Raw genomic sequence first — 72,089 nt, 5'->3', positions numbered from 1 at the left:
CACCTAACCCCAAGTTGCTCCCCGGGCGCTTCATTGCAGCCCACTGCTCCTCCGGGATGGGTTAAATGCAGAGAAATAATTTCCCCATTGTGGGACTAATAAAGGATTGATTATTATTATTATTATTATTATTCCTTTTTTAAGTTTAGAAAATGATAATAATCAATGATGAAGAACACAGACATTAGATATTATCAGTCATTCCTTCTGCCCTCTGTCCTTTTGGCTGCTTTGTCTCAGCCAGCAAGAACAAACTACAATAAACTGACTGCAGAGAGGCAGCTTCTGTTTGAGCTTGTTTGTTAAAAAAAAGCTTTCGGTTGATCATGCGTGCTGTGCTTGTGTAAACATTGCGCCAGTGGATAAGACACTGAGGGCAGAGCAGATTGAATTAGGTTTTGCTTTTGTTTACATGTTCATGCTTGTTGAACAGATGTATTGATAAAGTATCTGCTTTAGAGCAAATGCAGAGCAAATGCTTGCTGCAGAGTGATAATATATTACAATAAACGATTAAAAGTACTTGTATGGCGGGGCAACCTGCGACTCCGTGGAAGAGGACCACTCCCTATGTACATAAAAATGGCTTTTTCTAAAAAAAACATCAACTTTATTAGTTTCAGGTGAAAACATAATTATGCATGTTATACTCCATCTCTGCAAATTAATGTCCCCCACTAATGTTGCACACTGCTCCTATAAATAAAGTTACTCCACATTGTCTTTTGCCTCCTGGTTAAAGCAAGGCATTTGTCTCCTGTTGTATGTATGAAGATGCTAGTTTTAGCCTTCTTCCAGAGGACTGTAGTTCCATTTGTTCATGTTAGGAAATGCCACCACCTTCTGGTGTAGCTAGTATCTTCTGTATTTTCTTCTACAGATCTGTTATGGTATGAATTGGTAAAAATTACATAAACAAAGAGAAGGGGAGCCACAAATGTCACACGGCCTACAAACAGACAGAAAGCATCCATCCTTTTCTGGGTTCTTATAATAATAAAGGGGCTGCACGGTGGCGTGATGGCTAGCACTGTCGCCTTACAGCAAGAAGGGTCCGGGTTCAATTCTCGAGCTAGACGGCCTTCTGTGTGGAGTTTGCATGTTCTCCCCGTGTCAGCGTGGGTTTTCTCTGGGTTCTCCGGCTTCCTCCCACAGTCTGAAGACATGCAGCTTAGGTTAATTGAAGACTCTAAATTGCCCGTAAGTGTGAATGGTTGTCCGTCTCTATATATGTCAGCCCTGCGATAGTCTGGCGACCTGTCCAGGGTGAATCCTGCTTTCGCCTAATGACAGCTGGTATCGGCTCCAGCACCCCCACAACCCTTAACAGGATAATTGGTTACGGATAATGAATGAATGAATATAATAATAAAGTCCAATAAAAACTTACAAGCTACCTTGTTAGGGAGAAGAACACAGCAACCTTACCTGTCAATGTCGTTTAATCAATCCGTTTAATTTGTCACATGAAATCATATAGGTTACAAATGTCATGATTTTTAATTCCAATCCGCTTATTTTCTTCAGTTTGGTTGGTTATACATGCTGTTCATGTTGTTTTCTGCTGTCATTTCAGACCCGGTCACTCCCCCCTGTCTGCTCCTCCACTAGTAGATTATCGTCACCTGCTCATCCTCCCCACTCACCTGTTCCCCATTCACTCATTAGCTCCAGAGTATATCTACCAGCCCACTTCCACTAGTTCTTTGCCAGATTGTCTTCGTGCAATGTGTCTTAGCTTTCCAGCATTTTAATTTCTGCTCTTAAGTTTTCCTGATCCTGATCTACCTCAGTTTTTTGACCCTGCCTGTGTACCTTGGAATCTGCCTCAGCCTGTCCCCTTTGTTCTTTGTTTGCCTGCCTGGATTTGGATATCTTTGTATCTTTGAGTCGTGCTCTTGGGTTTGTGTTGCCTTTCAATTGTGACAACAAATTAAGTGAAATGTAATCCTGTCAGTTCCCTCAATACCTTGGCGTTTATACTCTTATGCGCTGTTCATTGTGTTATTCTTCAAAAAAGGGCGTACAAACAAAATGAAATGTGAAGAATCAAAAAGGATAACAAGTATAGCCTATAGAATGGCCAGTGGGTGTCAAACCATCACATATGGCCTCGGGGCGGGACATCGCATCTCAATGAGTGACCCACCAGGGGGTCCAGCTCGGCCCGCCGGATGACTTTGCTAAGTGTGAAAATTACAAAAGACATAAATTGCATTTCTATAAAGTAGCTGCTATTCCTAATCAGTCCACTGGGGGTCGCACTGTATCCGTAAGAGCATGCCATAGAATCTATGGCATGCTCTTAAACAATCTATGGCATAGATAGACTGTAAAACAAGTAAAGAGTAAGAGTAGCGATTTACACTGAGAACCAGAACTAAACAGCAGATGGCATCAACCCGCCTTTTTTAATGCGTCCGGTCTTTTGCTGTCAAAAGCGTGACACACTCACCCCCAAATGTCTCTGTCAAAAAAGAGAAAAGTGGACACAGAGTGCAGAGTTTTCCAAGAAAAATGGACCACATCCTATTTTTTTACAAAGGTAACTGGAAAACCTGTGTGTTTGTTGTGTTCGCAGCAAGTTTCTGTGCTCAAAGAATATAATATTCGGCGCCACTATGAGACTCACCATGGCAAAAAATATGACCACTTGCAAGGACAACTGAGAAAAGAGAAGATAAATGACCTGCTAGCAAGTCTAAAGAAACAACAGTCCGTTTTTACCCGGAGCCGAGAGATAAGTGATGCAGCAGTGAAAGCTAGCTACCTTATTGCTAACGAAATAGCATCAGCCTCAAAGCCATACTGTGAGGGTGAGTTCGTGAAAACATGCATGCTGAAGGCTGCAGAAATCGTGTGCCCCGAGAAGCGACAGGCTTTTGCCAACATTAGCCTAACGAGGAATACTGTGACGGATAGGATTGCCGATCTTTCAGCAGATTTGGATAGCCAAAAGAAGCATAAAGTCGTAGCATTTTCAGTTGCAATCGATGAGAGCACTGACATTACAGATGTTGCTCAACTGGCCATATTCATTCGTGGTGTTGATGAGACTTTGGCGGTCACCAAGGAGTTCCTTGAGTTGGTAACTATGACAGACACCACTACAGCGAATGACATTTTTAGCGCTCTCGTTGAAGCGCTGGACCGGGTCGGAGTGGACTGGACCCGTGCTGTCAGTGTGGCTACAGACGGCGCACCATCAATGATTGGGAGAAAAACAGGCGTTGTGATGAAATTCAGGGAGAAAGTACAAGCTGCAAATGGAGGACAAAGTTTTTGGACATTTCACTGTATTTTGCACCAGGAGGCATTGTGTTGCAAGTCGTTAAAAATGGATCACGTCATGAAAGTGGTTGTCCAAACTGTTAACTTCATCCGAGCCAGAGGGCTGAATCACCGTCAGTTTGACAGCCTCCTCAGTGATAAAGACATCACCTGTGGCCTACCATACCACACTGAAGTAAGGTGGTTAAGCCGAGGTGCCATGCTGAAGCGTTTTTGATCTACGAGAGGAAATTGGACAGTTCATGGAGAAAAAGGGCAAACCAGTGCATGAATTAAAAAACCCAGAATGGCTGCAGGACCTTGCATTTATGGTGGATATTACAGAGCACTTGAATAACCTGAACAAGATGCTGCAAGGCCGTAAGAAAGTTGTCACACAATATTATGACAGCATACGCGCATTTAAGTTGAAGCTGACTTTGTGGGAGACACAGCTGTCAAGTGGTGCCGCTGCTCATTTCCCTCATCTAAGAAATGTGCAAATGACCGGAGTTACTGCTGACATGAGTCGCTACAAAGACAAAATTACGGAATTGCTGCGGGAGTTTGAGCAGCGGTTTCAGGTCTTTGGTGAGCTTGAGACCGAGTTTGCAGTTTTTCGCTCGCCATTTACAGTTAAGGCTGCGGATCTGCCCGTCGACATACAGCTTGAGATAATTGACTTCCAATGTGATCAGGATTTAAAGGACAAATTTGCCTCGTTGGACTTGGACACATTTTATCGGTATCTTTTGCCAGGATACCCCAAATTGACAGCCCTGGCAGCAAAAGTTTTGAGCATGTTTGGGACCACCTACCTGTGTGAACAAGTGTTCTCTGTAATGAACATCACAAAAACAAAGCTTCGCTCAGACTCACACACAAGCACTTGAATGATATTCTTAAATTGGCTGCTACTCAGGATTTTAAGCCTGATATTGATGCACTTGTGAGGACTAAAAGATGCCAAGTTTCAGGAGAAAATGAATCGGTGAGTTGACCTACTTCATGTAAGACAAGGCTTCAGACACTTTTGCATCCTGAAGAACACAGTTCTGTGAAAATGAAAACGTACTGTTGAAATATTTGACACTGAACATTGTGCAATATAATGTCAATCAGCAGCTTCAGTACAAAAGAGTTTGGTTTGATGGAACACTGTGGCTCATGCACTGCCCCAACTTTTTTTCAATGTATAAATTCTATATTTTCAAGGCAAGAGGGGTAACTTAACCTCCTTACTTAATAGCTCCCACGTTTGTTTGTATTTTGTGGTGAGTCAGTTCAGGTGTACAGATAACTACACAGATGTGGAAATGTTAGTTAGTACATTTAAAATATTTTTTAGATCTTGAGAAGTTTATTTGGCTGATGTCTGAGTTTTTGGTCTTTATGTTTCTAGTTTATTGTAGAAAGACCTTAAAATAGGGTTTATCATCCAAAAACCTTCACCAATGATTTAAACAGAGAAATATTGTCGTTATGTATGCGTTATTATGCTATGATTTTACTGGTCTGGCCCACTTGAGATCAAAGTGGGCAGTATGTGGCCCCTTAACTAAAATGAGTTTGACACCCCTGGCATAAAGGGAAGGTGACCTTGGCCGAGTTGAGCAGTTTTTTAAAGATTTTGGTCCAGGGGGGTGGTGTTTCCGCGGAGTATGTCATTGAGGCCGAATGACAGATGTCACAGCCTGACCTCAGTACTCCTGCCCTCTGGTGGTTTTGCAGGTTGTGGGGGTGTGTCCTCCCAGAGCTGACCTGCATGTGTCAGCACCTGCAAACAATCAAGCCAATCAGGATCCCCATTTAAGCCTCAGTCCCCCTCAAGCCTTTGCCAGATTGTCTTGTGTTCACACCAAGCTCTCCAGCATTGTTTCCAAACCAACCATTTTTCAAGCCTTATTGACCTGTCAGTGACTTTCCTTTTTTCCCCTAGACGACGCCGATTTTTGCCAAGCCCTTGCCTGTACTTCTGCCTCCCTGCCTGACCCTTTGGATTTCGACCTCGGACTGCTCTCTGACTTAGCCTCTGCCTTAGCCCTTGCCTGTGCCTTATCCTTGTTTAATTTTCATTTTTGCCATAAAAGCTCACCTAAGAGACATTTTCTGTGTCCGCTTCTGAGTCCTTCCAAGGTTGCCTGACAACAGAATTACCTTGTTAACTGCCGAAGATGTTGGGGTTTTATTTTTCAGAAGATGGGTGGCCTGTGATATGATTGCCCCTGGGTAACTGTCCTTTTGGAATCGGCCGTCAAAGATTGTTGGTAATTAAGCAATGTTTGAGTCACCAATAAGAAGGATTTGTCTTGTTGGGTTGAGAGTCCAGTTTTGTTGCCTTTGTTTTCGTGACTTGTAAATTTGTGTCATGGAGGGTTAGGGCTAGGGTTGAAATCTGCTATTGTCAGCCGTCTGGAGGGAGCTGGTGGAGTGCTCGTTGGTGTCCAGGCTGTGGATGCGTGGTGATTTTTGTGGTTGTGGAGGCGATGTTTTTATTGTATAATTTATAGGAAGCCACAATGTCTTGCGGCCTTCTTCCAAGTTTTCATTTGTATATGATATAGACTGGGTCTCGGGTAGTGAGGGTCTACAATCTTTGCCCCGACGTCCTTAGACAGCTCTTTGGTCTTGCCCATGGTGGAGAAGTTGGAATCTGATTGATTGATTCTGTGGACAGGTGTCTTTTATACAGGTAATGAATTGAGACAGATGTCTTTCATACAGGTAACAAGTTCAGATTCAGAGTACTTTCTTAAAGTGAAAGGTCTAATCTAACCGGTCTGTGGGAGCCAGAATTCTTGCTGGTTGGTAGGGGCTCAAATACTTATTTCACTCAATCAAATGCAAATCACTCCTCCAATGAATCGCCACCTTATTGTGGTGGAGGGGTTTGTGTGCCCCAGTGATCCTGAGAGCTGTGTTGTCGGAGGCAATAGCTCCTGGTAGGGTCTCCCAAGGCAAAGTGGTCTCGGGGGAGGGGTCAGACTAAGAGCGATTCACAAAACCTCAATGAATCGGACGATACAAGGTTGTGGCACCTCGCCCGGAATAGGGAAACCGGGGCACCCTCCTGGAGCCAGACCTGGTAGGGGAGCTCGCCGGCGAGCGTCTGGTGGCCGGGCACATGGGGCCTGGCCGGGCCCAGCCCGAAAAAGCTACATTGTGCCGCCACCCTGTGGGCCCACCACCCGCAGGGATAGGCATTGGGGTCGGGTGCAATGTGAGCTGGGCGGCAGGCTGGGGCGGAAACCTGGGCGTGCTGACCCCCGGCATCACAGACTAGCTCTAGGGACGTGGAATGTCACCTCTCTGGCAGGAAGGAACCGGAGCTGGTGCGGGAGGTGGAACGCTACCAACTAGATATAGTTGGGCTCACCTCCACGCATAGCACCGGTTCTGGAACCAAACTCCTGGAGAGGGGCTGGACTTTTTCCTTTTCCGGAGTTGCCCAGGGTGAGAGGCGCCGGGCGGGTGTGGGGATACTCACAAGCCCCTGGCTGAGCGCCGCTGTTCTGGAGTTCTCCCCGGAGAACGAGAGGGTCGCCTCTCTGCGACTGGGAATCGCAGGAGGAAAGTCTCTGACTGTTGTTTGTGCCTATGCACCAAATGGCAGTTCGGAGTATGCGGCCTTCTTGGGGTCCTTGGGTGGTGTTCTGGAAAGGGCGCCGACTGGGGACTCCATAGTTCTTCTGGGAGACTTCAATGCTCACGTGGGTAACGATGGAGAAACCTGGAGGGGTGTGATTGGGAGGAACGGCCTGCCCGATCTGAACCCGAGTGGTGCTTTGTAGTTGGACTTCTGTGCTAGTCATGGACTGTCCATAACAAACACCATGTTTGAGCATAGGGAGGTTCATAAGTGTACTTGGTACCAGAACACCCTAGGCCAAAGGTCTATGATCGACTTTGTAGTTGAAGAGAGGAGCAGAGCTGTCAACTGATCACCACCTGGTGGTGAGTTGGATCAGGTGGCGGGGGAGGCTGCCGGACAGACCCGGTAAACCCAAACGTGTAGTGAGGGTGAACTGGGAACGTCTGGCTGAGGATCCTGTCCGCAAGGTCTTCAACTCCCACCTCCTGGTGACTCTCTGTCACCAGACAGACAGAGAGTCACAGCTCTGTTGAGCCGTGTATTCCTATAAACCTCAGTAGTAGTGACTTCATGAACTTCTTTAATGATAAGATTCTAACTATTAGAGAAAAAATGTATAATCTACTGCCCTCAACCAGTACCGATCGATCCACAGCTGTAGAACCTGAAATATATTTAGATGGCTTTTCTCCCATCGACCTTCAACAATTGACTTTAACTATTTCTAAGTCTAAACCTTCCACCTGTCTCTTAGACCCGATTCCGACTAGGCTGCTTAAGGAAGTTTTACCTTTAATTAGCAACTCCTTATTAGAAATTATCAATCTGTCTTTACTGACGGGCCATGTACCACAGGCCTTCAAACTAGCTGTAATTAAACCTCTTCTTAAGAAACCTACTCTAGATCCAGAGGTGTTGGCTAACTATAGACCTATATCTAACCTTCCGTTCCTCTCTAAGATCCTTGAGAAAGCAGTAGCAAATCAGCTCTGTGACTTTATGCATAACAATAGTTTATTTGAGGATTTTCAGTCAGGATTTAGAGTGAATCATAGCACAGAGACGGCACTGGTGAAAATTACCAATGACCTTCTAATAGCTTCAGACAAAGGACTTGTCTCTGTACTTGTATTGCTAGACCTTAGTGCTGCATTTGATACCATTGATCACCAAATCCTATTACAGAGATTGGAGCATCTAATAGGCATTAAAGGAACCGCACTTAGCTGGTTTAAGTCGTATTTATCAGACCGATCTCAGTTTGTATATGTAAACAATGAAAGCTCGATGAAAACCAGGGTTAGTCACGGAGTTCCACAGGGGTCTGTTCTTGGACCTATTTTATTTACTTTATATATGCTTCCCTTGGGGAATATTATCAGAAAACACTCAGTAAACTTTCATTGTTATGCAGATGATACCCAGTTGTATCTATCAATTAAGCCAGACGAAACTAACCAGTTCTCTAGACTTCAAGCATGTCTTACGGACATAAAAACCTGGATGACCTGTAACTTTTTAATGTTAAACTCTGAAAAAACAGAAGTTATCCTACTAGGTCCAGATCACCTTCGAATTCAATTATCTAACGATATAGTTTCTCTAGATGGCATTGCTCTAGCATCCAGCACTACCGTTAAGAACCTTGGAGTTATCTTTGACCAGGATCTGTCTTTTAACTCTTATATAAAACAGATCTCAAGGACAGCCTTTTTTCATTCACGTAACATTGCGGAAATCAGGCAAATCCTGTCTCAAAGTGATGCAGAAAAACTAGTTCATGCATTTGTTACCTCTAGACTAGATTACTGTAACTCCTTATTATCAGGCTGCTCTAATGAAATATAGAGAGAAGGTCGAAGAACGGTATAGTGGGGGGGATCTCAGAGCTGCATGGAGGGGAATTAAGTCAATGGCATCCATAAATCAGTACTCTAGTGAATCCAGGCAGCCAATAACGGTTAAAGGTGTTGATGTCCCTGATTTGTCAAATGTTTTTAATATGTTTTACTCACGTTTTGAATCATCTGATTTCTCTGAGAACATTTCTATGTGGAGGGACTCTCTTGTCCCTCACAATGACATTGTGATAGCCCAGGAACTAGTAACAACTCTGTTTAAGAGAGTAAATATTATGAAAGCTGCTGGCCCTGATGCTGTTTGCGGACGCACACTGCGTTACTGTGCTGACCAGCTCAGTGTGGTATTTACTCCACTCTTTAATATGTGTGCTAAGAAAGGCCAGATACCTCAGATATGGAAGAGCTCCACTATAATACCAGTAGCGAAATCAAAAAATCCCAAAGAGCTAAAAGACTTCAGACCAGTAGCACTTACATCCTTAGTAATGAAAATTTTTGAAAGAATTATTAAGGATGAAATCATGTCCCTGGTCAGTGGTAAACTTGACCCATTGCAGTTTGCATATCAAACTGGGAAAGGTGTAGATGATGCAAAACTCTTCCTTTTAGACACAATGTATAAACATTTAGAAAAGCCTGGATCTCATGCTAGATTGTTATTTGCAGACTTTTCTTCTGCTTTCAATAAGATGCAGCCACATATTTTAATTGAGAGACTAGCTGCTGAGTTTGAGTTACCCCATCAGATACTGTTGTTGCTTTTAAACTTCTTAACAGACAGAACTCAGAGGGTCTCTGTAAATGGACACTTGTCCCAGGCCATTACATCGAATACTGGTTCACCTCAAGGGTGCGTACTCTCACCCCTGTTGTTCATTTTGTACACAGATAGCTGTAGGTCCTCTCAACAGGGAAGTTATCTAGCTAAATTCTCAGACGACACTGCGTTGCTGTCCCTTTTCCAAGGTCCACATTGCAGCCATGGCCTTGCTTTGACATCGTTTGTTAATTGGTGTGATAACAACTTCTTAGATCTAAATGTAGAAAAAACAAAGGAGCTAGTCATAGATTTTAGGAAAGTGAAGGGAGCGCTCAAACCAAGTGTCATCCATGGGGAGGAAGTCCAACTTGTAGACACCTACAAATATCTAGGCACAGTATTTGATAACCAGCTTAAATTTCATCCAAATACTGAGGTAATTGTTAAAAAGGGACAACAAAGAGTTCACCTGTTGAGAATGCTGAACTCTTTCAGTGTCTCTAAAGTTATTTTGAGAATTTTTTACCAATCTTTCATTGAGAGTCTTTTAACTTTTTCATTCATATGCTGGACTAAAAGTCTGTCAGTGAAGGACATGAATAGTTTAAATAAAATTGTGAAGATCTGCTCTAAGATCACTGGCATCCAGCTCAAGAGCATAAGTTCATTGTGGAACAAACAAGCAGTCCAGAAAGCTAAATGCATTATCAGTCAGCCTGACCATGTCCTCAGTAAAGAATTTAAACTAATGCCTTCAGGGCGGCGCTACTGTTCAATCAGGACAAGAACAATGAGGTACTCCCACTCTTTTATCCCTGCAACCATCAGGTTACTAAATGATGACAAAAGTCAGGAGTAGGTGGAGAGCACACCAGTGTTGCTGGGTGTTTCCGGGGCAGGGTGGTTGTTACTGACGGGTTGAAATGAATTGTGAGTTAAATGTGTGTGTTGGACTGCCTTTGATATATGTTTTTGTCTATCTCCTATTGCTATTTATTGTATTTATTTTATTAAGTAATTTATTATGTGAGACGGGAAACTGTGAACGAAATTGCCCATTTTGGGATAAATAAAGTTTTTCTAATCTAATCTAATAGGTCTCTTAGATCTTTACAGTTGATCCAGAATGCTGCAGCACGTGTTCTAACAAAAACTAAGAAGAGGGATCATATTACTCCAGTATTAGCTTCTCTGCACTGGCTCCCTGTTAAATCAAGAATAGAATTTAAAATTCTTCACTTTCAAGAGCAGGCTTAAGACCTTCCTTTTTGATAGCGCTTATAGTTAGGGCTGGTTCAGGTTCGCCTTGGTCCAGCCCCTAAATATGCTGCTATATGCCTAGACAGCCGGGGACTACCTAGGATACGCTGAGCTCCTCTCTCCTCTTCTCTCCCTCCTTCTTTATGTATTAATCTCCTATTTATGCACATTACTGATTTTGCTTCTTCCCCGGAGTTCTTGTGCTTTCTCGCCTCGCAGGTTCCCAGGAATCGGGGTTATATTTGGACTGTCATCGTGCCACCTACTGAGGCCCTGCTGAGACCCACTACTACTACCACTATCATTATTAGTCACATTACTATTATTATTGCCTGTACTATTACGCTTATTGACTTGCTTCTACCCTGGAGTCTTTGTGCTTTCTCGCTTCGCAGGCTTCTATAAATCGTGGCTGTACCTGGACCATGGATGTGCATCCTGCTACGGCCCTGCTGACACCGACTGCTACCACCATTATTATTATTACTAGTCACATTACTATTACTATTACCTGTACCATTAAGCATTTTAGCTTTACTTCCACCCTGAAGCCCTTTTGCTTTCTCGTTCTGCAGGTTTCCATGAATCGTTGTGGTACCTGGACCGTAGTCGTGCCTCCTGCTGTGAGCCGACTGACACCCACTGCTACTTCGATTATTATTATTAGTCACATTACTATCCCTATTTTCATGGCTATAATTCTACTGTAATAATTGCTGCTGTTATTATAAGTAGTCTTATTATATGAATAATTTATGTCATATACATTGAATGTGTTGTATCTAAGAACTGTTATGCTGCTCATTCTGTACACATGACATCTATTGCATTCTGTCCATCCTGGGAGAAGGATCCCTCCTCTGTCGTTCTCCCATAGGTTTCTTCCTTTTTTCTCCCTGTTAAAGGGGTTTTTTAGGGGAGTTTTTCCTGTGCCGATGTGAGGGAAGGACAGAGGATGTCGCATGTGCACAGATTGTAAAGCCCTCTGAGGCAAATTTGTAATTTGTGATTCTGGGCTATACAAAATAAACTGAATTGAATTGAACCTCCGGAATAATTTCTCGTGCATCCCGGGGGAGGCTGGGGACATGGAATCCGAGTGGGCCATGTTCAAATCCTCCATTGTGGAAGCTGCTGCAATAGAGCCGTTTCAGGCAGCTCAGGAGCGGTGTTTCTGAGGGGGGGGGTAATTCCTTTAGGTGTGGACTTCAGGTTTTACACTCTACGGGCATTTTGCATCTACAAAAATGTATATAACACACTAAAGAAGAGGGAAAAAGTGGAAAGGCATATTAGGGCCACTTTAAGGGTTAAAATGTGGCATCTGAATTGAATTTCAAGAGGGGCACAGGCACACAGGGAGCATCTGTCTAAAATAGTTTTAGAGATTCCTTCTTAAAACCATGTACAAAAGTACAGGAAAATAAAAGATTAAGAACATGAACATTTTAAATTAAAAGATTAATAAAAAGGAAAAAGGAAAGTCAATTGTATATTAAAAAATCTCTCAAGATCCCCATGGTCCGTCTCTCAGGTGGAGGATTTTATGAAAATGAGGTATGTTTAAAAAGGACCGTCTAAATAAACTAAAGGGAAAATATCTCTGTGGAATTTTATTTGGGGGATGTTGTATTGAATAAATTTGGATGTTTTTTACTTGATCAAGAAGATTATGATGGGAGACTAAATTAAATAAAAACATATTTATACACTGGTAATTGTTTAAACATTAAATATAAGTGCTCTTTGAAAGATTAATTAAGCGGTCACCCCTTAAATCTCTTAAGTGCAATGAAAAGTTAAATAAGTGCAAGCATATAAAACACACATTGAACACACAAGGGTTAGTAAAAGCAATAAGAGAGTGTATATATTAAAAGTAGAGTTCATAAAAAGAGCCCTGTCTGCAGGCGGTTCAATCAGGAAAACTCACGTCATAGATTATTATCCATTTATTGCAACAATGGAAATACAGTTATACTTGGCGCTGGTGGCTCCGCTCTTAAAATGCTCCTTGGATTGGCCAAGCAGCTACTAAGCCAAAACAGGGAGCACCATGCATGGACATCTGGTATACAGAAATGTGCCCAAGGTGAGACTTTGAATAGCAATTCAATCATTTGTTATGCAAGAAGAACTCTGAACTAAAATAGTGGAGGCTGGTGTGGAGGAGGCAAAGCTTTGCCAGAAGTGTGGTCTGTAACAGCCGTTGGTGTCGCAAGGATCAATGAGAAGGGAGTCATATTTAAATGGACTTCCTTTGGTGAGAGTGGGCTGTGATTGGTGTGTGGCCGATTAGAAGCTATGATTCAATCGGCTGGCTGTCAGCTGGTTACAGCTGGGGGCGTATGACTTCCGTGTCCTGCATGAACTAACGCAATGCTTCATTTACCATAAATAATTAAAATTATTATTATTTGATAAAATGTTATTAAATATCTGTCACCTCTCTCCGTGTGCATATCTAGAGATAATAAAAAAATGTTAAGTGCAATAAGTACAAGTGCTAAAATATAAAAACACAAAAGATATGTAAAACTATGTACGATTACATACAAGGTTAGTAATACAAGCAATAACACACTGTTAATAAAAGTAAATCATTGTTCAAGTTGTATATAGTTACATGTAGTTACAATTTCATAAGATATGACGGTGTAGGGGTGCATAAAAACTAAAAATAAAGATAAATAAAAATAAAATGGGAGGAAAAGATTGGTAACCAAAGGAGGTTCTAATAACAAATCCTGTTGGAGTGGGACCATGGAGATTCAAGAAGCTTAGTAAATTTGTTTATTAAGCATGGTTGAAATGAATACATTATAATATTTTTCCATATATATATCCATTTCCTCTCCGCTGCCCGCCGTTGTGCTGTGGTCCAATGTTTGTTGCTCTTCAGGCCCACACTGTATATTGTGTGGGTGGTGGAGTTTAAAATGTGCATTTAGAAAACTTGTACCGTCTCCTCTGTTCATTATGCATATATGCCGTTTGATTCTGAGTTTCAGTTCGTTCCTCGTCTCCCCCACGTACAGTCTGTGGCAGGCCCCCGCATCTGATGGTGTAAACCGCGTTTATAGTTGTATGGTTCAGGGTCTGCCACAGGTTAAAACCAGTACTTGTTTAAGGATTAAAAAGTGTGGAATACGAATAAAACCCAATATCCAGCCTCAAAGCGCTTCCTTGTTGTTTATCTCTATTTTGAGATTAGTGTGTACCAGGATGTTTTTAAGGTTGTTTATTTGACTGATCTTTCCGGCGCCGCGCGAGTGGCTGCCTTTTACAGCAGCTCACCTCTGAGCTTTTTCCTTTAAATTTACATTTTTTGTTACTTTTGTTACTTTTCTTTTTACTTATTTAATTACTTTAACTATAGTGCACTATGGCAGTAAGACACGTCAAGTTTGTCATGGTCTACCTGCAGTTTATCGCACTTTTCTCCACCGTGTCCGGAGATTCAGCATGCAGCCATGACCCCCATTGTTTACACCAGGGGTCAGCTGTTAGCGCTCCGGGACACGGCGCTGCTGTTGCCGGAGGAGAGACCCGAGGTTCCCCGTGAACTGAGGAGGAAGAGACGGGGATGCCGTGCTGGGGCAGAACGTTGCGCCAGGAGGAGACGTTTCAAACCCGTCCTCCCCTCCATCATCATGGGAAACGTGAGGTCTCTCCCCAACAAGATGGACGAGCTATCAGCACTGACTCGCCATCAGAAGGAATACCGGGAGTGTAGTGTCATGGTGTTTACCGAGACATGGCTAACCGAGCTGACTCCGGACACGAACGCTGCACTGGACGGGTTCTGCATCATACGGGCAGACAGGACAACAGAGAGCGGTAAGAGGAAGGGAGGAGGTCTGGCAGTGTTTGTTAATGATAGATGGTGTAACTCTGGGCACATCACTGTTAAGGAACAAACCTGTACTAAGGACATTGAGCTGTTGGCCGTTAGCATGAGGCCGAACTATGCGCAGGCACAAGAGGTTGCAAACCATGGCCCTCCTCAAGGAGAAGAAGAAGGTTTTTGGATCAGGAAACAAGGAGGAGCTGAGGGCTGTGCAGAGGGAGCTGAGGAGGAAGATCAGGGAAGGAAAAAATGTCTACAGGACGAAGATGGAGGATCAGCTGCAGCAGAACAACACCAGCGGGGTCTGGAAGGGCCTCAAGGCCATGTCTGGCCACAAGGGGCCCAACCAACAGCCTGTGGGGGACCAACAGTGGGTGAATGATCTGAACTTATTCTTTAACAGATTTGATCAGCCATCCACCCCTCCCCCCACCTCCCTGCTGCTGCAACCCCCATCGTCTGCACCCCCTGTGGATTGCCCCTCTTCCTCCTCCTCCACCCCCTTTTCCACTCCCAACACTCGGCTCCCCTCCACACTCCTCAAACACTGCACTCCACCAGCACCCCACCCCCACTCCCAACAACCTACAGCACACAGCCCCCTTCCCCCAACTTGTTCCTCACAAATAACCAGGTGAGAAAAGAACTGAGGAAGATAAAGGTGAGAAAGGCCACGGGTCCAGATCAGCTCAAGGCTCCTCAGATCCTGCGCAGACCAGCTGTGCGGGATAGTGGAGCACGTCTTCAACTTGAGCTTGAAGCTGGGGAGGGTACCACAGCTATGGAAGACGTCCTGTGTGGTACCAGTCCCAAAGACCCCGGGGGCCAAGGACTTCAGCAGCTTCAGGCCGGTGGCTTTAACATCCCACCTGATGAAGACCCTGGAGAGGCTGGTCCTTGGGCACCTCCGCCCCCTGGTGATCTCATCTTTGGACCCACTTCAGTTCGCTTATCAATCTGGCATCGGGGTGGATGACGCTGTCATCTACCTGCTACAAAGATGCCTTTCTCACTTGGAAAAGGCTGGAAGCACTGTGAGAGTCATGTTCTTCGACTTCTCCAGTGCCTTCAACACCATCCAGCCTTTGCTTCTGAGGGACAAGTTGGAGCAGACCGGGGTGGACCACCACCTCACTGCATGGATCCTGGACTACCTCACTAACCGTCCACAGTATGTGAGGATAAGGGAGTGTGAGTCAGATCTGGTGTCCTGCAGCACGGGGGCCCCACAAGGAACCGTTCTGGCTCCATTCCTCTTCTCCATCTACACATCAGACTTCAAGTACAACTCTGCAAACTGCCACCTGCAAAAATTCTCTGATGACTCTGCAATCGTCGGCCTCATCTCCGCTGGTGACGACAGGGAATACAGAGAACTGAACCAAGACTTTATAGGATGGTGCCAGCGGAACCGCCTCCAGATCAACTCTGGTAAAACCAAAGAGCTGGTGGTGGACTTCCGCCAGGGTAAACACTGTCCTCCGGAACCAGTGAACATCCAGGGAAAGGACATTGAGATTGTGAAATCTTATAAGTACCTGGGTGTTCACTTGAACAATAAACTGGACTGGACTGATCACACTAACGCACTTTATAAAAAAGGGTCAGAGCAGACTGTATCTGCTGAGGAGACTGAGGTCCTTTGGAGTGCAGGGAGCACTCCTGAAGACCTTATTTGACTCTGTGGTGGCATCAGCCATTTTTTATGCAGTGGTCTGCTGGAGCAGCAGCATCTCGGCAGCCGACAGGAAGAGAATAAATAAACTTGTCAAGAAAGCCAGCAGTGTGCTGGGGTGTCCACTGGATACGGTGGAAGTGGTGGGAGACAGGAGGATGATGGCCAAGCTGTCATCCCTGATGAACAACACCTCCCACCCCATGCGGGACACCCTGGCAGCTCTGTGCAGCTCCTTCAGCCACCGGCTGCTTCACCCCCGGTGTGTGAAGGAGAGGTACCGCAAGTCCTTCTTTCCTGCTGCTGTCAGGCTGCACAACCAGCTCTGCTCCCAGCAGACCACATGACACTAATACACTAATACACTAATACACTGTGCAATACAATATTTATAATAGTTTCTGTCTGTATATATAATATTACTGTGGATTCTCTACTGTTCTTTACTGTTTTTTTACTGTTTTTTATTGCTCATTATTTATAATACTTATTTTGATCTTGTGTTTTTTTTATTTACTATGTCTCTTGTTTTGCACTATCCTCTTTGCTGCTGTAATCCTGTAAATTTCCCCGCTGCGGGACTAATAAAGGATTATCTTATTTTATCTTATTTCTTTGGTAATTGGAGATCATGCGGCACCCCCTCAAAACATCACAGCCCTCCCCTTCCCCCTGGAAGTTCGTCTTAACAGACTTTAAACGTGTTTATACTGTCCAAGTATGTTACCATCATGGGGAAAAGAGACAGGCTGAAAAGGCCATGTTCTGGCGATGTTGCCACCGCCTTTGCTTTGATCCTTCTAAAGAAGCTCTTCGAGTAACCTCTGAGCCTCAACTCACCAAAGACGGTGCTGGTGGCCTCATCCACATGCTCCAGGAAGATGCAGATTCTGTGCAAGCGTACCAGCTGGGACTTGAAACCTCTGTACGTTTGCTTGGGGTGATAGCTGGATTTGTGGAGGAGTACGTGGCGGTCGGTGTCTTACCTTGGTGGCCAGTATTTTTGTTGTGTTGCTGGAGTCACACAAGAAGACCATGAGTCCAGGAACTCAACCCTGTGTTGTTGTAAATAATGTTTAAGTTTAATTCTGGGGTGGTGTGAATTGAAAATGTCCAAAAGTGTTTCAAAATCTTGTTCTGTTTGGTTCCAGAGGCCAAAGATGTCGTCCATGTACCGGAAATACAGGAGGGGTTTAAGTGGTATTTTTTAAAAATCTTTTTCCTCCAAATGGGCCAAGTAAATATCTGCATAGGATGGGGTGTACTTGTGGCCCATAGCATACCCTGGAGATAGTGTTTATTGTTGAATTTTAAGTCATTTCTGAGTGTGAGTTGGTGAAAAAAGCATGGTCTGGCCGGGTACCATGAGGTTTTTTATAATATTAACAAACTCTTAATTGTCTTTAATGTAGCTAGACTGGAGTTTGGAAAGTGGATTAATAAAGTGGTCTATGTATTCTGTTATTCTGTAGGAACTCCTAACATACATTCAAGGGCATCCTGAAACCCTAACTCATTGGTTTCAAATGGATCTGCTCTCGAACCAAGAAACTGTGACTCTGCCTCCGCTACCCTCTTAAAAGCCCTGAGAAAAAGATGCTATTTTAAGGTCCTCACTAAGGTCCATCAGACAAGAAATACAGCGCACACTGACATCTGAACCACAACACCAAGAAAGAATAAGCCAATTGTCCCTTTTGTGGTGTAGCGAAGCTGGACGCGCCTGACATAACTAACAAATGGAGGCTCCTTCATTTGTTCCCCCGAGACATTCTTCTTCCCCTCTTTTCTCACTTTTCACCTCCTTAAGGGAATCCCAATAACCTTTCTCAGGGATCCCCACATCTTCAGACAGTAAAGATACATCTTCGGCCGTAAAGGCGTCAATTCTAGCAGCCACAGCCTTGAGAGGAAGTTCTCAAAGGAGGGGGGGGGTTACGCACACGACATCTGGAAAAGCATGACATCTGGCCCCAAAGCCCCCCCAGCATATCTTGAGCACAAACAAGGAATGTCCTGCTTAGACACTCTTAAGTGCATTTAGAGAAGGCTTGGGGCTGTTGGGGCTACCCTCCACCCATGATGGAGTAACAGAATACAGGGACCACAAAAATCTCTGCCTGTTTTTTTTTTGTTTTTTTTACCGTAGAGGGGGAGAAGTGAAAGGCTTCGTGTGGTCCTCAAAGCCAACTCCAGAACATAGTAACAGTGGGTGTTGTTGGTTTTTTCCTAATTGTTGAAAGAAAAACCTGTTTTTACAAAACTTTTCCAACCAGAAAAGGGGAGGCTAGATTGATTCATGCTTAACCCACTTCCTGATCAAATATATATATATATTAAGGACACCAACACGGATTGACGGATCGATAGCTCTTTCTCAATTCTGTGGGTGGTGGTGCATGGCCATGCTTAATTTATTGAGCAATTTTTCGGGTTAATTTAGATAACGTTAATTTAGAGACTCTCCAACTAGTTACGCTTTCTGGTGCGGTCAGCATTCAAAGGCTTTGAGGGCCACACCAGAATAAGCAATAACAGATGTCCTGGCCTGCACGGGTGACACAATGAATAGATCAGTGTGGGTCTACCCTTCACCGAGTGGCGTGAGTAACCTACTGAACTCCACTCATGATAGAGATTTTGGATTGCAATTATTTCGCAGGAACAAGGATTTCCCAGTAAGAGTGCATCATACACTTGCGTTGATTAATTCCCTGCTCTTTGAGCACACCAACCGTTGCTACAACCGATGGTTTAGTGAGGTCCTTGGATCAGCCCCGCTGGTGTTGGTCACAGTCCTGGTGGAGCACCTAGAAGAAGATCACAGTTGACTATATAGAGGACGTAAAAGTTGTAAAAAGTGCTTAAGTAGGGGATGCAAACTATATTCTTAACGGTTTGTATTTCCAAACTTTTTGGCTGGGCTGTTCTTTATTCTCAGCTGAAGATATAATTATGTTTGAGAAATAACGCTAAAACGGGTGTGGGCTGATGCCCTGTGCCCCTGTGTAGAGAACCAGATCCCATCAAGATCACAGGAAAGTGTGCAGATAATTTCATACGGTTTTCAGCATGGATCAGAGTAACGGTCTGATTTCACTATAATTTATGAAAGCATCGTTCAGCCTGCTTTTTAAGCAGTTGGTAAATGAATTGAAGCTGTAGTTGAAGTACTTTAGGCAGTAGCAAATGAGAACGTAAAAAGACTGTAGTACTGAAATAATAGTCGTATGATTGCTAGTAAAATTCTTCAAAGTAAAATCAACAAATGTAGCAGTAATAGTAGTTTCAAAAGTGATTATAAAAGCAGCAGTGATTAAAATGTTTTAGCTACTACTTCAAAAACTACAACTAACAGTATTGCTATATCTTTTGGAGCCCTTAAGTACTTGAATGAAAACTTAAAATACTTCGGTCAAGGTGGGTGCTAGGCTGTTCTAGGTGGTTGCTCGAGTGTTTGTTAAGGTTCTCCACGTGCTTTGTAAGGTGTTGCTATGGTGTTGTAGGATACTAATAGGAAGTTTGTAAGAAAAGTGTTTAGTGTGTTGTTTTACTGAAGCTCAAGCAAGCACATAATAAAGAGATCATAGTGATTGGACAGACGTGACCTACCTAGATGAAGTCCCACTTAAAGTCCAGCAAGTTCTTCAGTGTCGCAACACACGGGTTGATACTTGCTGCCCTTTTTTTTAACCATTTTCCAAGTCCTGTTTGAGATAACCTATCCACTGGCTGCCCTGCTACCTCTTTCCAGATATAAACCGAAGAACCGTCTTATTAAAGATACAAAAAATAATAATAATAATTACAGGAATGCACAAAGAACTTTTCTTTTTTGTGTGATAAAGTGATTAAAGAGACATAAACAACTAAAAGAGTTCAAAGAAAGTAAGACAAATGACAAAAGAAACAATAGGACATTAGCAAGCTAGCATGTAGCATGGGTAGGGATTCCCCCCGATACCTGGTTCTAAACCGGAACCGATAAGAAAGTAGTAAATAGGCGGGGTATCGATAAGGTTCTAAGTTTACGGTTCTGCTATCGGTACTTTAGAAGTTACCAAGTAATCTCCGAGGGAAAAAAACTTCGCTGTTAACCTCTTTTCTTTGTTCCTATCTTTGCATGAGGGACGGAGTCATGCTTTACTTTGACACAATAGGTTCGTTCAGTTGACTGCGCCGCCCTCGGAAAGTGGACGAGAGCAGGCGGCAGCAGGGGGGCGTTGGAAAAAAACTACGATCAAGTTGGACAGTTTTCAGCCGCAGTCATGCTTTACTTTGACACAATAGGTTCGTTCAGTTGACTGCGCCTCGCCTCGAAAGTGGACGAGAGCAGGCGGCAGCAGCAGGGGGCGTTGAAAAAAAAAGGATCATAACTACGATCAAGTTGGACAGTTTTCAGCCGCCTTCAATGAAAACACAGGAAGTCATTGAAATGTTTACATCCTGTTTGTTACATTTGTAGACTACCTGTAGTTTGCAGACTACGTTTGGGTTATATGGCGTGTCCATCAGTGACAATAGTTCTCTCCTTTTAAAAGGTTTTCTGATGCTTCATAATCGTTAATCTATGGACTTCACACATTCCAGTTCTCTGACTGAAAGAATGTTGACATCAAGTTGGAATTAGGCTTTCTCAATAAATATATTTATTTACAGATACTATATAAATTACCTTATATATTATGATAATAATTATTATTATTATCAGCCACATCATTGCACAATGTGAGTCCACTAGCCAACAATCTAGCGTCAAATCTTCTTAACAAGAAAATAAGATCGCTCTGCTCAAGGATCATAACATGAGCCCAGATTTGCACCACTATATTTTCTACAAAACGTGGTGTTTGTTGTCAAAACTAAGAATCTCTATGCCAATCAGCTGCAACTTTGATCAGGTTCAGGCAGCCAGGCGTTTCCCATCATGCACTGGGTCATGCAGTCGCTGGAAAAAGAGTCAACTCGGCGCCTGGCACAGAAAATAAGTCTAAAACCTGCAAAACTAAGAGCCGCCTGGAGGCAGCCAGGCGTCGGGAGGTTATCGTTGCCCTGAGCACGTGTTCATGACGTCAGAGGAAGTCGGGATCAAGTCGGACACAAATCTAACCGGCATGCATTGTGCGGCGATCGCCGGTGATCGATTCTGCTCAGGACTGGCTTATCTCGAACGAACCTACACACACACACACACACACACACACACACACACACACACAACACACACACACACCAACTTCGGCTCAGTACAGCTTGAGACACACGTGATGGCAGAGAGAAGAAAAAGATTGAAAGTTTGGCTATAATTTATTTGAGTAGATGCTGATAATTGTTGTTGTCTAAAATGCAACAAAACCCTCAAAGTACCGGAGGAGACACCAGCAATTTGTCAAAACATTTGGCGAACACGCATAACATAAATTTGCTGAAATGCAGTTTGACTGTTTGGCTAGCTGTCCATCCTCGTCCACTGCAGCTAATTTAAGCGATGTCATATGGAGCATGATCATAAGAACTGTCTGATAAATGAAAGCTCAGCTAATTATTTAGCTGCTCATGTATTTTAAGGATTTTGGAAATGTTTGTAGATTGTCGGCCTGAGGCTGAAGCCATGACCAAGCCCACCCCCTCCCTTCACCAACGCCGGTCCCGGCCCGAGACCCCCTCCCTTCAACACCGCGGTTCCCAGCAGAAGTCCCTTCACAATAGCAGCTACAGGGAAAATGACACAGGAGAGGGTGAACGGGGCTGTTACACAGTTTATTGTGAAAGGCCTGCACCCATTCTCAACAGTTGAGTCAAAGGGATTTAGTTAACAAGTCAGTCAGTGTATATTGAGTTGTTTGATGCATAGTTATTAATAAGGGGAGCTGCCGTATTGTTATAAGTGTTATAAGTTATAACATTAACTTATAAAAACACAGACTAGCAGCTTTTAATAAAGCAATGTCATTCTTTTTTAATTAATTGTCTTTTTTTCCTCACAAAATAATCCATACCTAACTGTAACTGTAAGATACTGTTGTAAATCCACAGTATATTTAAAGCATTTCATTACAGTGTAGGGACTATACAAAGAAGGCCAATCCTTTTTTAGATTAAACAGGTTATAAGACAAATCAAATTGTTTACAGGATATTCAACCTTTTTTTCTTCATAATGCATGTAATACTTGACTTCTATCTTTGAAGGGCTTGTATAAAGCTGAAAAATAGTCCATGAATATGAGATACGAGTTTCCAGTTAATTACAATCCCTCCACAGCATTAGAGAGGTTGGTTTATGGCTTTATGCCGGTCACTCCTACAGTCCATAGATAGACTGTAAAACTGTAAGAGCATGCCATAGATTCTATGGCATGCTCTTACGGATACAGTGCGACCCCCAGTGGACGAAAAGGTAGCCCTCCTTTTCACGAACATGAGCACCTGGAATTTAATCATTGCCTGATTGGGATGCAGGAACTTGACTGGTTGTAAAGGGGGGACACGTTATTTTTCTATGTTTAATTATCATGCTATTTTGCATTTGTGCAACAGTGAACTTTATGATCAAGATGCAAACTGTTAAGATATGCAATGAAGTGTCTGGTGGATTATGATTTCGTTATAAAATATAAATGTATTGTGGTACTTGGGTCAGTGAACCCCCATGGCAGTTGGTATCTACCATTTTGTGTAATTGGTTGGCTTTATTTAAGCCCGGTATTTTCTGCTTTCAAGGGGGTGTGGAGGCATAGAGAGACGGCTTGCTGTGAGGCTGGTACCTGTTCAGATTAATGGAACTTTGTTTGTTTGTTTTGTTTATCAAAGTATTTTGTTTGTCGTGGCCATTTCACTTTTCAAGCATGGAAAATAAATCACAGTTTTTTCAACTAATTTATGCTGCTGGCTGAATTTTTGCGGCCTACTCAAAGACCTTCATTGCGTCCTAAACCGCTACGTCCCGAAGTGGAAGTGAGTCGGGAGGCTCATTTTCACATGTGGTGGCAGTGGTGGGATCGTGGCGCCCCCTGGAGCAGTGAAGAGGAAGCCGACGAGACGGGCTCCGAATCGACGAACGATGTCAGTCAGACGGCGCGCACTGGATGACCTGGTCCAGCCGGGTGAGCAGGAAGAAGGAGCCGTGGGAGGTGAGCCAGAGGAGGATGCTGGCACGGGAAGAGACCCCGGGTTGCTGGAGCTATCATCTCTGTATAGCCTCCTACAGAAGACCATGCAGACCCAGGAGCGTGAGGCGCTCAAGCAAGAGCAGAGGTGGCGGAGTGTCCAAATGCAGCTCAACCACGTTCAGGATGAGCTGGGGCGGGACCGGAGAAGCGGTGATGGAGATGGAGCGGCCCCTGCAGCGCTAGCAGCGCCACCAGCCAGGCGGCCTGCAGCGCCACCCGCGGAGCCGCCTGCAGCGCCACCCGCCGAGCCGCCTGCAGCACCACCCGCCGGGCCGCCTGCAGCACCACCCGACGAGCCGCCAGCCGGACCGCCAGCAGCTCCACTGCACCCAGCAGCACCGTCCCCAGTATCCTGGACCCGGGCAGCCGTGCCCAAATTGGCCGAAGGGGATGATGTGGAGCAGTACCTGACCACGTTCGAGAGGCTGGCTACAGCCTACAGATGGCCTCCAGCTGACTGGGCTGTCTTCCTTGTGCCCTATCTGACGGGCGGAGCACGGTCCGCATATGTGGCCATGGATCCATATGATGCGATGGATTACTGCCAGGTCAAAGAAGCCATCTTGGCGAAGTATGCAATAAATGCCGAAGTCTACCGTCAAAGATTCCGGGATCCAAACATTGAAAGAGGGGAGACCCCGAGAGAGTTCTACAACCGACTAAAGGATTTATTCCACAAGTGGATTAAACCGGCTGGCAAGACAGTTGAAGAAATCAAGGAGATGCTCATCTTGGAGCAGTTCATGCGCTCATTGTCCACAGAAGTGCGGGTGTGGGTCAAGGAGCACGACCCGCAAACAGGACACCGAGCGGCAGAGCTGGTCGACACTTTTCTGGCTGCCCGCCTGGGACCAAAGGACTTCCGCGTGCAAGGCTCCAGCAGACCTGTGGTGACGGGTAAGTCTGGGGGTTATGGGAGTGGAGCTAGTCCTAGAAATGGCGAGCAGTGTAGGGTCCCAAGCCACAGAGAACATCAGCCTCAACCGAACACACCACACCCCCAACACCTCGACCCACAGACACCGCTACAACCCGAACCCTCACCAACCGAGACAGTTTTGTGTGTTACACTTGTGGTAAGCCAGGTCACCTAGCCAGGGATTGCCCAGGGAAGAGAGGTAAATTTGCTGGTGTATGTGTTGTGCCTGAGCTTGGGAAAGAAACTGTGTGTGCTGGTAGAGTGCAGATAATTGACATTACTGTTAATGGCAGACCAGTCAGGGCTCTTCTTGACACTGGCAGCACCCAGACCCTGGTGCGGCCCTTCCTGGTGGGTCAGCCAGACATGCTGAAAGGTGGGCGAGTCAGGGTATGCTGTGTCAATGGTGATGAGCATGAGTATCCCACAGCGGATATATGGGTAAAAGTGCATGACCAAACCTATAGGCTTAAAGCTGGGATAGTTAAAGGGTTGAGCCATTCAGTGGTATTAGGTCAGGATGTCGCGATCTTGCCTGAACTAGTGCGGTCTACGCGGCCTGTGAGTATGGTTGCTACGAGAGCTCAGACTAAGAGGGCGTTGGGTGATGAGTCAGACCCCCAGACACTTTTAGATGTCATGCCTTTTAGACAAGAAGAGATTAGTCCACCTGAGAGAGTCAGGGAGCCAAAGAGTCGCAGTCAACGCAGACGGGAGAAGCTGTTTGGCACAGTTGAAGCAATGTCTAGGCTAGATGACCAAGCTGTTCCTAGTGCGGGGGAGGATATATGGGATATCCCGGGTGATCTAAAAGAGCTACAGCAGCAGGATGAGTCCCTTAAAGAGCTGTTTGAGAAGGCTACTGAGGTTGAGGGAGTAAGCACAGGCCGGGCAAAAGCACTTAGTGGGGAGTATTACTTTGTGCGTGGGAGCTTGCTATTTCATCAACCTGAGGGTGATAGTACTGAGCAGCTAGTGGTTCCCTTTGGCTTAAGGTCAAGGATCCTGAGTTTAGGACATGTCTTCCGTGGTCTGGTCATCTGGGTAATGTGAAAACCTTGCAGAGGATAGCCAGCAGATTTTATTGGCCAGGCTTGTATACTGATGTACATAAACACTGTCGAACATGCCCTACCTGTCAGCTCTTCAGCAAACACAAGGTTAGACCTTTTCCACTTCAGCCCCTCCCCATCATAGAGGTGCCATTCACCAGGATAGGGATGGACATTGTTGGACCCCTAGAGCGCACACAGACAGGCCACCAATACATATTGGTAATTTGTGATTACGCTACCCGCTACCCCGAAGCCTTTCCCTTACGTAAGGTCACAGCCAGAACGATTGCCCCTGCACTCCTACAGTTATTCTCCAGAGTAGGGATTCCCCAGGAGATTTTAACTGATCAGGGAACAGTTTTCCTCTCCAACACCCTTAAGCAGGTATATAGGCTGCTAGGTATAAAGGGAATTAGGACCACTCCCTACCACCCCCAGACCGATGGCCTGGTTGAGCGGTACAACCAGACGCTGAAGGGGATGCTGAGGAAGTTTGTGGCTGCTAATGGCAAGGACTGGGACCGGTGGCTTCCCTACCTGATGTTTGCCTACCGGGAGGTTCCTCAAGCCTCTACAGGGTTCTCGCCTTTCGAACTCCTGTATGGCAGGCAGGTCCGAGGGCCTCTTGATCTCCTCAGAGATGCCTGGGAGTCACCAAAGTCCACCACCACCGACATTCTCACCTACGTCATGGCCATGCGGGAGAAGATGGAGGAGATGTCCAGCCTAGTCCGGGACAACCTTCAGGACGCCCAGGACACCCAGACCCGCTGGTATGACAAGTCAGCAAGGCGGCGGACCTTCCAGCCCGGCCAGAGAGTTCTTCTGCTCCTGCCTACAGAGGAGAACAAGTTGCTGGCCAAATGGCAGGGACCCTACTGCATCAGCAGGAAGTTGGGGCCCACAACCTACGAGCTGGAAATGACTGACAAGAGGAAACAGCGGCAGGCGTTCCATGTTAACCTGCTGAAAGAGTGGCACGAGAGGGAGCGGCCGCCAATTCAGCAGCTGCTGGTGCAAGCCGTGAGGGAGGAGGAAGACACCCCGGAGCAGTTCTTCCCAACTGACCGTCCAGCTGGGGAGCTGGATTTTGCCCACCTCACCTCACAACAGCAGCGGGAGTTACGGGCCATCATCCCTGATGGTCTGTTCAGTGAACAGCCCGGGAAAACTTCCCTGGCAGAACATCCCATCCGCCTGAAGGACTTCACTCCAGTCCGGCAGCGGATGTACCGGGTCCCGGAGCGTCTGCTACCTGCTCTCCAGGAGGAGCTGCAGGTGATGCAGAGTCTGGGTGTGATTGAGCGGTCCAGTAGTGCCTGGAGTAGCCCTGTGGTCATGGTGCCAAAGAAGGACGGCAGCATGCGTTTTTGCATCGACTTCCGCCGGGTCAATGCTCAGTCGCACTTTGACGCCTACCCCATGCCCAGACTGGAGGACCTCATTGAGAGTGTGGGGAAGGCGCATTTTATCTCCACTCTGGATCTTAGCAAAGGCTACTGGCAGGTGCCTCTGGCTAAGGAGGCCAAACCCTACTCAGCCTTCAGAACACCCCATGGACTGTTCCAGTTTACGGTGATGCCCTTTGGCCTGCATGGGGCGCCAGCCACATTCCAGCGGCTAATGGACCGTGTGCTGGAGGGGACTGGTGCCTTCGCGGGGGCATACCTGGACGACATTGTTGTCTACAGCACCACCTGGGCAGAGCACTTGCAGCATCTTGCTGAGGTGTTCCAGCGCATCCATCAGGCGGGGCTGACTGTCCAGCCCAAGAAGTGTGCCTTCGCTCAGCAGGAGGTGTGCTACCTGGGGCATGTGGTCGGGTGTGGGGTGATCCAGCCTCAGAGGGACAAGATTGAGGCCGTCCGCAACTGTCCACAGCCCCAGACAAAAAGGGATATCCGGTCCTTCTTGGGGTTAGCTGGGTGGTACCGGCGCTTTGTGCCGGACTTTGCCACCAGAGCAGCGCCACTCACGGACCTGACTAGGAAGTCGGGGTCTGTGAATGTTCCGTGGGAGGAGCGACATCAGAAAGCCTTCATGGACATTAAGGAAGCGCTCTGCAGCGGTCCAGTGCTCCAGAGCCCGGACTTTGAAAAGCCATGGACTGTACAGACTGATGCCTCTGGAGTTGGGCTGGGGGCAGTCCTACTTCAGGGGAGGGAGAACAGCAGCGGCCGGTGGCCTACATCAGCCGTAAGCTGTTTCCCCGAGAGACACGGTACTCAGCCATTGAGCTGGAGTGCCTTGCTGTGAAGTGGGCGTTGGACACTTTTCGTTACTACCTTTTGGGTCGGGACTTTGTGCTAGAAACAGACCATAGAGCCTTGAAATGGCTTGGTACAATGAAGGACACTAATGCGCGCATAACTCGTTGGTTTTTGGCTTTGCAACCTTTTAAGTTTCATGTGCAGTATAGGGCGGGTAAGCAAAACATGGTGGCCGATTTCTTGTCTCGCCACCCCAGTGTCGAGCCTCGTGAGGTGGAGGGAAATGTGAAAAGGTAGCCCTCCTTTTCACGAACATGAGCACCTGGAATTTAATCATTGCCTGATTGGGATGCAGGAACTTGACTGGTTGTAAAGGGGGGGGACACGTTATTTTTCTATGTTTAATTATCATGCTATTTTGCATTTGTGCAACAGTGAACTTTATGATCAAGATGCAAACTGTTAAGATATGCAATGAAGTGTCTGGTGGATTATGATTTCGTTATAAAATATAAATGTATTGTGGTACTTGGGTCAGTGAACCCCCATGGCAGTTGGTATCTACCATTTTGTGTAATTGGTTGGCTTTATTTAAGCCCGGTATTTTCTGCTTTCAAGGGGGGTGTGGAGGCATAGAGAGACGGCTTGCTGTGAGGCTGGTACCTGTTCAGATTAATGGAACTTTGTTTGTTTGTTTTGTTTATCAAAGTATTTTGTTTGTCGTGGCCATTTCACTTTTCAAGCATGGAAAATAAATCACAGTTTTTTCAACTAATTTATGCTGCTGGCTGAATTTTTGCGGCCTACTCAAAGACCTTCATTGCGTCCTAAACCGCTACGTCCCGAAGTGGAAGTGAGTCGGGAGGCTCATTCTGCATTTATTTGATCACATGCAAAAGATCTGGGAATCCTCTAAATTGGAAAAACGCAAAATGTCTTGACTACCTGCCTCTAGCACCACCGCTACAACATCCAATCCCAAAATAAATCATCCACTCATCTGGTAAAATACATAATAATTAATAATACTGTTCTTGACCTTATTGTTTTTGTTTTTAATCAGACTTTTTTCTCGGTCTTAGGTTGGCCCCCCTTACACCATTGTTTTTAGTATCTGTTTAATGTGAGGGCTTATTTTGCACTACTAGTTTGTGGTTTATCATGTATACTTATATATTATACAATACTTCCTGTCAACTTTCTTTTATTGTTTATTACACTACACACCCCATGTAAGGTTCAGATGATTTCTGGCTACTTGTGTTTTTTGGATTCATAATAGTTACACTTGTATTGTTAAATCTACACAACCTGACACAACTTAAGCTGTCTCTCCTGCTTTTCTCCTGTGGATTTGTATGTTTCTAACACCACTTGTACAGCTTACCTTTTGAAAGTACTAAAATGAGACTAAGTTTGGGAGAACCAAGGATGTCTATGGCAAATTTCTAGCGTCATTGGACGCATGATATGCCCTGGTCTGATGGTTCACATCCCTCCCTTTCACGTCCCTCCTTTTCACAAATTAAGACCAAGATATATGAGAGTCTAATTTTGTGAACCACTCCAATCCTGGCTGGGATGGAGTTATTATTTCTTGCAGATGTATTATTGTGTGGTTGTGCTTGTGGATAGTTTAAACTCTGATCATTTGGAAATAGGAAGCCCCATTTTGGGTTAGGGTAACCGACTCTGGCGGTTTCGCTACTAGGTTCAGAGTCGGTTTTCGTGAGTGCATGAGTTTCACGGTGCCAGAATTAAAACCCCTAACGCCCTAATTATTCCACTACATAGCCTAACTCAACCATCATCTCATCACACACTTCTCATCTCTGCCTCCCTTGCTCATCTTTTATTCCACAAAGGCTGTCCTACACTATATCTGGATTGGCATATTCCCTTCAAGATTAGGGGCCAAAGTTCATGTGGCATGTAACACTTCGACTGATGTGCGCCAGCCCGTGCCTTGCCTTAGATCTCTATTCAACAAAAGAGTCGTCGGACGACGCAGGAAGATCTATGCAAAAACAATTTCACCCTAACCCTGTTTCACGGCGCCAGAATTCAATCCCCTAACCCATATTCCTGGTTTCCTAAACCTAACCTTAGTGGGATAGGGTGGATTGACTTTAGGAGCATAACTTTACACCACCATGGACTTTAAAAAGACTAAAAATGGCTGTAACATGCAGGAAATACAAGCCCAATATTATATTTCAACCTTACCAAATTTTTAAATGTTAAAAATTTGAAAATGTGAAACTTCATAAATTGTCTATCATTACAACTGCACAAGAATCGTTTTAATTGCAGTCTTCAGTGGTAAAGCAGAAGAGCTGAAAGGAGTTTTAAACCCTATTATCCTTTTCCACTTTCAAGTGTGTTATATATATTTTTGTAGATGTAAAAGGTCCGTAGAGTGTAAAACCTGAAGTCCACGCCTAAAAGGAGTTACCCTCCCCCTCAAAAACACTGATCCTGAGCTGCCTGAAACGGCTCGATTTAATTCTCTCCTTCACTTTTGTAACTTTATGAGGTCACAATGTTAAGGAAGTGACGTAAAACTCCTTCCGGCTAGTTTGGCCCTCAAACAACAAAAGAGAGAGATGGAGCTGAAGCTTCTGAGGAAGAGTTTTTTGATATGTGAACAGTGACCAATCACAATAGAGCAGGCTAGCTGACCAATCAGGGCAGACTTTGCTTTCTGGAGGGAGGAGCAAGCGCTACAACGGAACATTTCAGAAAGAGGGTGAGAAGACATGCTGCAGGACACCCAGGATGAGAAAAACAAGGCGCATTATGAGCATTAACGCATGTAAACATGTTGTAACTGTAACTTGAGATAAAAATATGCACCCGGAAAATAGCATAATAGGGCCTGTTTAAATCTGTTGACACTTTAAGGCGCAGAACACAAAAATGATTTAATATTTAATAAGAATCAACAGGGCTGAAGGTTTTCATGGTGTATTGACATAATTTGAAGACACTCCTACACCTAAAAGCAATGCATTGTGTGTTATGTTTAGCTTTACAAGTGACAAAATATGCAAGAAAATCATTTCTATTTCCTACTAACAACCATTTGACAGATGGCTATATATTTTACATTTTAAACTCATCTTTGTTAAAATATAAATGTATACACAAAAATCTGTAATTGATGCTTCTAATGAGCAAAAATTACCAATGAAGGATAAATAATTTTAAATAACATATTACACAGAAGTATGGCCACCATTAAAACACTAATCATGGAGCAGCAAATCCATATCATAATACCTAATCATATACTAGGCAGACCGCTGATTCTACATAAGTACATTTTAAGAAACTATGGTTGATTACAGAGCCCAATAATGGTTATTTTTATTTACTTTTGCAAAAAAGTCTAGAAGTGGTGACAGTCTTTGGCAGATTTTCATAAAATATGCTCATGTTAGCAGACATTATAAAACCATTTTCTAGATCACACATACAATGAGACTGCATAAGTGAACACAAGTTGGGGTAGTTGAAAAAATAAGTGCTTACTGCGGGTATGCATTTATTTTCTTCAAAATTGTAACAATTTTGAAAAGAAATACATGTCTATCATACCAGAGATAAGACTGAACAAATTACAGCAGTTAAACATAATGTATATATTTAGCATTTTCTTGAATCCCCAAAATGCATTAGGAACACATGGATTTCTTCACAAAGGACAAAATAAGCCATATATTCATTGTTCCATTCAGTACACACTATGTAGATATTCTTGCATTTAAAGATGCCATCAGCAATATCATACTGGTGGAGGACACAAGTAATGGGAGTGTTCTCTTGAAGAAAAAGAGCATTGCTGGTCTTCATGCTGGTCATTTTCTTTGATGGCACCACCTTATCTAAGTCAATTTGAACTCTGTGAAGATGTGGATACATGCCAGCAAAGAAAGACATGAAACTTAAGTTTCATAAAGATCCGTTCAAGCATTATGGGAAATCCAGCATTTTGTGTAAGTCAGGATATTAGGCCGCTGATGACCATTCTTTCTGTATTTTTTTAATCTTTTTTTATTTATGTTTCCCTTGTCAGTACCTAAACATTATGTAAGTGCAATACTACACCAGTGCAGTACCCATTTAACATATTAGTAGTAAACTTGAAATGTGTAAATCAAATCACAATATAGAATTAAATTAAATTAAATATCTACAGGATTATGTTGAGCATAAAAGTGACAGTATTAGTAACACTACAAAGCCAGACTTTAGTAATTGCACCTTTATCTATCAGTTAGGAGAATCATTCACCAGTAGGATTCCGGATGAGACGATGATCAATAAAACCATTATGTTTTGAACCATCTTTTCCATCTCTCATTGAATCCAGTTTATGAGCTGATTGGTCATTTATTTATAAACATCAGTCCAGGTGTTGGAGTTTTGTATCAGGTCAAATGGCTGGAGAGGAAAACACATACTGTGCAGTCCGTCACAGCATTCAAGGACGTAGCATGCAGCTCGTATGAATATAATAGCAAACGTTTGCGTCAGCGGGCACTTCCAACTGCAGGTAATTAAAAGCAGCCAACAAATTATTTTGGATTGTTAACTGGAAGATTAAGATGGTGAATATATGTCCCAGTATGCAATGTTGCAGTTCCCTAAGCACACTAAATAGAAAGGCACCATTGATATTTTTCTGCACTGAAATATACTGTCATCTGTTGCTACATACTAATGTATGGCACTTTACCTACAAGACATGAAAACATTTGTAATTTTTTTTTTTTTTATAAAACTCTTTATTTACTACATCACTAAAATAAAAGTTTTGTTTTCATTTATCTTTAAAAGTCTTTACAAAGCAAATAGTTTATAGAAAATAAAGGTTTAATAGTGACTATTCTTTCTTTTTCCTCAACATAAAGGATTCTCAGCAATTTCTTTTGACTTTACACAGCAACTGGATCTTGTTTGGTGGTGTAACTGGATGACTTGTCTTGCATGTCATCAGTTGGAAATGCTGGGTTAGTCCTGCTGCTGTCCATAGCCCTGAGCAGCAGGGTTGTAGTGCTATCAGTAGTAAGGAAGGAAGTGTGTTCCCCCTGACCCTCCTCTTTTTCCCTCACTAGCATGTTGCCACCACTGGACTCCACATTATGCTGCACATGGCCATTGGTGACTCTTTTGGTGCTGCAGTTGTTGATGTTGTTGTTTGTATTTAGTAGCTTCTCAGGTAATGCTGAGAACAAATGGCTGCCAGCTGTGTTTTCATGGTCACCTATGTAGTAACCATTCTCCATAGTAAACAGCGGGCTAGGTGGTAAGCTATGTGCCACATGGCCATGGTTGTAGTGGGCAGAGGTCCTCTTCTGTTCATCTCGGCTCAGAGACTTGCGTGGCTGATGTGTGTTTGACAACAGCAGGGGACGCTCCTCCTCACCAGAGGGGCTTAAAGCCAAAGAAGGGACAGAGATGGCCAGGCTGGACAGGGGGGCAGACATCTCTGATGGAGGAGACCCTGGAGTTGCAGGAGAGGTCTGGGACAGCTGAGTCTGGCTGGTCATGGCAGGTACACATCTACAATAGAAAGTACAATAACAACACATTTTTTTACACATTAACTTGAAAGCTGCTAACGTCAATGTTTGTTATTAAACATAGTAGTCTGACAAACAACAAAATACAGGTTCAAATATATTGAGAGTTGAATTGCCAATGATACTGCTAGGACAAAATATAAAAAGCCCACCAAGGCTGTGGCCAATAAGTCCATCTATTCATTTTCTGACCCACTTACCCTGTGTTGAAGGTCAGGGGTCTTAGAAAACACACATAGAATATTTTGCTTCAATGACATCAATATAACTCATCAAACAAATACATAAGTATACATAGTATTTCTCGGCTGACTGAGAAATATGCATGTTTATGACCATATTATATATAGATGAAGGGAAGAATATAGGGGAATATACTTTCAACTTAAATATAAAGATACAGTCTCGTACTCTGTTTTGGTGCAATCTCCAGCCAGCCCCTGTGGACTTGCAGGACAGAGTTCACCTTTGAAGATTTCACCAGAAGTCGGATAGAGCTAATGTGCACTGACAGAATCGGAATCTTTGGATGCTGTGTTGGGTTACAGGGCACTCAGCAACTTGAATGGCAGCCCATGACATCAATGTATGTATGTGTGTGTGGAAGGGTGAACGTTGATATGTAGTTTAAAGCGGTTTGAGTGGTCGGTAGACTAGAAAGGCGTTAGGCAGCATTGGACATTGCAACCTTGCAATCAGCCTGTGCCCAATTTTTACAGACATGGTCTGCTCACTCCATACGAGCCTGGCTTGTTATTCTAGTAAGCTGATGAAATGTTTTGTATGAGTTGTTGCCTTCATCAACATGGATTTTGAAATCAACCCAAGTTTTAAATACTGTCAAGATCTATTATGATTTAAGATAAGAGCTCACCACTTTCTCCCAGGAAACCCTGTCTCAGTTGAGGATAATGAAAGACAGTAATACTCCATGCAACAAGAGATCCAGAATTTATAACTAGAGCTAGATATTCCAAGCTCAAGTAATTGCCAAAAGACATAGATTTACAGCTAAAACATATCATTATATAAAACACCAACTCCCTCACCCTTCCTATCAGTCCAAGTGAAATGTATAAAATTATAGTTAGCAGGTGATGTTTCAGCCCCTTATTTCCAGTTTGATCAAGCCAGGTTTCGGTTAGAAGTATATACTCTAGTTTGTGAGCAGCAATGGAGACATAAATATCGATCTATTATCTGTAACCATTTACAGGGGGAGCCAATCCCAGCTGACATAGGGTGAAGGCATGGTACACCCTGGAAATATTGATGTCCTTAACAATGAAAGTCTTTTTAGCTCGAGATCTAACAGTAAGCAGTGTAAGTTTCAGAATGTCTGAGGTATTGGCAGGAGGTACAGACAGAGAGGGCTTAGTATATAAAAGACAGCTAATAAATCTCTTGGATTGTCTTACTTGCTTATTCCTGGTGAAAGGTTTGCAGGCCTTTAGTGTGCGTTCTATGTACATAGAAAGGAGACAATATCATTCATGACTTGGATCGATGCAATCATGTTTAAAGAGATCTGTTCTGTTGTAGAAGGTGGTGAAGTTGTCCACATAGAGGAAGTTTCGTGAAGCAGTAGCCCTTTGGCCAGATAGCTACTTTGGCTAAAAACTATTTTGATTGCTCTTAAAAGACAGATTTGGAAAAGTGAAAGCCTTTCCCTGTGTATGGTTGAAGGAAGGGTAAAGAAAGGCGTGGTGGGATGAAAGACATATTGTGAAGTCAATGAGCACAGGGATAAAAAAGAAGATGAAAGTGACCTGGAAAAGGTAAGACACAGAGGGAGCAGGCACAGGTGTGATACTGGCTGTGGCCCTTGAGGGGGTAGGGCCTCAGTGACATCACATTTGACAATCCTGAGGAAGCCTGCGATTGAAAGAGTTTGTAAGGACAAATGGAATGGAGGAGCAGGCGAAATCCAAAGTTATGTGCCCAACAGAACACAAGCAGATCTGCCGAGAATGTCTTGGCTTGAGGAGGAACATTTTCGGATGGATATTTATTTGCAGATCAGGATTTATGATCAGGGCCTAATCCCAGTGTCCCCCCTAAGGCTTTAAACCATGAACCCTCAGTGATTTACTGACATCACCTGTTAAACGGTTGAGTGGAGAGGACTGTAAGGGCTTAAACTGGTCTAAATATGAATGGGACGTCACTTTGCTGCGAAACATCACGTTACCGTAACAATGTCAAAAAACATTATGTACAATTGTTGGGTATTTATTTGTAGTTTTTACTCCCTGATTATAATGTCTTCCAGGCTCTTTCCTTGCAAAATGAGAGGTAATTTCAAATGGATCTTGGGCAAAGTCTGCAGAAATGGGTACATATTGAAAGTGTTCATAAGGGGCTCAAAATGTCTGTAAGAGAACCCTCAAACACTCGATGATTGGATAGTGGGAAAGAACTAAACCCTTATGGACTTTGCGAGAACGTGCCTCAAAGTCTGTAAGTGTGAAGATTGGGATTAGACCCAGGTATAAGTAGGGTTGACAGGTGATTAGAGGTGTGCTTGAGGCGTGGCCCAGTTCCTGAACCTTATTTTATTAGTAACTAGTTAACTTCATTCAATGTATGCTAAACTGGAACATGATCACTGATAGCAAGAGTAGATAAATATGTTGAGGGCTTTCCTATTGCAAAGGCCCAAGTCTTTCATATAATGTTTGACTATATTTGAAGACTTTAAAAACAGAGATTTGACAGTATTATTTGATTTGTCCTAACTGAGATTACTGACTCCCCCAATTGAATAGAATCTGAAAGAAAGTAATAAATGAATGAAGAAAGGCGGCATTGTCGGTATTTGGGCCACATTAGCAAGTGTTTAGTCGGTATTGTTGATAACCACAATAAAATTATATAGCACCCTACTGGGTCTATTGGGGATGATTTATTGTTGATAACTATAATTCAGAATCCACTGTGTTGAGTTATAAAACAATGACTGAATTGAGAGAAATATAATTTATGAAGATCAGATTCCTGCTGACACCAACTGCTACTACCATTATTACTATTAGTCACATTACTATTACTATTACCTGTACCATTACGCATATTAGCTTTGCTTCCACCCTGAAGCCCTTTTTGCTTTCTCGCTTTGCAGGTTTCCATGAATCGTTGTGGTACCTGGACCGAAGTCGTGCCTCCTGCTGACACCCACTGCTACTTCGATTATTATTATTAGTCACATTACTAATACTATTCCCTATTTCATAATTATAATTCTACTATAATAATTGCTGCTGTTATTATAAGTAGTCTTAATTTTTTCCTTTGTTACTCTGCTTACTACTCTTATTATATGAATAATTTATGTCATATACATTGAATGTGTTGTATCTCTGTTATGCTGTTAATTCTGTACACATGACATCTATTGTATTCTGTCCATCCTGGGAGAAGGATCCCTCCTCTGTCGTTCTCCCATAGGTTTCTTCCTTGTTCTCCCTGTTAAATGGTTTTTTTAGGGGAGTTTTTCCTGTGCTGATGTGAGGGAAGGACAGAGGATGTCGCATGTGCACAGATTGTAAAGCCCTCTGCGGGAAATTTGTCATTTGTGATTCTGGGCTATACAAAATAAACTGAATTGAATTGAATGGAATTCTTCTAGATGTATTTTCTGAAGAATATTCATGTAATTCTAATTTGTTGTACACATTGCTTATTCACAAAAAATCTAATAATTTGTTTATTCATTAGTTTATTCCTCATAACATGTTTTCCCTATAGTGTAGCATTTTGGTGGACAGTATATTGTGAGAAACAGTGGCATGTATGTACTTACTGAGTCTATGTTGCATTGTTTTCAGTTTCATGAGCCTCTTGTTTTTCTACTTGTGACGCAAAGTTAGAATGTATTAACCAATTACCTTGTACTTTAAGGCAAATCCCTGTTGGAGGTGGGTGTGTCTCAGCACTTCTTTGAATGAGCACTTAAGTCTCTGCTGCCACCAGTGGCATTCAGACGACCTCGGCTGCCCTGTGTGGCACGTTGGCTATTCTCCGGCAATGACATCACCGAGACAGACTCAGTGTCAGACAGAAGACTGTTGCTCCAGTCATTAGTCCAGCTGCAGAGACAGGGAGGGGGTCGTTTAGATGTAGACAGATTTCAGACTGGCCTCTAGACCATGATATAAATGTATTGTGGGTCAAATTTGTGCACCTGAGACTCTCAGTGTATTTCATTCCAGTGTTCTCACAGTCCGCATGAATTAAAAGTCTTAATAACTGATATAGCAGTCAATTGAATATTCAGCTACTGGAACTGCTGTCAAATTTGAAAGTATATGTTCAGCCAATCAGTATTGAGCCTGCCAAAATTTTAAAAAGTAGATTCCAAAATGTTTTCACTTGCTTCACTGATGGATGAGACAGCATAGCTTTTCTGTTAAATTATAATCATTGATGCTGAATTATACAGTTATGGATGACTTGGTGCACAGGAGGCACAGCAAACGCCCAACGGATGGGATTCAAGATAGGCGATAGAGCATGTTGGAGTTTTCATGTTAGCAGCTATCAGTCTAACTCCATTCATTCATTCATTCATTCATTCATTCATTCATTCATTTTCCGTAACCTGCTTTTCCAGCAAATGTTTAATTGGAGTTTTGCTGTGATGGGACTAAGATCCACAGCTTGCACATCCAGAGGCTGAAACTGGTTTCTATTTACTTTCTTTAGTTGAAGCAAAAAAAGAGAAATTGCTGCTTTACCTTACATTCCAGGTAATGAAAGCATTGAATTGCTATTGTTGAGGCTCGGTGACCTTCTCCAAATGAGCGGATTCCTACTAGTATGCCACTGACTTGGCAATCAGTGTTTTCAATAACCTTGTGATTTTTATATTATCAAGGTTCCTGATCATCTGTAAAGACTGATTTTGTCTGATCAACATCCCACTATCTCATATCATAACGTCATATCTGTACTTATTGTGCAGATAAGGCCTAAGTATGAGGCTTTACTGTATCACTGCACTGACAAATTGTTATGACTCAATATTCATTTGAATTCTAAGTCCCCTTCATTATACAATGTACAGTGCATATTTTAGGCTTGCATGAAATTTAAGATAGCAATTTTTAGTTTGTTTTAGTTTAATTTTTGTAGTTTTAATGCAAAAAGGAAATATAACCTTCATGGTTTCCTAAAGTATTTGTCCATCTTCTCTACAAATTCCATCCACAGCGTGTCATGTGTAGTGCGTTGAACTTGAACAGAGTTTGAGATTTGTCTGCCAAAGACTCCAGTGTATAGTAAGCTCTTACCTTGATGTAGTGGTAGGTGCTAAGAGTAGTAAATCAAATTACTCAGTTAAAAGTACTGTTATTTTAAATATTTGTTTTCAATAAAGGGGGCTGGGGGATAATGTGACCATGTGATATGATAGAACTATTAAATCAAACGCCACTTTTAGGGTTGAAAATAAAGGGCATTACAGTGTCAACGTATACAACGGAACACCATTGCAGCGTCCCTGGTTATGAACCGCACCACAAGCCCTCATGACCGAACCAACAGTAAATTCCTCTTTTCACATTTACAGCCTGAAACCGTCTCCCTCAGTATAGCCTTAGCTATCCAGTGAAGAGGACAAAACTCAGACAATTATATTAAAACAATGACAAGAAACAAGGGCTATGTTAACCACAGCGGATGCAACAAGAATTATTTAGCTTTATATATATATGTTACATATACACACATCATGGAGTATATTCATGACATACAGATTCTTGAGTAAGTGAAACCACACTGATTTTTACATGATTAATCTGACAGGAATGTGTGTTTTTATTTATTTGTATAAGCCATCCTGTGTAAATGTGTTTCTGTGTCTACTTTGTTTTGTTTTTGTTTTTTTCCCGCAATATATGAGTGTTGCGTGTAACCCCTCATTATTTCAATTTATCAGACATAGGCGACCGCTGAAGGGCTCTGATCAAGTGCCTGTGTTTAATGAATTAGGACTGAAAACAGGATGGTTCTCACCATCAAACCTATCCGTGGTGCATCTGCCTAAAACCAGACCAAACTGACCAAAGTTATTCCTTACCTCTTGCTAGAGATGTCGGTGAACGTGGTTGGTTCATGCACCAATAAAGCATTTTTGCTTGTAGACAAGTTTGTTTCTGTCTCCCCCTCAGCTGCATGCTGCATAGCTGTCCCATTACATTGCTACAAAAAAAGCAGAAAACACATTAACAGTTGACTTGCTTGTAAAGATTTAACAGGTTTTGATGCCTTTTAATTGATAGCAACAAGTAACTGCATACTTTGATGAGCTGCAAATCTTGAAGAGGCAAGTTAGAAACCTGACGTCCTCTGGCTGAGTTTGCCAGATTGGGGCCAATACCAGTATTGGTATTATTGGTCCTCTTATTCCTCAGGCTCTGCCTTAGATGGTCATGGAGCTTCTTCCTCTGCTTCCTGTTTGTGAAAAAACAGAAGAATGAAATGTAGTTAATAAGATACATTTACCCAAATTTAATTTTAATGTTATTATGGATTGACTGCAGTAATGGTAATTGGTATTTTTTACGTATTAGGGTCAGTACAAAATACACTTAACATTATTATTCCGTCCAATAGTCCCACAAAATCCTCAAACGTCTCACCTCATTATGTTTGACTGTATCTCTTATCTATTAAAACTGTTTTACATATGTTCAAATTGCTTGGTATTTGTGTATCGTTTGCAACACGCATTTGCAAGTAGCCAAAATTACAAAAAATTGTTGTACACATTTATAATTTATAGTTTTCCTTTTTAGATCATGTAATACCCATTTGTGTCCATTTTGGGACTCATTTTACTCCATACCTGGCTTTTTTTAATTGAATCTTAACTATTGTAAAGTCTTGTATTGAAGTTCAAGCCATTCGTGATATAATACCTTTTTGTAATAGAAATTTAGTGGTCTGACAACTTTTTTTTATTTCCTCGAATTTGTGGCACTCTAACTGCAGTCAGTCAACCCCAATTCTGGCTTCCTCTTAGGCGTCTCTTTTCAAGTTCAAAGTTCAGGTTGCTAAACCTATTAACCATTTTTGCAGACTATTGATTTATTTTTTGAAAGTACACAGTTCACAGCTGAGGAGATTTAGGGACTTGAGGGACTATTGGGTACTGAAAGAAAATGGCGGAGTGAACCTTTGAGTCATTAATGAAATATGAAAATGTGTGATGATTTACTTTGTTTTGCAGTAGGCAACCACACACATGATCCCAACGACTAGGAGTGCAATGCAGATTCCTGTTATTGTTAAAATGCGTTTCTGATACAGCTCCTCAGCTTCTGAAAAAGAGGACAGTACAATCTTAAAATTTCAGGTGCACAATACACTCAGACAACCACATACATCAAGCCATAAACCCAAACAATAAGAAAATGCTCTGCAATGAGGTTTTTACATTCACAGCAATAAACAGTCCAAATACTTCCTTCTATTCAAATGAATTTGTTACTACAGAAATGATTGAAATCTAATTTACTGAGCTGGGAGACACAGTGGTCCACATTCATTAAGCTTCCATAGCACTGACAGCCCAACCAATACATTTCCCCGTTTAAGCTTATGCAGGTGCATTTTTATCAGTGTAGTCATGTAAACGTCAACACAGAAATGTAATTTAGAAACTGTCTCTGTTTACGTGATGTTCACAATTATTTAAAAAAACTTTTTTTGGGATCCTCATCATTTGTTTGAATTTGTCTTCATGTTTTAAAAGGATTATCACGCGATTTATCATCGTGACATAAGTTATTTGTAACTCTATAGGGCTCCAGTCAGCAGTTAAAGACGAACGACTCTAACATGCCATACACCAAAATCCAGCGCTCAACCATGATACCTGCTTCTCTTAATTGTCCTAAAAGCCTTTAACATCATCTCTACAGGGATGGTGCACCACTCAAAGAAGTACTCGTTTCTTAAAATGTAAAGGAGAGTGGTGCATTCTATAAAAGGAGCAATTAAGTACTGTTCGAATCCTGGTTTTCCGACTGTATTTTAGCAGGCTAATTTCAAGAGATTTTTTTATAGTGTTAAACACATTGCTTTCGCATGTGCATTTGCATATTGCATACCTAGTGGTATTTTTTAAATAGAACATTCAATTCATATTGTGAGTTCCAGTTAAAATGCTCTTAGGCTCTTGAACAACAGAACAGAAGGTAACTGTATCATGTAGGCCAGTAATTATGGTGAATCCATATTTCTTTGATAAATTTATTAAGATTTAACACCCCATTATAAATCATCCATAAAATTGGAAATTAGGATTGTTGCTTCATTTATTTCCACAGCTGCATGAAATTTACCAAAGTGCAATACAATAACAAACTGCTCATTTTATGATATCAGTGTTTTATAAAACAGCAGAAGAGAGGATTGCTAAAATGTGTGCTTATGCCTAAAACGGTTTGATGAATGCGTTGGTTAATTAGTCTGGTCAGCCATGATGGAGAACCTGAAATTTAGTAATTTTTAATTCAGTCAACTGTCCAGGTTTTAGCATATTTTAAGAACACATTGCAATGGTCTTATTGAAAAAAAATATATATTAATATAATAGTGATATATTGATATTTATTAATATAAACATGACTTAAATATGCCAGATTTAGCAAAAAGGCAAATTCACATCTGCTCTTTTTGGGCAGCTAAGTGCATTTTTACACAATTTAACAGATATGACATGACTCCCTATGATAAAAACAGGCAGAAACTAGAGAGATACATTAAGTAAGTGGGAATATAAGGAACAGTTGGAAACGTACATTTGATGAAGCTGGAAAACCACCACGTTCTTATTCCTAATTTGTCAAATACCAACAGTTGGTCAGAAGCCCTAAGCTTCAAACTGTGATGCTCTAGGTACCCCTCTAGCGTCAGTTTTGGAAGTGTCAGGGAAGGCATCAATAAACGCTTGTTTAATGCATAATGTCTTCTCAAAATAAGCTTCCAGAAAGAAAGGTTTAGGAAACATAACCAAAAAATTAGGAAAAGGTCTTGGTTGACGTGATTTTGAGTGACTACGGACTTCCGTGACTAGCGAGTGCCCTAATGAGTCACATGACTATCAACTTGTGTGACTCATGGGACTAACGAATGACTAACGAGTCAAATGAATTATGGACAAAATAAAGCAGCTTTGATATTTTTTGTTCAACACAGGACACTCACCCCACCCTAAATGGTAAATTAACTTGCATTTGTACAGCGCCTTTCTAGTCTTCTGACACTACATGTCATTCACCCAAACACACACATTCATACACTGGTGGTAGAGGCTACCATGCAAGGTCCACCTGCCAATCAGGACTCAAAACTAATTCACACATTCAGCGTCTTGCCCAAGGACATTTTGACAGGCAGACTGAAGGAACTGGGGATTCAAGTGCCAATCGTCTAATTTGAAGATGACCCACCCTACCTCTGAGCCAAAGCCGCTACATTGCGATTTATCCTTACTTTATACTGTGTCAGTTGCTCTGAGCATCTAATTACAATGCAGAATAGTTTACACTGGATTTAGTTGGAAGCCTGGTGCGTCGCATACAAAAGGGTGCCTCTGTAGCTTGACGCCGAGGGGCACTGATCAGGCATCGGTATTTGACGAGTTGGGAGTGAGACCGTGTTGTGGAAACAGGAAGACAGAAGGAAGGAGATGGGTGAAGTTAGAAGGACATTGATGCTGCTCTATTGTCTCATGCTGAACACTGGTCGCAACAGAAAAGGCAGGAATGGATAGCTGAAGGGGTGTGAACATACAGCTTTAGAAATATACAGCCTCTTCAGCTTTCAATATGTTCTCAAATAAATCAGCAGCATTTGGACTGTTTGCCGGAATCAAAACACGTGTGACATTTGACGTCAAAATGATAGCTGCATCACAGTGCTTTGTCTTGAATAATGTTGATGTGTTGTTGTTCGTTTTGATTGCAATAATATGTATTCAATGTTATATATTATTTGTGCTGATGGTCAAGGCTGTATGATCCATTCACCTGGCAAGAGAAAACTAGCTCTAGTAGAGGGTTTTAGCTTACGGTCTGCAAACTAGGAGGAAGGAATAATCCATACCCATAAATTCAATCCCAAGATGTTCTGTCAGTGCAGAAAGGTGACAAAAAAGAAAATTTGATTTTTCAGAGATGATAATATTTGTAGTTCTAACAGAATAGAAGGTAAAAGAGATGTAGTCAGATTTAGCTTGAGGGATTAAGAATAACACAGTCATTTTACACAAATTATACAGTTTAGACTTTCTTTATGAACTCGTATAAACATTAAGTAATGTCAAATCTATCCTAAAGGTACAGGAAACAATTAACACCTAAAAGTCAACAGAGTTTATCCAGACTTTTCTCAAGATTTCCTGACACCAGTGTGGTACGCGCATTTCGCAATTAAATAAAATCGGAAATGACAAAGCCAAGTGGCTGAAATGTACTGTACTCATACAGCGCTTTTTTATTCCTACGACCACCCAAAGCGCTTTTACACTTCATGTCATCATTCACCCATTCGACCCCATTCATACACTGATGGCAGTGGTTACCATGCAAGGTGTACCCCCTGCCCATCAGGATTCTAACAAAAAGTCATACGCATTTACACACCGGAGTCACAACCTTTCGGTAGCAATTTCGGGTTAAGTGTCTTGCACAAGGACACATCAACATGGACTACCAGAGCCGGGGATCAAACTGCCAATCCTCCGATTGGAGGACGACCCTGCTCTACCACGTAGCCACAGTCACCAAATGTGTGCATTTGCAACCCCATTGCAAGTCAAAAAGTTGATATTGGCCAACTTCGATAATTTTTCATTTTGAACCCAATGCCAACTTTTTAAATTAATGTTTTATACATTATTGGCTGTTAATCGCAGGTAACTACTTATTTAAAACCCAACCATGATGTGTTTCCTAAACCTAATTTAAAAGAGAATGTCAGTAGTGCTACACGGCCATCCTCCACCCTGATCACCTCACACTGACTCTGGCTGAGAGAGAAATTAATTTAACAAGGCCAACAGGCTGTTTAGCTTTATTGTGCAGGTCTGCTTAAAGCTACAGCTGTATCTGTAACATGTGTGGGTAGCTCATTTATATCAATTTCACTTTTTATTAGGAAATAAATCCCTATCTTTGCCATTCTTTACCATACATAACCATACATAACAACAGAGCTCACATTTTCTGCACTTAATAATCAGCTCAGTTTGTATCCAGGTTTGACTGAAATTCTCTCTGCATACAAATAATACTTTATCTCTGTAACTTGGAAGTATCTCAGTGGAAATGCTTTGGTGAAAAATCTGCCAAATGTTTAACATATAATAATGCTTCACTGGGCAACACTTCAGAGAAGTAAGCATTGGTTCTCTCTCAATACTAATGACCTTCATCACACATTAAAGGAGACACCCTGGACATGTTTTGGGTTTGTGATGAAAACTGCCAAACTGTTTTAAATCCCAGCAAATGAACCAGGAATTAATGATGATTAAGTTTAAATAAAACAACAACATAAAAGAATGTTAAAAGCAATTGATGGCATTTATTTCAGTGCTTGATACTTAGTTCATTACCAAATTACAAACTTGGGTTTCCTGTACCTTTAAAATACTGGTGAAAGAATTTTTGTTTTTGTTTTTACTGTAATAAGGTACCTATAATGAAGTTAATACAAGCATACAATATGTATCCACCTATAAGGCACGACCACTACAATGATGTGGCATGGTGCATGCCCCTCCATCAGTGCGCTTGCATTTCTTGAGCACCATGCCAAACAGTCAAACAGACAATCAGTTAGTGGGATCAGGATACACTCAACAGTCAACACTCTTAATTTAGCATGCTATGACGATCATGCACAATTCCCTACACATATATAGGACTCATTATTATGATTTTAAAAATCTTTGAATTTATCAGTTTATTACCATCTGCAACAGTGACGCTAGCATTGTTTACAGCTTATGAATGTTTGTGTAATATGTCAGGTGTGTAACTGTATTCCAGTTTTTCCTTTTTGAAATAAAGGATACAACTTCACAATTGGACTTGAAGACATTCTTGCTTAATAATCTTTTGATGATCTTTATTAGTCTATTTATGTCTGTTTTTATGTTTTCATTTTTTGAACATACCTCGTGTCTGTGTCCACTACTCTTTTTAACACAAAATCGTTACAGTACAATCTTGCCAAGAATGACTTCTGTCTAGGGCTGGATATTGTTTAAGAAATTAGGGTGCCAGTACCAATATCAAAGTTTATAAAGTTTCTTCTAATTCAACAACTAACAAAACAGTGTGATTGTTAAGACAGTCTGTGGATTTTCTCCCCAGGCTACAAAGGATCAGATTGTGGTTGCGGTTTACTTTAGCCTATTATTTGTCAAATTTGACGTGTAAAATTGTGTCTTTTTCAGAAATGCAGTGAAATGAAGTCTGTTGAAAGGACCGTTGTGAATGTCTTTTTCACATTTGAACTAAGGCTTATACCATCTCATTACGCACAGTGAGACAGGATATCGTGCAATTGAACGGAGCATCTGTACCTTTTGAAATTTCTCCTATCAAGCAGCCAACTGAAAGGCATGTTATCAGTAGAGCATTCACTGCAGAAAGTATTTGCCTGTCAGAGCACACCTACCCTGTAAAGCTGCTACAAGAACAGTATCAATATCTGAGAGGTATTCCACTACAGCCCTCTTGTCCTCATTGGCTGGAACCAGCACATATCATCACAGCCACAGTGCCAATTATCATGGCATTAGACTGGCATTACATACTAGACTAGGATGGGCTCTCCAAGGGCCATCCAACTTATTCCAAACCCAGTACAATATCTCCTTCAATCTCCCCTTCTTTAAAAGCGAATTACTCCAAAGTGTGGAAAGACGAGACAAGTTACCTCTCGCTCTACTCCACTGTAGGACATTTAGAGTTGATAAAGATGGTGTTATGGACTGTGCTACTCCGCTACTAAGAGCTCCCAATATTCCTGTACTTCAAGCTCCAATGAAGCTGTCCTGCCCAGCCTCTGTGCTACAGAAAGACACATTTCCAAGGATCCAAAACTGGCTGATAAATACCAAGAGGAACTGATTAAACTTGTGCACTCTGCCTATGTTCAAAGGAATCCCACTAACCAGGTAGACCAACCGCAGCTAAACCACCATCCTAGTATTCATGAATGGCAAGTCTTGCCATATGGAACATGTAGCCCATGCAGTGCCCACTACGCAATTCAAAAACATGTCCAAGATCACTGTGATAGGAAATGAAAAAAGGTCCTTCAATCAGTCAAACATTTTTTATGTTGATAACTGCCTCCAAAGTTTCACTTCTTCTCATAAAGCCAATTCCCTCATTGACAAAATAAGACCTCTGCTTCATCAGACAACGGGTTAGCGGCGGCTGTGGCGTAGTGGAGAGCAAGGTAGTTCTCCAATCAGAGGGTCGGAGGCTTTGGATAAAAGCGTCTGCTAAATGACTGTAATGTAATGTAATGTAATGTTAGTAATGATGCAGCTATATTAATCCATCTCCCACCAGAGGCAAAGAACAGAACCAGTGAATTGTGGCTCTCAAAAAATGGGAACCCAAACAGCTGACACTGGGCCTACAATGGAACTGCTTCATAGAAATGCTGGATTAGAAGAACAAATCTATCATTTACCATCAGCCTTAATGCGAAATATATACAAGGTGCTGGCAAGCCAATCTGAACCTCTGGGCTATCTGACCCTTTTCACATCAAGTGCAAAGATCCTAGAACAAGATCTTTGGAAGCAGGAAAGAGGATGGGATAACATCATCAAAACAGGAGAAATGGCAAACATGGGAGTTGAAGCTTCAAAATCTCTGCAAATCCTGACATTCACTTTCCTCCCTGTGATCTGCCTCCCTGTTCTGACACAGCCACCTAAGAATCCCATCTGCATTTATTCTGTGAAGCTTCTGAGCGTGGGATTGGTTCTGTTGCCTTGCTTCAGACTAAAGACAAACATGACCACATCCACGTCAGTGTCATCATCGCCAGGTCTCACATAGCCCCTTAATGCCAGTATCCCTCGCCTTCAACTATCTACAGCCCTCTCTATTCTTCTCAATTCTAAACTCCCTATTCCACTACAGTCAGTGACCCTCTGGACAGATTCTACAACGGTTATAAAAATGAGCTCAGGTTCAGTTAAACCACAGCTTAACTCTCAGAAAATGTAAATAAAGCAATTGGTTTCATCACTTACTGCTAGGGAAAGGATTCTGAAATACCACTATAACAATATATAGAGCTTGATTTATCATCTATAGTTAAGTTGCTCTTGATATCATAATTATTCAATGTTTTTTTTGTTTTTTTTAATAGTATTTGTGTGAGTGTGTGTTTGTGTTTGCTAATGATATTTTGTTTTCTGGGACTTGCAGCTTACTGAACGGTTCAGATGTCTCACCTACCCACATTACCGACAAGCTGAACTCATGTCCTCCTTTACCACTCAACGTGTGGTAAATTGCTGAATTTTTACACATTCATTAAAATGGCACACAAATCTGCAGTTCTAAACTGCTGCTGTTATATTTCTCACTGATAGGTTGGACTGGAATTGAATATTCAGAAATTTCGGTCTGAAGCAGCTGGCACTGCTGTTCTTCAAGTGGTTTGTATCAAAGATACTATTTGTCCTTGTTTGATTCATAACAGGTTATATCTGATTTATGTAAAAATAATCAATATAAATAAATGGAGTCCAGTTAAGAAAAAAAAGGTACAATTTAAATAATCACTGATGTAAAAAAGGACAAATACTCAAATTCTGTACATAGTTCAAACACTGGTCAGCCTACTAGCCCACTTGTTCACCAGAATACATTTTAACTAATAATTCCAACTGGAAACTGGTTGTTGACAAACTTGATTGTTGCAAGGGTGTAGGTTGGTTTCAACATTGGTGGGGAGACATATTTACTGAGGGTCTGGGGGTCCCCCCAAAAAACATTAATTTTCTTCATTTTGGCGAATTTGTCTAGCAGCTGCTGATAATTTAAAATATAAAATATAATGGAACATAATGCAGTAGGGCTCTCAGGCATTCTGTATTCCTTCAAATATTTATTCTCCTGTAGATGAACTTTTCTCACTTCATGTTATCTCTGCTGAATCAAGAAATATGTAGCCAATGATATACTCTTCCCTCCTTGTTGTGTCTTTTACCTATTTAAATGTGCAAGCAGCACCTGTTTCCCTCAATGATACATCCAATCATTTATAAACCTCTGGGCTTTAATAGCTCATATGGTTTCAGCTAGATTTCAGTTAATGTTTAAAACCTCCTTCCCATTGAAAAATATCCCACATTACTATGTTATCTAGGAAGTCAAGAATAGTCATAATATTTTGAAAATCACATTTTACTATTACGAGAATAAAGTCATAATATTTCAAGAAAAAAAGTGTACCTTCCGTATGAAACCGAAACCTACAGAAAACACTTTTGAAAAGGCATAAATCTCACTATTGTATGTCTTATTGTCCACACAAATGTTGACTTCACCACCTCCAATAAAGTGTAGATTAGATCCAAATTATCATAAAAATTCAAACCAGCAGTTTTATTTGGTAAATGGAACTTGTATAGCACTTTTCAAGTCTTTCGACCACTCAAAGCGCTTTAACACTACATGTCATCATTCAACCATTAGCACCCATACATACACTGATGTATGGGCTACCATGCAAGGTGCCATCTGCCCATCAGGACTCTAACTAATCATTCATACCCATTCATACATCGCCGGCCACTGCCTGCAGGAGTAATTTTGGATTAAGTGTCTTGCCTAGGACACATCGATGTGGACTAGCAGAGCCAGGTAAATAAACTGCCAGTCCTTCGATTTAAGGACCAACATGCCCTACCACTGAGCCACAGTCGCAACCTATTTGTGCTTGTGCTAGTGAGCCAGAACTATTCCATAAGCACCTTTCAGTTGTTAAAGATATATGCCAACTCAAATCTTAAATCAAATCCACTAAATATTTCATTTAGATTCCTTTTTAGGGTTGAATATTCACAAAATATTGAAAAGAGGTGGCAGCAAGAACAACGTTATGGTTACAGACACAAATGAGGAAGGCTTGAGAAGAGTAAAGAAGACAGACCGTGACCAGCAAGCAAAGACTACACAGATACAAGCCGGAGTCTCAACCAGTCTTCTAGTAGCAGTATGACACAGGTAAATAAAAAATGTTCCCAGCCTCGATAGCAGCGTTAGTGTCATCCGTAGTAGTCTCGTTTGTGTTTTGTTATTACTCCTCGGTTCCAACGCACAGCTGGCAATGCTTGACAAAGCCGTTAGTCCCACCCCTGGCACTGATTGGCTAATTGATAGTCCCCCTACTGTGCTTATTCGTTGATTGCTTTTTACTGGAGAAACCGCTGTTTCATGTCACGATGCCAGAAGTTTATGTTCTTATATAAAGAAATCAAGTATTTTCTATATATAACTACAGGTATCGCTTTAAACATACAGAAAGTAAACATTGTCCATTTACAAATCTTCCAGTTTAAAAATGTAAATCTGCAAACATGTTCATTTTCTGGTTCACTTGTATTTTGAAATGCACATACAATGTCTAAAACTTCTACAGTACCACATGCAGCTTTAACATAAAAATAATATAGAGTAACAATTTTAAACATGCAAACTGTTTCGGGCTGCATAAATCACAGATCTCTAGAAGAGGTACACAGCATAAGAAATGTTAATTGAGCATGCTCCAATCCAAGAAAAGATCTTAAAAGGAAATAGACATACTGTAAAAGCTGGCCATTACATAGTTTTGGCAGCGATCCCCAGTAAATTCATTTGGACACCTAAGCAGGAAACGAAACAAACAAACAAGAACAAAGAAGGTGTTAGTTTATACAAGAGCTGTGCAAAACCCACGACAGTCATCACTGGTGTTGGCAGGAAGGGCCAGCTAGACCAATATGTCTAGCCATAGTCTGTGAGCCTATCAATCATCTCAGACCTTCACAAACAAGAACATTGGATTAAGATCTCCAGTTCAGGTGTCTATCTCGTATAGATAAACAGTTATATTTTGCACAGGCCCTCCATCAAACTCTATAGGTTTGAATACTGTCTTAGCAGCAGACTGAAATTTGCATGTACTAATGCGGCCATTCAGGACAAGTCTAGTCTTGCCTGTAACATAATCCAATATAGGAGATGTCATGACCCAACCATAAAAGCAACATAGACCAAGATGCATGACATACAGGATGGAAATCTGTTAGTCATGATATGCCAGCAACCCAACTATTGCTCCCATAGGTCTCCTGTATGTACATAACGTTCTCATTCCCAACTTGTCAAATACCGTCGCTTGGTCAGTACACCTTTGCGTCAGAGTTTATCGTACTAATGACACTAATGATTCACATGTCTAAGGACACAGGGGGCAAAATGTCAATAATTACTTTCAGTTTTGCACTAGACACAAACACCAGTCCCCTGAATGTAAGACCTGGTTTTGTTTTACCCATTCAAAGGAGAGGGTCACGCACTTAATACTACGTCACATGCTCTTACAGTCCATTAATGCCGTGAGAAGGTTAACATTGGAGTAAGTTGAGTGCCCAGTACAATGCATACAATCGCTAGAGGGGGGGCCTCCATACATCGATCTCCAATGCCAATGGGCATGACCAAGCAAGTATTTGACGATTTGGGAGTGAGAACAGGTTAGCATGTAAGACGTAGTTTTTGAACACCTAAGTTTGGACTTGAAACATCAAAATCATCACGGATTGTCCAACTACACAGTGGTCAGTCTAACACTGGACCATTGAGAAATTGCTGGGATGGAGGAAGGAATACCTGTTATGAAAGTGTCCAATAGGGGGATAGGATGGGGCTGAATGCGAAGAGCAGTAGATAGCATGTCATACATTCAGACAAGACAGGCTAATTCAACCATAGATGAAGGCAGTTTGCTGCCCTGAACAGCATGGATGAGGTGTGATGAGATGTGAAGTACATGCAAATTTTAGTGCACTACTCCACAGGAGAGTGTGCTTAAGACTTGAGACCCGTTTAGAAGGTTTCCCTTGAGATCACAGGAATAAATTTACAGCAGGTACAATGCCTAGCTTATCATCAGATTTCTATTGCTGCATATAATGTAAAAAAATGGATTTCTGCTCCAATTCTTGAAGTAACATGACAGGGGTGAAACACCAGCAATGACATGTGGGATTGATTACAGCTGTATTCACATACGTTTTGGGTCTGAGACTTTCTTAAGCACAGCTTGTTCACATCGGTGCCCAGTGAATCCCGCCAAGCACCTGGTTGATGGGTAAAAAGGAAAGAGATAAACAGTACTGACATATTACATACAAGACACAAGAACACATGGACAAACACAAACACACCCAGTGTACGTTGTTTTTGTACATTCACAAAACATGCTAGGATCCACGATACAACCCCATTGCCATCAACAATGCTGTTTTGTTTTGCAAGTTTTTTAATGTCCAATTCCAGTTGTTTTAAAATGATTACCTTTTACAATATCTGTGCACGATTTGTATAAGGTAAGTTTAATGTGACTAGTATAGCTTCCGGATTTTTAGCTCCCTCGGTTGGACTGTAAAGGGTTTTCCATTTGGGCATCCTTTTTTCCCTTGCAGATGGCGGGTCACGAATGCCAAATGTCACATGGCAGGTCAAGGAAATAATGTGTTAATGGAAAATAAACAACGTTTAAGGTTAGGCAGCTAACGCACTTAAGGTTAGAAAATGAATGTGGCTACATTGACTTAAATTGTCAATTGCAGTTCTAAGTTATTGTCTTTTCAACACAATGCTATTCCCGCTTTTGCTTTGACATCCTCATTATCCAATGAGGTTTGCAGACCACTCCACACATTAAAGAATTTGAGGGGGAGTCCTGTTATGTTCTCTGGTACAGATTCAGAAGGACATTACAGGGTCCGATCATACTCAGTATAAATGAATGCACACAGAAGGATAAACAAATATATTTTGTGATTCATACATAAATGACTCTCTCCACAAAATATTTCTAATGCACACAAAACGAGTTAAAAAGGATTTTTAAAATGTTATCAAAAACATATTTGGATGTTGTTTATATACTGTTGAACCTGCATTTACCAACTGCTTGTTATGTGCATGTCTTCACTGTCTCCCAACGTCGCATGATTCACCAATGTGCTTTTTTCAACCTTGAAATATCTTTAGCCAATTAAATGACTCAAAGGTAATTTTCAACCAAATATATGAGCATGCCCCACAAGGGGTATATCTTACATCATACTCAGTTAGGGATACAACCAAACATAGCCAGATAAGTCTGTAAGGATCCCCAAAACAACCCAAGCAAAGGGATATAGCAACTTGATTGAAGGTTAGATCCAGGATGAATGAAAGATCCTTATCTGGCAAACAATTGAACAAATTGTACATGTACAATTTCAAAAACTGACAATAAGCAAATACAACAGCAAATAACATGCATGCCAACGAACATGCCAGGGGGCAACAGCAGAAGATAAGAAAAAAGAAAAGAGGGTATGTAAGGCACAAATTCTATGTGTATAATTTTTCATATAATAATAATTTCATACATGGATCACTGCCAAAGAATGCTGACACAGCAGCATTTATTTTTATGTAGGGTTCAAACTCTTGGTAACAAATACTTAAAATAGGTATTTGGCTAGTAAACTTACATCTATACATTTAGAATTTGGCAATATTGATCTATAGATTTATGATATATGCCCTTTCCATGAGCAAAGTTACTCCAATATATAAAGACATTAGGCTTTGAGAAAACTTCACACTGAAAAAGAGAGTGATTAGCTCAGTTATTATTCTTGTAGGACAGTTAAAAAACACTTTCTACACAAATCCCACAACAGCTGCAGCCTTAATGTACTTTACAGTTTAGTGGGAAGAAGAATGGTCAAATAGTCAACTGGCAAGCAAACGTATAGCTACACTAACGTTAGCCAACATCCGTTACCACTATAGAAACAGCTAGTGTGATTACTGACTGACAGGCGAGTGACAAGCGTTTCACACTTCGCTCAGCTGTCTTATTAATAATTTAACAGACTAATACTGGCTGATCATGTCTCCTCCAAAAATAGCATGCCGAGAAAAGTGTTTTAACTTTTGTGTCACTGTTTGTATCCAGCGTTAGCGAATGTTTGCTTAACTGTACATTTGTGTAACAAATTATATTTGTGTTTGTCAGATGAATGAAATCCTCCGAACAAAAATCACATGTTAAATAAACACATTGTTTCAACACTTAGCTAGGGTGCAAAGGTCAAATGTGTGATCCATCAAGGCTAATAATGTTTCCTCCACACCTTCGTGTAGGCTTGCTCATGTAATTGGTTGAAAATGGAGGAGACATCTGATTGGCTTTAGATAATTACCTGTTAAAAAATGCATTTGGGAATCAAGTAATATCAGGGGAATCTCAAAAACCCCACACACGGATGCAGTGAAGTTCACACATTACAAGCAGTTTGTAAATGCAGGCTAACCGGTTACTACAAAAGAAACATTCCAAAATGTTTTTAAAAAAATGTCAAAACATTTTCAATAAAGTATTTCTTGATTTCTATTACATTTATTTAAACAAGAAGTATTTGTGTCATCAGAAATATTTTTGTATATATTATTGTTTCAATTTATTTATAATGATAATATTTTTATTTACATAAAAATATTTTGTGGAGAAAGTTATTTATATATCCATCCATCCATTTTCCGTAACCTGCTTATCCAGTTAAGGGTCGCAGGGGTGCTGGAGCCGATCTCAGCTGTCAATGGGCGAAGGCAGGGTACACCCTGGACAGGTCGCCAGTCTGTCGAAGGGCGTTATTTATATATGAATCACAAAATACATTTGTGAATCCTGCTGTTTGCATTCATTAATATTGAGACCGATTTTCATAGGAGAAGGGAATGTGTGTGCTACGATTCTCCATTATCACAGAGGATTCATTGGCTGGGAATCATGACCCAGAGACCCTCCCTATGTTTTGCACCAGTTTACTAATTTAAGCTCTCACCTATGTGTCAGTGGGCATTCTCAATCAGAATCAGAATCACAAGCTGTTTATTTACAAATATGTTACACATACAAGGAATTTGGCTAGGTGATTAATTGACTAGGTTTGTCAAAAATTGCTGTGGCAGACACTTGCAATACCCATGCCCCTATTTGGTATTACCTTTTTAAATTAGTTTAATTCAGAAAATGTCCTTAAACACTTGTGTTACAGTGCACAGTGCAGGTAGGTGCTGTAACACAAATTTATTTTTGCTTTGAGGAGAGCAGAGGAGTAAAGGAAGACAATCCTCTTGAGAATGGCCACCGACACATTGGTCTGTTGAGAGCCATGCAAAACAGAAGCTTGTATCAAACATAGAGGTGGGCTCTGGACCAAACAATGGCACCCATTCCCCTAAGAAGATCCACTGCAGTCCTTTGAACCCAGTGAAACTTTCCCTCAAATTCATGCATGGAGCTTAATGCTCCTGATATTTCCTTGACTCACTGAAGTCAATGGGCGTGATGCAAGAACCACTTGTACAAACACATTTGTTCTAAGTGTCATATTTGAGGGAAATTGTCTTATAGCAAATTTTCAAGGTACAAACAAAAATACAAAAACCACAGTCGGCATTTCTAACTGGGGAAATAAACACTTTGAATGGAAAATCCGCTGTATGAATTTTGAGTTTAATATGATACAGTAATCAACTAAAACAAAATACATAACTATGAGAAACTTAATGTAAAATTAATATTCTATAAATGTAAAAAGTTCTCTCACTTCAACAGCTAATCAGGATTTTCATGCAGGTTGCTGTCTCTCATCAGGGCTTCCAAGTTTTTAGTTGTTCAGAGTGAGATTCATTATTGGTGAAGTCAGTGCATTTAATGAGTAGGCTTTCTATCACTAAGCACACCACAAGGGTTGGGTCATCACTCCTCAACCTGATCCCCCATGGAATTAAAACGCTCAGCAGACAAAAGAAAAATTTTAAAGCTTTTTTAAAAGCATTTTTAGTTACAAGTTAAGTCATTAATCATGGTCTATGATGCCAACTTTTAGACATCATGGCCTGAATGATGCTGATTAATCGGAGTTCACTTACTCTCCAAGACTTGCCACCTTAATGTGGTGGAGGGGTTTGAGTGTCCCTGTAAATGTATTTGTCTGGAGGTATTGCTCCTGGGAGGGGAGCTCGCCAGCACAGCCCAAAAAGACAACATGGAGCCACCGCCCTAGGGGCCAAACACTTCTTGGGTTGGGTGTATTGGGTGGCAGGCAACAGTCGGGAACTAGGCCTACTAACCCTTGCCATCACAGACCTGGATCACAGGACGTGGATAGTCCCCTCTCTGGTGGGAAAGGAGGAACTGAGTTTTAGGAGGTGGAGATATAGATATAGTTGGGCTCACCTCTAAACATAGCACTGGTTCTGGAACCAAACTCCTGTAAAAGGGCTAGACTTGCATCTTATGGAGTTGCCCAGGTTGAAAGTTCTGGGAAAGGTGTAGGGATACTCGTGAGCCCCCAGCTGAGCGTCATTCCCCAGGGAATGAGAGGGTCATGACCTTGCGCCTGCAAGTCACTGAGAGGCAGTCTCTGACAAAGGCAGCTCTTAGTTCCTGGCCTTACTGAAATCTCTGGGTGGTGTCTTGGAAAGTATACCTTCTGGGAACTCTATAGTTCTACTTGTGGACTTCAATGCCGTCGTGGGCAATGATTGAGAATCCTTCAAGAGAGTGATTGGGATAAAAAGGCCTGCCTTATCGGAAACCATCCATCCATCCAATCCATCCATCCATCCATCCATCCATCCATCCATCCATCCATCCATCCATCCAACCATCTTCTTCCACTTATGTGGTGCCAGGTCGCAAGGGCAAAAGGCTGAAGATAAGAGGGTATTCAAGATGTCCCTTTCAACAGCAAGGCTTTCCAACTCTTCCTGGGGAACCCCAAGGCGTTCCCAGGCCAGAGGAGATATGTTATCTCTCTAGTGTGTTCTGGGTCTACCCTGGGGCCTCTTTTCAGTTCACTGGCCCAGGAAAAGTTTTAGTTTTTTTGGGAGGCGTCAAAGAGGCATGATCAGATGCTTGAACTACCTAAGCTGGCCCCTTTCGACACAAACGATCACCGGCTCGACTCCAAGTTCCCTCCGGATGTCTCAGCTCCTTATCCTTCACTAAGGCTGAGGCCAGCCACCCAACGAAGGAAGCTCTTTTCACCCATGATCTCATTCTTTCGGTCAGTACCCAAAGTTTATGAACATAGGTGAAGACTCGAACAAGCTGGACTGATAAATTGAGAGGTTTACATTCTGGTTCCGTTCCCCTTGTTATTGGACTTCTATGTTAGTCATGGACTGGCCATAACACACACCATGGTTGAGCAGGGGGTTATTGAGCAAGGCCCTCCTAGGCTCTGTATGAGATGCACCGGGCTTTCAAGTAACAAGTAACAATGTAAACCCATGCATGTCATGATTAGACGCTCAGAGAAAAGGCTTAGGGGTTGTTCTTCTTCCTCTTTTTCCCATTATACGGAAATTTGGGGGGAGTTTCTGTATCTTTTTAATGCGAGGGTCCAAGGACTGAGGATGTTGAGTGCTGTACAGATTGTAAAGCCCTCTGAGGCAAATTTGTGCTTTTAGGCTTTACAAATAAATTTTATTAAAATTTAATTTAATAATTCAATTTAAATTGAAACTTTTATAGTTACAGTCACAGTTATAGACCTATAATTAATTACTCTGTATAATGCATGGAATACGAATTACATTCTGTTTGCATTTGTTAGCATGTAGTGGGAATCATAAATCACAGTAACTGCTCAGTCAGGTGAAAACTTGAATCAAAGTCAGTATTATAACCTACGGTCATACCTGCATAGAAACTTTGTGCTGCCTGGCATGATTTCAAGGGTGAAGCACTCCCCTCCATTGACACAGTAGTTCCTCTGCCTGTCACTGCAGCGTGTCACATGACTGGAGGTCTTGGCTGTAGTGGTGGTGCTGGCGGCAGCTGCAGAAGACACACGCAATTAGTCTGAGTCAGTATGACTCCAAATGAAAAAAATGTCCATAGAAACATTGCAAAACACTATGTCACTACATTCTACATTTATATATTCAATATGTTTCAAACACTCACATTTGTCACCTGCAAAAACTTTGTTCATTTGTTGTTAAAGACCACAATCAACAACACATGTGAATGAAAGCCATTCAGCAATATTTTGGGGAAAATAGTATTTGGAGCATGAGTAGTAGTATTGCATTATGCTAATTATAGCTTTTTTTTTTGGCCAATAGCAGGTTTTACTATTAAGTAGCCTGAGAGGTGAAACCTTTAGTAAAGTCTGCAAAGCGCTGGACACACCACTTGTTGCTGCTCATTAAGAGAATTTCTTTGAGCACACAGTAATTGCCGAAGGCAACTCAGATGAGTTGATAAATGTTTTTTCAGCTCAGAACTCTAATTTAGAGAATGTATTCAACAATCACACCTATAGGTAATTTAAAGTTTCCAGTTCACCTTACCTGCATCAGCCTGGGAATAGACCCAATTGTTAAGTCTAGTTAATTGTAATCACTTACAAGACTACGGCTGCCATCTTTCTCTCTTTCTCTCTCTTTCCCCTCCTATACACACACACACTCCCCTCACCAAAGGAGTGGCTGTTGCTTTTAGGTAGTATGATTGATGTATAATAGATATTGATTTATGTTATTGATTTTTGATCAGTATTGTTGAGAATATAAACTGTTATATTTTAAGGAGCAGTTTTCTGTGATCATTTTGTGCATATGGGTTGTGATAATAGCTGGTTGCTATAGTCAGTGCTGGGATTCAGCCCTTCACTGTTCACTCTAAGCCTGGAATAGTACTTTGACTATTGACACTTTGAGTGAAGACCAATTTTGAGGCATTAATCATCAGTTTGGTTATTGGTCCCTGATTCCAGGATGGTGCCCCTATATTACTAATATATGTAAATATAGATATTAATAATTGTATTCACATCAATAATTAGATTTTAATACTTGCTAATAACCAAACCCGCTCCTGCCATTTCCCAACAGTAATGTGAACCTGGGAGTCTTCATTTACCTTAGCTCGTTATTACCGTGTCAATGTGGCAGCCACTAATGCTATGTCAGCAGCAGTCCTGTCAACGTCATCCCTTCCTTAGTGCGGTAAGCCTTTCTTGTGATCTTGATGGTATTAGTAATCCAGTGCTAAAGCACTGCCATCTGGTGGTTAGCAAGAATGAAATAGCCAACGAGTTACGAATGTTACTACAGTTCTATGAATTCGGATGACCGAGTCTGTCACTGTGCTTCCAGACTGGCTTGCCCTGAAAACGAATATCACATGACTAGTCACGTACACTGGGCATGTGAGTGCCGGTGTAAACAGGAAGTACATCGGTTGCTTATTTACAGATAATACGACAGAGTATTATACTATTCTTTAATAATTAAAGGTCGTACTTGATACTTAAGATCTTCCTCTATAAACTGAAACAGACAAATTGCATGGAAAGTTTGAGAAGTTTCATTTTTCAAACATAGTTACAGCGCCTCATGAGGTAAACCAGCCGTTTTCAAACTGATCCATCTACATTTGTTAGGTTTTATTGCTTGAATGGGGCTGCTGGCAACTCTGATGGGAAACATGTGCTGGGTGCCACTGGGCAACAGATGTCATATTCACCGTGCCCCTGTGCCTGTGTAACCATATCAGCCCAGCCAGGAACATGTCCGATATTCTTGTCTATTAGCCTAGCAGAGCACAGACCAGCTGAGCGGCTATCCGTTCATACCCAACCTTGGCATCTTGCAGGGTTGGCCATGCTTTACGCTGCATCTGCACCGAAGTGTGGGGCAGGGATACGCACCGTCTGTGGTGTCACTAGCTGATGAATGTGTGTTTGTTTGTATATAGTGTATATTAGGATTTTTTGAGAACTCTGGTGGAAGGGACTTCTCATTTGAATACCAGTGTCTTGGGTACTTGAGGAGCTGCATGTGCTCTGTCTCCTTGGTCTTCTTGCAAGGTGTCTTACAAAGTCCCATACATATGGAATATGTAGCTGTGTGTAGTCTTAATATAATAGAGAAAACTCTGTGACATTGTAACCTTGACTATCTCTCCAGGGCAAGGCTGCTTGGAGGCCGTTCAGAACAATGTTAATCTGTGTAACCATGCACACCTGGGTTTGCCCCAGTGTGGTCAGTCGCTGTACTTATGGAATATGTAACTGTGTGGAGAGATAGTCTCTTCTCTCAGAAAACAAGGATTACAATGTAACCCAGCGTTACGCTCCTCAAAGCAGACAGCCGTTTTCATCCTCATCTTTCCTGATGGAGTACAGAGATCATGCAGATTTATCCGATTCATTTTTGCTTGTGGATCAGAAACATTAAACCAGTGGGCAGTGACACAGGGCTGGAGCTTGGCCATCAGGCCACTTCACTTCATTGCTGTCCAGGCTCTTTGGGCAGAGCTGGGGTGTAGGCTATTTGCAAGGTAATCAGTGTACTGCAGCGGATGGTGTTTCTGTCAAGTGTGGTCAAGGACAAACCATGATGCACTGCACCAGCAGAAATCTTTCTCTTCATGTTTAAAAGGGATCACAGCCGTTACAGTGAAAGTGAAAAAAAAAAGATTCAGACTAAATAATCTTAATGTGAATCAAATACTGTATTATATGTACACATTTTGTGAACACCACAACATAATCCAACCTAAACTAAATAAAATTGTTTAGTTGTAAATGTGGTTTAAAGAAATGTTAACATCAGTTTAGACCCGAAACCTTGGCTGTTTACCTGGATAAAATTGCTAAATAGTTGGATTTTAATTTCCAAAAATCTTTGGCCAACTATGCTCGTTTGCCAATTCAAAAAAGCTTTGAAAAATACTTTTTTTTATCTATTCATATATTTATCTATTCATTCATGAGAATTACTTTTAGCAACCAAAAACATAAAAACGCTGCCCCTGCAGAAACAGACCCGGCCAGCCAGTCCACCGATGGCTAGAGAACCATTCACAATTTACATATATCCTTAAGCAATACCACAGCAATCCCCTGTGCTTATCATTACATTCTTACATTCACATTTCCCAGCAGTCATTCTCTTTATAGATCTTTTCACAGCATGTGCTACATTGTTTTCTGTTCTGCTTCTTCTGCGTAATGATAATGTTAACTCATTACTTCCTGCACATGTTTCGTGATCATTACATTTTAATGGTAAGGCGATCACAAGCTTTTATGTAAATCAAGAAGTGTTGACAATGCTATCATGGTTACTAATGAAAATGTGACTCAATGAAATGTGTCTTTGTCTGTACTTTTAGTCTAAGTGTCAATTTGAGACAACACAATTTTTTTTTTAGTGTCATTAGGCAGTACAATGTTTTCGTGCCATGGAAATGCCCAAATTCAAGATCAGAATATCCCGAATGTCATGAATTCCACAATTAATTACAGGGGGAATGTGATTGTTGCTAAAATCTTTCAGGGCAACAAACTGCCGAGTATACTTCTCACTTGATTTATTACCTTATTAAACCTTGTAAACATGACTTTATATCAATTCACAATGTTCATATAGTAAATGATGGTCCACTTTAGAGACCATAAAGCATGGCAACGCTTTTACAGTGTGTTGTTGCTTCAGGAAAGTTAGTTGTAACATTTTGGAAAAGTAAAATTGTCTTATTTAGCATTCGACTGAACTTTCTCCACCCTCTCATGTCACTGCTGGTTGCAAAAAGCCAAGATGTTGACGGTAAAATCGTAGTCCACAAACCAATGGTTGATGTCAGGGTGACTACGTGCTCTTCTTATATACAGTCCCTTGTACAGGCGGATAAACAGGTAACAGGAATTACCAGTAGTAAGTGTATGTATCATTGAGGTTAATTTAAGGTTAATTTAATTACTATTGCTTCTCTCATTTAAGTATTTGATATTCATACTCTTGGAAATGACGGGAGCTGTCGCTCCCGACTGTCCATTTGTGATGGACAGTCTCAAACATGACAGGAGCTACTGCTTCATAGAGGTTCAAAGATGAAACGCCCACACGCGCCACATGCGTATGTGTCACTGGTTACCATGGTTAATGGGTCACCAAGGAAGGGGAAGACTATTAACTTTTAAGACTGGGGGGTGGATTTTCTACATAACTACCTGTCAAAGCCCTGCTTCCTAGTCAAATCAACAAAATATTATTATCAACCAAAAGAAAAAAAACATAGCCAGTCTCATTGATGGGTTTTAAGTTTCTCAACACTTGTTTATATTGTTCAGTGTACTGCTTTATTTTCCCCTCCAGCATTGTGCTTTTTTGACATAATAATAAAGAACAAAAATATAATGTACACAACAGAGATACTATATACAACCAAGCACAGAATCAGATTGGCCTGAGTGAAGTAGATCCTTCTGTAGCCTCTACGCTCTGGCCCTATGGCTGCAGTAGCGCTTCCATAACGCTGATCGGTCATTCAAAGAAGCCATTGTTTGAATGGCTCAAATAATTTACGATTCTGCCCGATTTCTCACCCCTCGCTTCTGGGGAGAAAATAAAGTGTTACGAGTAGAAGAATTTAACCTGCTTATTCTGGAGCTGGAGCTTTAGATTGACTATCTCCTGCACAGTACATTAGGATAGCCTAGAGTATTCATAAATTACAAAAAATCCTGAATGCATTGGTTTCCCCAATCAAATTGATCCTTACCACAGCTGGCACTATGATGACAACACATACACACCCTCACACACAACAACAATTCATATAGCATTAGGGAAGAATCCTCTTTCACAAACTCATGTCCATCCAACACATGAAGTTCATCCGTTAATAAAGTTTATGTCTTAAGAATCTTGACTTTTCCATTTTGTGGTTTGACAAAACAGCATCATAGTGTGGACAAAGAACCAAAATGAAAAGAAAACACTTGCACTGTGTTTTACCACTACAGAAAATGGAGCATCTCTGTAATCCTATAGATTATGGTAAATACAAGAAATATGGATTGACAACACATTCTCATTCTGACTCATCCAATACTGACACTTCCAACCGAGGCTGGGATTGAACATGATAAATTTCAGTATACTTACTCGTATTTTTGGGCCACTTGGTGGCAGAAGAAACAGGCTTTAACATATAATTACCAAATTATTCATGGTGAATGCATTAAAGAACAAGTGCCTGCTGCTGCTGGAAATCAGTCTGGTTAGACTTAGCTGTGAAATCTGATCCATGACGTAAAATAGGCAAAAAATGTTCCATAGAGGAGAGTTGGTCATTCTCTGTGGGTTTATCACTATGAGTGACACCTTTTATGTACAAACTGCAGCTTTAAACTATTAATCAGTAGTATTCATGATTTCTGCTTACACTTTTAAACATCAACTTGAAGGCAGTGAACATCACTCAGGAGTCCTCAACAAGAAAAGTTTCTTCATAAGGGTCAGTGCAGCCTTTTTCTACAGCCTTGTGTCAGAAATTAAATTATAAATAATTTATATTAATTATTATTATTAATATATAATTTAATTTTCATTCACCCACACGGTATGATTGGAGCTTCCACACACTGGCCTAAACATTGGTATCAACTGGGGTTCAGTGTCTTCTCAAGAATACTTTGATTCAAGGACAGGGGGTGCCAAGATTGAACTGCCAACCCTGCGTGAAGACTCATGAAATTATTAGTAATTGAGTTTTTAGATAAACAAATACAATATGAGTTTTTTCTCAGCTTGTCAAGTAGATTTTTTGATATTTTGAAAATCCTTGTAGCTGATACCTTTTTTTTTTCTAATTTACTTTGTTATATTCATATTGGGCCAGTGAAGTGGTAGTGGTCTCACATATCGTTAGCAATAACAGCCTTTGGCATGTGCATTAAGCTAACGTTATATACTCGCTTTTACATAAATAGACTTATTTGCACAACCGTATCTACTTGAGGAACCAAACCACGATAATACTAATACTGTCTATCAATTGATAAATGTACATATAAGAATATCTATGAATATGTATATATGTTATTCCTCCTTTAAAGTAAGAACAGTTTTCAATTTCAAACAAAAATGTTTTATTTACTAGGGTTGTAATGTTTGAAATGTCTTTTTAATGTTTTGGGTCTCATACTGTCAGCTGACATTTATTTACAGACATTAAATACACACCGGTCACTTCTTATCTCCGGGGTGCATTCACTGTAAACCCAAGAGCAAGATAGGCTTTGTCATAGGGCTGCAACAATGTCCTTTGTTATTACATTTCATGCTTAGATTGAGGTTTCCGAATGAAGCTTCCATGTTGAATTTTCAGTTTGTATATGACCTGTTTTAGAGAGGTGTTTAGACGACTGTTAGGATCATTTTTGAGGATGTTCTCCAATGCTGTTCCTAATAATTTGCCCACCCCTTTGACATGTTATTGGAAAATTCTGGATATGTGTGTTGTATACATCTTCAGTTAAGATTAAGGCAAAAAACAAAGTGGTCATTTGTTATCTCTATAGACTGTTAACAACAGAATTCGAATCAAAAGCTGAAACATATGGAACAAAAATGATGCATATATTATTGACACACACTTTATGTGATTTAATAATAAGGTTTGGAGAAGTAAAAAATAAATTGTTCACTTGATTTGTGCACAACCAACTAAATTCACATATATATATATTTATTAGGGGTGTAACAATAAACGTATTTGTATAGTATCGTTCTGTACGAGGCTTTCGGTGCGCATGACAAACCCAACAATACGTTGTAATAAAACTATTGCATTTGTAAAATAAATACAGCTTAAATCGTGTGAAATAGAATGCTCTCGGTGGAACAACTGCGCTTAACATGGCAACCCACACGAGGTAACAGGCAACGTGCTGTCTAAAACTCCCACCACGGAAGAAAAACATTCTACTCCGGTGAGGCAGCTAAGCTAAACTAGCTCCCCGCAGCGTTAAGGCTGCTATTCTCTGCCGATTCAAACTGGGTTAAAGCTATCATCACGGATATTGTTACATTTATAGCCGTGGATATGAGACCCTACTCTTAAATGGAAAACGCAGGCTTTAGGAACATGCTTAATGTTATTGAGCCACGTTACGGTACTCCTTCACGAGCCCGTCTCAGCCAGAATGTTGTAAAACATTATAATATGATTATAAGTTACTTAGTGGTCATTGGGTGCTTAAATGAAGAAATAAAATTCCTGAGGTGTAGGCATATTATAACAGTGGTTCTAATATAAAAAGATTATTATGTATTACAGCTGTGGGATTACTTTATGGTCCTTGCAAAACACATGTCAGGGTTTTATTCAGTACCATTGCTCAATATAACAGAGGACTCCTACGCTAACTTTAGTCCGTCTCAGATTGACCATCTTGTTGATAGTGCTGCATGCTCACTGCGAATGACACTAGACTCTATAGCTCCTCTAAAAAAGAAGCTAATAAAAGAAAGGAGGTTTGCTCCATGGTATAATCCTCAAACCCGCGATTTAAAGCAAATATCGCGAAAACTTGAAAGGATATGGCGTTCCACCAATGTGGATGAAGCGCGGTTAGTCTGGCGAGACAGTCTTAAAATATATAAGAAGGCACTCTGTAATGCTAGAGCAGCCTATTACTCAGCATTAATAGAGACAAATAAGAACAACCCTAGGGTTCTCTTCAGCACTGTAGCCAGGCTGACAGAGAGTCACAGCTCTGTTGAGCCGTGTATTTCTATAAACCTCAGTAGTAGTGACTTCATGAACTTCTTTAATGATAAGATTCTAACTATTAGAGAAAAAATTTATAATCTACTGCCCTCAACCAGTACCGATCGATCCACAGCTGTAGAACCTGAAATATATTTAGATGGCTTTTCTCCCATCGACCTTCAACAATTGACTTTAACTATTTCTAAGTCTAAACCTTCCATCTGTCTCTTAGACCCGATTCCGACTAGGCTGCTTAAGGAAGTTTTACCTTTAATTAGCAATTCTTTATTAGAAATTATCAATCTGTCTTTACTAACAGGCCATGTACCACAGGCCTTCAAACTAGCTGTAATTAAACCTCTTCTTAAGAAACCTACTCTTGATCCAGAGGTGTTGGCTAACTATAGACCTATATCTAACCTTCCGTTCCTCTCTAAGATCCTTGAGAAAGCAGTAGCAAATCAGCTCTGTGACTTTATGCATAACAATAGTTTATTTGAGGATTTTCAGTCAGGATTTAGAGTGAATCATAGCACAGAGACGGCACTGGTGAAAATGACCAATGACCTTCTAATAGCTTCAGACAAAGGACTTGTCTCTGTACTTGTATTGCTAGACCTTAGTGCTGCATTTGATACCATTGATCACCAAATCCTATTACAGAGATTGGAGCATCTAATAGGCATTAAAGGAACGGCACTTAGCTGGTTTAAGTCGTATTTATCAGACCGATCTCAGTTTGTATATGTAAACAATGAAAGCTCGATGAAAACCAGGGTCAGTCACGGAGTTCCACAGGGGTCTGTTCTTGGACCTATTTTATTTACCTTATATATGCTTCCCTTGGGGAATATTATCAGAAAGCACTCAGTAAACTTTCATTGTTATGCAGATGATACCCAGTTATATCTATCAATTAAGCCAGACGAAACTAACCAGTTCTCTAAACTTCAAGCATGTCTTATGGACATAAAAACCTGGATGACCTGTAACTTCTTAATGTTAAACTCTGAAAAAACAGAAGTTATCCTACTAGGCCCAGATCACCTTCGAAATCAATTATCTAACGATATAGTTTCTCTAGATGGCATTGCTCTAGCATCCAGCACTACCGTTAAGAACCTTGGAGTTATCTTTGATCAGGATCTGTCTTTTAACTCTTATATAAAACAGATCTCAAGGACAGCCTTTTTTCATTTACGTAACATTGTGAAAATCAGGCAAATCCTGTCTCAAAGCGATGCAGAAAAACTAGTTCATGCATTTGTTACCTCTAGACTAGATTACTGTAACTCCTTATTATCAGGCTGCTCTAATAGATCTTTACAGTTGATCCAGAATGCTGCAGCACGTGTTCTAACAAAAACTAAGAAAAGAGATCATATTACTCCAGTATTAGCTTCTCTGCACTGGCTCACTGTTAAATCAAGAATAGAATTTAAAATTATTTTACTTACCTACAAAGCTCTAACTGGCCAGGCACTGTCTTATCTTAAGGAACTTATAGTTCCATATTACCCAACTAGAAAGCTGCACTCAATCAATGCAGGGTTACTTGTGGTTCCTAGAGTATATAAAAGTAGGATGGGAGCCAGAGCCTTCAGTTATCAGGCTCCTCTTCTGTGGAACCAGGTTCCAGTTTCAGTCCGGGGGGCAGACACACTCACCACTTTTAAGAGCAGGCTTAAGACCTTCCTTTTTGATAGCGCTTATAGTTAGGGCTGGCTCAGGTTCGCCTTGGTCCAGCCCCTAGATATGCTGCTATATGCCTAGACAGCCGGGGGACTACTTAGAATACACTGAGCTCCTCTCTCCTCTTCTCTCCCTCCTTCTTTATGTATTAATCTCCTATTTATGCACATTACTGATTTTGCTTCTTCCCCGGAGTTCTTGTGCTTTCTCGCCTCGCAGGTTCCCAGGAATCGGGGTTATATTTGGACTGTCATCGTGCCACCTACTGAGGCCCTGCTGACACCCACTACTACTACCACTATCATTATTAGTCACATTACTATTACTATTGCCTGTACTATTACGCTTATTGACTTGCTTCTACCCTGGAGGCTTTGTGCTTTCTCGCTTCGCAGGCTTCTATAAATCGTGGCTGTACCTGGACCGTGGTCGTGCATCCTGCTACGGCCCTGCTGACACCGACTGCTACCACCATTATTATTACTAGTCACATTACTATTACTATTACCTGTACCATTAAGCATTTTAGCTTTACTTCCACCCTGAAGCCCTTTTTGCTTTCTCGCTCTGCAGGTTTCCATGAATCGTTGTGGTACCTGGACCGTAGTCGTGCCTCCTGCTGTGAGCCGACTGACACCCACTGCTACTTCGATTATTATTATTAATCACATTACTATCCCTATTTTCATAACTATAATTCTACTGTAATAATTGCTGCTGTTATTATAAGTAGTCTTATTATATGAATCATTTATGTCATATACATTGAATGTGTTGTATCTCTGTTATGCTGTTCATTCTGTACACATGACATCTATTGCATTCTGTCCATCCTGGGAGAAGGATCCCTCCTCTGTCGTTCTCCCATAGGTTTCTTCCTTTTTTCTCCCTGTTAAAGGGGTTTTTTAGGGGAGTTTTTCCTGTGCCGATGTGAGGGAAGGACAGAGGATGTCGCATGTGCACAGATTGTAAAGCCCTCTGAGGCAAATTTGTAATTTGTGATTCTGGGCTATACAAAATAAACTGAATTGAATTGAATTGACCAAATACCTCATTATAAAATGCTGTATAATGTGTTATAATTATTGTCCTACAGCATTATGAGTATTTATGAGTGTTCAAACTATAATTATACTGTGTTACAGGCAGATAATACGGCATTATAAGTATGTTTTTAATGCTTTATAGTTAGGGCCTCAAAGAAGGTGCTACCTACTCTTATTCTGACCATTAAGTTAACTACATTTTGTATGAAAAATTTGAATCAGCAAAGTAACCAAATCTGTCAGATGTAGTGGGGTAACTACAATATGTATATCTGAGATGTAGAGGAGTATAAACTAGCATAAAATAGAAAGTAAAAGTACTTCAAAATTCTAGCCCACTAAAGTACAGTACTTGAGCAAATGTACTTAGTTACATTTCACCATTGTGAGATTAAATACATTTATAACAGTTTTTCCAACTCTTGGCAATAAAGTTGTGAAATTTTCAGGTTCTACTCAGTACCACTAATTACTATAAACTATTAATATTTTTAACATCACAATTTATAAACATATACCAATTTTTCAATGATTAAGACATTGAAAATATAATGCATGAGTGCCTTAAAAAGCATCAATAGAGCTTGTTTATCCAATTTATTTCCCAGAGAAAGATCCCCATGGACCCCCGTACCAAGTCCACAGAGACCCCCACCCCACATAAAGAATCCTAATTTAAACCCCCTTAACCCATTATCTATCTGTGTTGCTGATTAAGAAAGCAGTATACACTTTCACTGAGGCATTGGTTGGAAACTGACCCCTGTCCACTACTTTCATCTCAGATTAGCTAACCTAGAAACAGTGCTGTAGCACACATTGATATGTCTACAGCAGACACGTCATAGTGCCGAGCCCCTGGCAGACAGACAGTATTAGTGGGTTGTTTTTCCCTGTAGTGGAGGGATGGAGGGGGCATCAATTAGCCTCCAGCAGGCTCTGACCTTGAAATGGAGCACAGACAGAAAACAGGAAGTCTCCCGGTACCACAGCCTGGAGTTCCATTTCGTGTCCCTCATCATTTATTGATTTTCACTTTTTATACGACTAAAAATGTGCACTGACACACTTTAGAGATCTTCCATATTGTATGCTGCCTACCAGCTAGTACATACAAAATAACACCGTAACAACATCCATTTAGTGTAGTTATTGTAGTCCAATTTAATCTATCGATAATACTTTAGGAAGGATTTAATGTTAGAAATTATACATATAACCACTTTAGGGGTAAAGTAGGTTTGAATAGAACAACTATTTCCTGCACGCCTGTCTGTGTAGCAATTTTCAGAGGCTTAGTCATGGGCCTCTATGCTACACTCTGCAAGTCACAACGTGTCTGCTTTCAGCCAAAGTCCTGACACTTCCCTGCACAGTTGATAGGACGCACCATTTGCAAACTCAGTGATAAAACAGACAAATAAACCTATTTTAATCCTTTTTATAAAAACACTGAGCTTGTCTCGACAATGATGGAAATGACAGTCCAAGGTTATGCAGGACTATAGCTTGTATCCCAATGCCCATAAATATATATACTATATCATACATATTAGAGACTAGTTTTGAAACAAAGGGACATCCTGTTTAAAGAGCTTTCACAGAACTGAGTGTTGGGTACTTACAGATTGTTGGGATGATGATGTCGTTTAATGCCTGTGTTGTCTGAGCGTGGGAAGTCTGTTTTGGGACGGTGGGACGTTTAGCGTTGTATTTCAGTGTAACAGGGGGATCAGACAGAGTCACTCGTGGAGACTGAGGCATGTGCGGCCCTTGCGTAGATTTCTTCCCTGTTAAAACGTCAGGACGTCCCGTGGTAATGCCAGTGGTCAAGGAGACAAAAGACGGACTTGAATGAGGAATGGACACAGTTATTCCCAGTGTGGGGGTAACTGATATGATAACTGGGTCCTGTCCAATTCGTTTAGGATCTAGGTGTGTAGGTGGTTCGTACTCAAAGATTTTATCCACAAAGACCCATTTCAGACCAGCTGTGCAGAGGGCTAAGCTAAGCAGACAGGCCAGGATGGGAAGAATGCAGATTTTCTCAGAGTGCAGGCAATTGTTAATCTGTTCCATCTTTATGCACACACAGCATGTCCCTGGCAAAGCAACTATTCCCAAAGCCCCCAAATTCCCCCCATCACTGTCACCACCACCACCGCCCTCTGCGCCCTCCTCCACACTCTCCCGGCCAGCTGCTTCTGTCTCCTCTGGTTTCTCCTCTGGGACTTGTCCAGTATCAACAGTAGCCCTTTCGGGGGATTTTGATCCAGGAGGGGGAGCTGGCCTATCAGATAAGTCCTCCATTCCCTCAGTCATCCTTTCCAACTGCTGGATGAAGGGTCTCTGAGCACCTCAGCTATTAACTCAGAGCATCACACAGTGGCTGTCTGCCACAAGTCTCGACGAGTATGTTTTCCATCATGAGCTGCAGAGTCAGAGCTGGGATTTCAGAAGAAGGTACAAATGCTCTTCAGAGTGAGTTGAACCGTTTTAACAGTCTGGGTGGGATGTAGACAGCCTTCTGCGCAAGAGGAAAAGGAGCTCCTTACTCATGCTCCCTCACAGGAAACACAATCAGTCTAAAAATAGATCTGTCAAGTTTGGCTGCAGACAAAAACAAAAAAGATTGCCAGAGAATTTGATTCCTTAAATGTTCTGCATGGTCTACGATAGAGCAGCGGTGGAATAGTAGCACTCACTCACCTGAGCACTTGGGCAGAAGAGGTGGTGTTGGCGTGATGGGCCAGCTGCAGTAGCTGTAGTGCAGAGGACAGGGCGGCAAGGCACTGCAGTGGCACGAGGGACATGCTGTCTTGTCTGTGGAGCTCCAAGTAGCTGAAAGGCTGAATCATCAGGGAGCGGCAGGTGCCCTTCCTCTCAGCACAGCCACAGAAACAGATGAGTAAGGGGAAAGAGAGAGAAAGAGAATCATAGAGAGGGGGAGGGCTGCAGTAGCAGAGAAGGGCAGAGAAGACGGGATACTCCCCTTTTTTCTTCTCTCACCCCTCCTCTCTCAGTCTTTCCTTTCCAAGTGGTGAGCAGGGCAGCCTTTGGCCTCCTCCCTCTCTGCCTCTCTTCCTGTCTGGCGGTGTCCGTGCTCTCTTTGCAGGCTGCTCCCAATCCCAGCACAAAGCATGCAGCTAAGCAAGTTCCTACTTGATCCAATTAGAGCGCATGTCAGCGAATCACAGAGGGGCAAACTGTTGTAGCCACCCCCTCCAGCACCACTCCCCATTGATTATGCTGATACTAAAGGGTGTGTTTTTTGTCAAGGGGAAGGAGCCGGTGAAGCAGACATATGATCCACCCCAAGAGGAAGCAGCCATTGTGTTCTACTCTTCTCAAATATCTGCATTCATTAGTGTAATAACATAATAACACAGATGATAATGATGATGAAAAAGGATATATATTCTCTCTCACACACACACACACCACATCTATCTATCTATCTATCTATCTATCTATCTATCTATCTATCTATCTATCTATCTATCTATCTATCTATATATATATATATATATATATATATATATATATATATAAACGCGTAAACGTGTGTGTGTGTGTGTATATCCTTTTTTCATCATCATAATATATTTAATATATAAATATTATTCAATATATCTGCTTCAGTTCCACACTGGTATTGGTCATGCTGGTTGACTTTCACATTGTCATTTCTTACTGGGACTCTTAAGTAGAACTTAGCCAACATTATTAGTAACCCTTGTGCTTGACCTACTGTGCGATTTCAAAATGTCTACCCATAGTAATCAAGATTGTTGCAACTGAACACATGGGCACAGATAAAGGTAGAAATAAGTGTAATATGTGCCATGATTTTGTTATTACTCCCAAAAGTCTATTATAACTGCTGGGAGGACATTTTGGGAGCACTAAATCAATTTCAGAGGAGGTGCCCAATTGGTACAGTAACTTATTTTAATATATTCTGAATACCAAGAAATTAGTAAAAAGAGCTAAAATCCAGACATAAAATATCAAAATACAAACACATGAAATATGCCAGATCCCTCAGTCATACTTCAACATTGATATTGGTGTCCAATTTGTCAGATATACAAATTAAACTGGGGATATTGATATTACTTTAATAGATTGCAAGTGTGACAGAAAGCCCCCGGACCGCCAATAAACTATTATCTGCCCAACCCCCCACCACGCAGGCTAATAGGCTAGCAGGACAATCCAAAGTCTT

The 72,089-nt window shown here is 41.5% G+C and overlaps 1 protein-coding gene across 1 annotated transcript; it reads right to left on the bottom strand.

Annotated features, from left to right (window-relative positions):
* Positions 1–32,564: 32,564 nt before the first annotated feature.
* On the bottom strand, positions 32,565–70,183 carry nrg1 (neuregulin 1). Its single transcript, XM_054613043.1, has 7 exons — positions 69,487–70,183; positions 57,251–57,389; positions 51,545–51,612; positions 40,432–40,531; positions 39,512–39,665; positions 39,292–39,413; positions 32,565–33,192 (listed from the first exon to the last, which is right to left on the bottom strand). Exons 1-7 carry the CDS (start codon positions 70,181–70,183, stop codon positions 32,565–32,567), a joined length of 1,908 nt encoding a protein of 635 aa, XP_054469018.1.
* Between the last annotated feature and the right edge of the window lie 1,906 nt (positions 70,184–72,089).

The sequence above is a fragment of the Anoplopoma fimbria genome, chromosome 14, assembly GCF_027596085.1.
Source record: "Anoplopoma fimbria isolate UVic2021 breed Golden Eagle Sablefish chromosome 14, Afim_UVic_2022, whole genome shotgun sequence".
Taxonomy (NCBI): domain Eukaryota; kingdom Metazoa; phylum Chordata; class Actinopteri; order Perciformes; family Anoplopomatidae; genus Anoplopoma; species Anoplopoma fimbria.
The sequence above is the reverse complement of the archived record's forward strand: the minus strand, read 5'-3'. Positions and strand labels throughout refer to the sequence as shown.

What these genes read in the sequence shown, in the direction of transcription:
- nrg1 (XM_054613043.1), bottom strand. Translation starts at nt 70,183, where the DNA reads ATGACTGAGGGAATGGAGGACTTATCTGATAGGCCAGCTCCCCCTCCT. An exon ending in AGCACAAAGTTTCTATGCAG is followed by an intron (nt 51,613 to 57,250) that starts GTATGACCGTAG and finishes CCCATCAACCAG; the next exon opens with GTGCTTGGCGGGATTCACTG. An exon ending in ACCGACATCTCTAGCAAGAG is followed by an intron (nt 33,193 to 39,291) that starts GTAAGGAATAAC and finishes TTTCTATTGTAG; the next exon opens with ATGTGTACCTGCCATGACCA.